Raw genomic sequence first — 72,089 nt, 5'->3', positions numbered from 1 at the left:
GACATTTTGTTATAGATTTGACAGTGAAATTGGCACATATGGTGTTATCGCCACAAAGAGGGTTCTTGGTCAACTTGGTGACCATGAGGCATGTGAATCTGTGGTTCTCTGCTAGAACAGGGGCTCATACTGCCACGCGTATTATTGCAGAGAGGCATTGATGGGTCACCATGAATGTGAATAACCAACGAAACAGGAGAGGTGCCTGGTGAGTTTCTACCCACGCGGAGGGCAAACTGATGCCTTCGGAACCTTGGCGGTGAGTTGAATACAAGTGTCCAATGATTGGAGCATTGAATGGGGGTTAGCAGTGCCTAATTTGAGCTGGTGGTTTCTGGTGCTGGGCACTTGCACTTATTTCCCACCACTAACTCTGACAGTCTGCCACATGGTGCTGCTGTCTGTCTAATTTTGAGTTGAGCACAACATCTGTATTTAATATTTCAATCTGCAATAAAAATGAATAATACCTTCATCTGCCCAGCATATTTTTTTTAATGCTTTGGGTGGCCTTGAATGTTCGGAATTTTCACATTTGTAGGAGTGTGTTGGTTAGTAGGCGTACTGGTACTGTCATTGACAGTGGTGGCAGGGGAAATGGGTGGTGCAGGCTGCAGTGACCTCCTGAGAACACATTAAGCACTAATTTGTAACTTAAGAAATGCTATGTGCTATAAGGTGCATAAGAGAACCATCGTATTCACTTCTTACTGATGCTTCTGAAGCCAACAAGGGGATGAAGAAGGAACTCGAACAAATGTTAGGAGAAATTGAAGGAGAGGGGGTCCCTGGCAAGAGGCCCATTTCCCGGAATCAAGATGGTTCAGGGAGATTGTTAGGATTTATGAAGGAAGTGTAAACCATCAATGCTTGCATTCACACAAGACAAAAGTTTTGCCTGGGTGGCCTGCTAAGATGGAAAAAGGAAAAACAAAATGATAATAACGCAATGTTATCCTTTTATTTTTCTGTACTGTGCAAATTTGGTTTTTAGTACTGGGCGGTACTGGGCTGTGACACGAGGAGGAGTGGTTGTGTAACATAAGTGCACATCACGGTTTCACCGGCCATCTTGATCTGGCTAAAGCGTTATGCAACCTTTAGCATTTTTCCACTTAGCTGTGTTGTACAGCTGAGTGGAGAACTGCCTCAGGCTCTAATGAGAAGTGAAGCAAGCCACTCAGACCAATCACACCACTGCTGTCATGCTGGTGACAGGAGAGTCGTGACTGGCTAGGGGAGTCTGAGAACCTGTGTGTGTTCTACTTCTGTGCATCGTGGACAAAAGAAGGATAGAAGGGGGGCGCCGGCCGGCCAGCAGGTAAATGCATTTTTTTTCTACCCTTCGCCCCACCCGTACCATTAAGTAGCAGCTACAACTGGGTGGCAGACAGCCGGAACCCGCAACCAATGGAACTATTCGTGACAAGTGAGGCCTTGGATTCATGGCAGAGAAATCTTGTTTTGTATACACTAGAAATGAGGGCACGAGGCTACATCCACCATACACTCTCACATCAGACATACAACCACCTTTTATGAAATCACTCGTAGTTGGCATTCTCCATTCTAGTCTCTTCCTCTATTTCTCCCACCTCCGCCTCCACTCTCCTACTCTTTTGGTTGTATAACTCTTTGTTGCTCCACGATCTTTCTATTGTGCCTACCAGGCCCGGCTCCAGGAATTTTTATTTGGGTGGGCCAAGGGTGCATTTCGGTGGGCCACTGCGGGCTTGATTTGTCGCATATATGTCTAGGCAGGCCTGATTCAGGGCCCTCCTTTATCTCTTCCTAGTCTTACAAGGTCCAGTAAAACTCACTCTATTCCAAATCTCTTTTAATGTATCACTTTCAAAAAAGTGTTTTATCCACGTAATGTTCCTTTGATGGGAAGAGGAGGTTTCTGTGGTGAGAGTAGCAGGCAAGTGACACTCATCGGGCTCCCTCTGTGCGAGCCTTTAGGGAGAATTCCCCTTCATTACTATCTCCACCTGACCACGGACTCTGCAACGCACTCCATTACAGGCTTGATTAGCCACTATTCCTCTCCAGTGCACCTTATCTCACAGATGATCTTGGGCCCCAGTCCCATATCAGGTACCATCAGACTCCACTTTCATTTTTCCTGGTAAAAACATTAGTAAAATCTACTTCACACTTAAAATATTGAATATAGCAGTAAAAATAATTAGCACACACTTTAAAGTATGTTCCACAGTTTCCCTTATGCCCGACTGCTAATTAAATAAAAAAAACAGAAAGGCCATGACAGGGCCGGCTTCAGCCCTGATGCAAAAGTCTTTTTTGGCCCCACACCAATAACCTATTTCTCCATAAATACCTTTACTACCACCTTCCAACAGTGCCCCTCATTCCTCCATGGCCCCCCTATTGACCTCTTCGTCAGATTCCCTCACTGCCACACGCCACAAGTGCCCCTCATCTCCCCATAGCCACTCCCCTATTGAACTCCTCATCAGACTCCCTCACTACCACCCTCCACCAGTGCCCCTCATCTCTCCATAGCCCCCCCACTATTGACCTTCTCATCGGATTTCCTCACTGCCACCCTCAACCAGTGCCCCTCACCTTTCTGTAGCCACTCCCCCTCATGACCTCCCCCTCAGACTCCCTCACTACCACCCTCCATCAGTGCCCCTCATCTCTCCCTAACTCCTCCCTCCACCCCATGACCTCTTCCTCGGATTCCCTCACTGCCACCCTCCAACAGTGCCACTCATTGCTCCATAGCCCCTCCCACTACCTCCTCCTCGGACTCCCTCACTGCCACCCTCCACCAGCACCCCTCTAATCTTTACATAGCCCCTCTCTCATATGCATTTCATTTGTTGTATAGCGCCACTCATATCAGTGTAGTGTGTGTCAGTACTTTACACCACCCACACATTATACAGAGGCAATGAATCATACAAGTATGCAAAAGGGTCTAGAGGGAATGTCACATAAGCCAATGAGGATTACAAGGTGTTATGAATCACATGTCATCCATACTGGTGGGCAGTATATTTTAAGAGGGTTTGGTCTGGGGAAAAACAACCTTAGGATTTAAAGAGTATTCCATGGGGGTCAGCTTTACTGATAAGAATGTATATCTGCCCAAACATACTCATTTTAGCGACATTAGAATAATGAAAGACTGGGGAAGTTCTAACTATATCACAAAACAAAAAAAGCGCAGTTCTAACTATACCGTTCAGGTTTGCATGCAGATCTTTGGTGACAGCTCATTGGTCACTGTCCTATGTTAGGAATGTAACTTCTGAACTGCAAGTAACACAAGGATATCTGTGACAAAGGCAGTAACTCACTGAGCTATCCACATAAAATACAGTTCATCTGCATTTAAAAACTACTAACAGACAAATGATTGCTCTCCAGCAGGATCATTAATCACCACACGTTATCTGGGCATTTTGTATTGTCCTATTGTTGTCCTGCATCGGCCATGATAATGATGAAAACTGTTTAAATGAAGCGCACACGATGCATGTGTCCTGCTGGGCCTGTGCAGATTTTAAAAAGAAAAACAAATAAGTAACACATTCTCTTACCTACTCCATTAGACATACTTTGTGTCACAGCCTGATGTGATAAGCCACTCCCGGGGTCAGGAAAGGTGAATAGGAATAAAAAAACGTATTTTCTCCTGCGCTGCATAGAAAAAGAAATATCAACGCAGCAGGACAGTAGGCAAAGGTTACCAAAGGTGACCCTTGTCAAAGAAAGGATTTGTCGCCTTTCGCCATGTGGAGATGAAGGGGTGAAAAAATAAACAAGGCCTCCTTAACATGTAAGTGCTCTTTTAAAGACCTGTGAAGTACTCGGGTGCGGCTGCGATAATCTCTAAAACTGTCTGTGTGTATGCGCCCGGGAAGCTGTCTCAGCCCGGGCGCACACACACACACACCGACAGCCATGGGCATCCACACAAATGTTTCCAGGTGGGGGCTAACCTAGCAAATGAAGGGGCGTGGCTAATGTTACTCAATAGGGGTGGGGTTAAAATGACAGACAATCAGGATCGGGTAATGCTCAGGCCAAGCTGAGAAAAAAGGTGGTGAATTCTGCATTTGAAACTGGTCAACAATTAGAGCACACATAAGAACCCTAATATTACCCCCTGCCCCCTTAACACTCATACATTCCCTGAGCCCTAAAATTAGCCCCCTTGGCACCCCAAAACCCATAACCCATACCCGCCCTGACCCCTAAAATTGTCCCCCTGGCACCCCAAAACCCATATCCGCCCTGAACCCTAAAATGTCCCCCCCTTGCAACCCAAAACCCATACCCACCCTGAACTCTATAATTACCCCCCAGGTACCCCAAAACCCATACCCACCCTGAACCCTAACATTACCCCTGGCAACCCAAAACCCATACCCGACCTGAACCCTAAAATTACCCCTGGCACCCCAAAACTCATACCCACCTTGAACCCTAAAATTATCCCTGCCACCCCAAAACCCATACTCATCCTGAACCCTAAAATTTCCCCACTGGGATCCCAAAAGCTGAACGCTACGGGGCAGATTTACAAGCCACTTGCGCCACTTTTGCATTACTTTTAACATGGGAAAGTGACGCACAAGTGGCCCAAGTGGCTTATAAATCTGCCCCATACAAGCTTACAGTACATTGTCATATTCGGAGGGCGGTGACGTCGGGAGGGGGAGGCGCAGGGAGGTTGGTAGTAATCTATGGATTACGGAGCTTTACAGGTAAGTAAACATATAAATAAAGAAAACACATTTTGTTGCGTGCACTGCATCCCCAAATGCGATGCAGTACACGCAACAAAATTAGTTTTATTTATTTATATGTTTACTTACCTGTAAAGCTCCGTAATCCATTGATTACTAGCCCCCACCTTGCCCCTCCCCCTACCGATGTCACCGCCTGGCAGCTACCCCCACTACTGACCGCGGCTGCATTCTTGTCCATATTCATCTATTTACAAACCTATCCATCACGTTTCCTTTCATCCATCATTTCACTCATCCATCCCTCAATCCACCCGTTTACTCATCCATCATCCATCCATCCTTTTACCCTATCCATCCATACACTCATTCATCCACTCTTCCACCCATCCATCCATTAACTCATCCATCCAGCCATTTACCCGTTCAGTAATCCATTTACCAATCCCCCTTCCTTTCAATTCCCCTTTCACTTAGCCATCCATCCTTCCATCCACCCACCCATCCATCTACTCATGCACTCATGAATCCATCCATTGAACCCATCATTCATCCATCCTTTCACTCATCTATCCACCCTTTCACTCCTTCTCTCATCTATTCATCCTTTTGTCCATCTACCCGCCCTTTCACTCACTCATCCAGCCTTTCATCCACCCTTTCACTCATCCGTCCATCCATTCACCCTTTCACTTATCAATTCATCAATCCACCCTTTCACTTATCAATTCATCAATCCACCCTTTCACTTATCAATTCATAAATCCATCCACCCATTCACTCGTCCGTCATCCACGCTTTCACTCATCCATCCATCCATCATTTCACTCATCTAGCCAGCCATCCATCCACCCATCCCTTCACTTACTTACTCACTCACCTTTTCACATTAATTATAAGACCCATCAAGAAGTCCACCCTCACTGTAGTTCCTAAAGCTAGAGGTGGGCTGGAGCAGGGTTCACTATGCCCCTGCACATGGCAATCTGAAAAAATGGAAGGCATGAGTCATGCATGATGCACAGTGCCTTGACGTGGGGTGACTGTGACATGGTGTTTTTCCAGAGCTTTAAGTGGATGAAGAAACTAGGGGGGTCTCTCCAAAAGGGTGTTTGATGTAATAAAATGCGTGGCTTAAAACACATAAGCTAAAAATCTGTGGTTAATATATTGTGCCGCCCGACTGGTATTTTTGTTGCTTCTGTCATTGCATCCAGATATATAATACAAGTAATGTTACACTTAGAACAAGTAAGTTACACCTACAACAAGCCGGAACTAATGGCTTTGTCTATGGTTGTTAGTTGCATAAAATAAAAAAGCAGCAACCATGGCTGCTAAACTATAATCTTCCTTTCAACTTCTTTCACCACCTTCCTTTGGTTAACTGGATTCTCACCTAGCAGCAGCATGGGCGTATTTGCACTTCTGTGTGACCGAATGCCCTGCCTTGGTTCTAGGCTGGAGGAGGCCACCACATGCTGTGCCAGCTCAGACTGACCCATTGTCATTCTGTATGTGGCGATCAGCCCCACACCGAATGATAATGGGTGGGGTGGGGCTGCTCTTGTGCACAGGGGAGTGCGAGGCGGCCCCATCAGGGAGCTGAGGCCTTTTTCAGGGAACAGCTCTGTTCCCTGCAATGCCTAAAATTACGGACAAAAGGTGATGTCCTGCCTGAGGACGAGCCCCGACGACAGGCCTCCCTCCTTGCCATTGCCCCCCCCCTGCGGACGTCCATGCCGACAGCCCTTTAAATCCCAATGCTTGCGCGCCTGCCTTCAAGCCCTCACTGCGAGGGCCATAGCTCCTGTTTGGGTGGGCCTGGCCTACCCGGCCCACCCGCTAGAACTTGTTTAAACTTGCAGATCCCTTGACAAAGGCGCTGGTTTGCGCCGAAATGCATTGGGAGGCCATGGGAGGCCAGTTTTTGGCGATTAACATGAAAGAAGTGTAATTATCAATCTTTCTGACGGAGACATTTAATGTGGAGTAACATTTGGATGTCGTTTTGATCTATGGATTACAAATAAAGAAAATATTTTGCAACTACATAAGAGATTAAGTGTTCTATGGAAAATTCTGGCTGGTTGCAGCATATACTTGTGCCCGGTAATATGTGATCTGCCACTGACAGGTTAGGCCCACCTGCTTTACCCCCCTTCATGGGGTGTCTGTTTTCACTGTATTTTAACTATAAAATATATTAAATGAACAAAAATCCACAGAGACACTTTTCGTAATGAAAATTATTAATTTTATCCTGAAATATGACAGATGTTTTTAAATTGAAGACTAAGGAGGTAAATTAGATTTTGGTAGGGTGTCATGGGGCCTTCCAGGTGGCATTGTATTTGAAAATCACCACCCACCTAGCTGAGATGTATATAATTAAAGTTCATTTGCTGTTGCAGCTGTGACACCACTTTCATTACTGTTTAGTTTCATGGGAGCCTTCATGTTGAAGACGCCCATTCTGCATTTCATTTTGCTGTGCATTTGGCATGTTTTACATACTCATTTTCGTAGAAATAGAAGTAAGTGGGAAATCACAGAGAATATTGCTACTTCCACTCCATTTTTCGATCAAAACAGCTGGAAGGAGCTTTGCAGTGTCAGGTGAATACACTCTCAGCAGTGACAGCATCAAGGCAACATAAGAATATTAAGTATTTCATGCTGAAAGGAAGACATATAAGTGCTTAATGGAAGGACAAGCAGGGCAGGACAGCAATAATAGGGGAGCACTAGGACTACTGGCTCAAAGGCCACCTAGTCTGGATTTGCATGATGTAGTACATCAAAGAGAGCTAGTAGGGGGCCATAGAAAGACCATGAACACATTGCTGGTAGAAGCCTTAAGATGCCTCCATGTGTGCTTGTGTGTGAGGAGTGACATAGAAATGGAGACCAGGGGTCGTATTACAGAGAGTAGCCCAGGTGCGCAATAGGTGTTCAGGCCCACTTTGCACGCCCCTGGGGCACTTTGGTATTACAGAAAGGGCTGCAGACGCTTGTGCGGCCCCTTCTGTAATACCGATAGTGTACATAAAGCACCTATCTGCAGGAGGCGTTCCCTCATTTGCATGGAGGCATGCTCTATGCAAATAAGGGAACTCATTTGCCTGTGCGCCTGTGCCGTATTACAGGCTGGGGTGCAGAGGCAAAGAAACTTTCAGGAGATGCACTGACAGTGCACCACCTAAAAGGTGGCAACCGTCAGTGCTTCCCCCGAGAATAGCCCTCAGGAGGCGTAAAGGGGGTCCCATGGACCCTCCCGACATCCCCTTCCAGGCGGGTGGAGTCACTGACTGCACCTGCCTGCAAGGGGATCTCTAATCCCCTTTCAAAGTGCAGGTGCATTGCCGCCTGCTCAGTGAAACAGGGAGCGGCTGTTTCAAAGCCACTCCCTATTTCACTTGAATGCGCTGCCCTAGGGCAGCATGAGTTTGTGACTGCCCTTGGAGCAGAGCATTCTATGTAATGGGGTGCACTTGCTCTGTTTGCGCCTGGTGCACCAGTTTTAAGGTGTGGCAGGCGCAAACAGGGATAGTGCACCCTAATACATAATATGGCCCCTGGGACAAACTACTATTTTTTCCTAGGAGTTCCAATGAAAAAGGTAAGTAAAAGGTTCAAAGTATTAATGAGGTCAACATTTTGATCCCACTAACAGTTATTGTTATTGGGGCATCATCAGGGCAGTGCCAATGACGATTGTCAAGTATGTGAGGCAAAAAAATCGAATTATTGGAACATCTACCCTTTTTAAGCTCATCCCTTATGTCCGCCAAACTCTAAATAATCCTGTCTATCATTTACTTATGAAAATGGCTTTTCCATAGGCAATGTTATTCTTAGATGGTGCAAAACAAAACTCTTGCAGTTAACACCACAAGGATGTCTTGTAATGACCTTATGTACTGAATCTGTTATAATGACTTCAGATGGACCTCTTCTGATGACCTAAAATGTAGCACCATGTCTACTGACTTTATTGTTGGGGAGGAATCTAATGCCATAAGCATATACATTGTGGTCCATATTTATCAAACATTTACGCAGTGCCACGCAGCAATACACCTTGCTGTGTGAAAGAGTGAGGACAGGAATGTGTATCAAGATATGGTGCATTTCTCTCCTCTGCCTGCACTAGCGCACACTTAGAAACCTAAGGCCAATGTGGGCAACCTTACATCATGGTGCAAGGGTGCCTGCATTGTAGGTAGGATTCTTTTTGTGGCAGGAAGGTGCACTTTCCTACACAAAAATTATCCTCTGAAGCACTTTCCTCTTTCTATGTGTGCTTCAGAATGCCTGGGGAGGCATAGTCTTTTGACGCTTTCCCTGGTCCACCAGTAATGTTAAACCTAGAAACACCTCCCAGAAACAGAGTAACACCATGCAGCGATTTGGGCTGCATTGCATTACTCTATATTTATCAAGTCCCACAGGGTCACACAAGGTGGCTTTGAATGGCTCGATAAACCTAACTTAGTAGTTGTGTCACCCTTGTGCATCCCTGAGTGGCGCAACTCTTTGATGAATATGCTCCTACGGTTCTCTTTTTGAGGTCGGATATTTAACCCAGAGTTAGAACTCCAGGTTACATTCCTCATATCACAATTACAAGGCTCTCTGGACCCAGAGTTATCAAGTCTGCAAACTCCAAGCATAATTTCCCCATGCACGGAGACACTAGGCCTGTTTTTGCTGCTGCAGGGCAGCATGCATCAATACAGCTCAGCCACCACCTGGCCCCTGTAGCACCAAAGGTGAGCAGAATATGCTTGTCCAAGACAGGCGCAAGAGTGCCTTCTGCTCCTGAACCCCCACTCCCGACTGGCCCTCCAACACTTTCCCTGCTCAGAGCTGGTGAAAAATGATCGCAGCGTTTTGATTGTAATTTAGAAACACTTCCTGGTAAGGACCATGTACCTCTAACTCCGAGCAGGTACTCCACATTCCTGGGGGAAATCTGGCAGTAGACATTTGATGTGGGAAGCCCCTTGGTAAGAAATGTAGCAATATTATCAAGTAATATTACAAACATTGATGTGTAGGCATCCTTTCGGAAAAACTCGGAGGAATATCTGGTAATGACCTAATTTATTGCACCCTTTCAACTGACCTCAGAGGGACCTCTAGTAATGACCTGTGGGTCTGCGATTTTTCTTCTAACTTCAAATGGGCCTTTAGTAAAAATCAGGGGGCAGATTTACAAGCTCCTTGCGCCGCCGGTCCGTCACGTTGCGTGACACAACGGCGGCGCAACCTGCTGAGTGATATTTACACGCACACGGAAAGCCACCCTGCATAACTTTACATGTGCTTGTAAATATCACCCCTTTTCATGAAACACTTTGCGTGTTAGTGGCGTGACATGGGTGTTGCTGTGGGTGTTCCCACACAACACCCATGTCCACTGATGCATTTCCAGATTTACGGGGAATCGTAAATCTGGAAATGCGTCAGAATGCTATGCCACCGAGGCGCAACGAGGAGAAATGTTTTAATTTCTCCTCGTTTTTTAAAATATTTCAATGCGTACTGTCTTCTACAGAACACACTGGGAGAGGAAATCACCTCAATTGATTGTTGTTGGGCAGTAAGGTGCCCCTTTCTCCACAAAAACAATCTCCCCACGACACAGGCATCCTTGCACCGTGGTGCAAGGGTGCCTGCGCTGGCGCATGACAGCAGTGTGTCATCCTGCCCAGGGGGAAGCAAAGAGATGCAACATATTGTTGTCAATATGTTGCATCCCTGTGCTTCAAAACTAACACAGCATGGTTCAGCAAAATGACTTGTGGCACCGCGCTGCATTAGTTTCTTGTAAATCTGCCCCCAAATGTATTGCACCTTCTTTCTGATTTCGGGGACCGTCTGGGAATTTCCTGAGCTATTGCAGCCAATTCTGCTGACTTCAGAGGAACTTGTAGTACTTGACTTGTAGTACTGCTCACCTGTACATTTGGCAGCATAAGGATGAAGGGGCAGAAACGGAAATACCTGATTGTGATTGATGGAGGGGGAGTTTCATGTCATTAGCATAAACTCTCTGAACCTTTTTCAAACCAGGCGACACCACAAGTAACCTGTAGTCCAGGGCCAATATCTTGAGACACAGACAGATAGATTCTCAAATACACCTTTCCACTTCTACCAGACCTCATATTTGAATAAACTAAGATGTACCCGTTGAAGTGATATGTGGAAGCGGAGACATAACTGAAACACCCATCTTTTTGCTGAAGAGCGATGCGATTTGCCAGCTTTGGATGCTACTACTTCAGGGGGCTGGTGCTAGGTTTTCTATTGACTTTGGTCCTACTCACAAAAGGGAGAAACACAACATGAGTCTTTAACACTACACCGCAACTATCTCCCACTTGGATTTCTGTGTGACTTTAGATACTTACCTAACAACCAGTGGTGTTTGTTCTTGTAGTAAATAGACAGAATGGTACTTTGTTATGCTGCTTACCAAATCATATCTTTGCTATGCTTCTGCATGCACTACAGTTGGCACTAACCTGTATTTTTTTGTTTTCTACCAGATTTAATTTGAATTAGCACTATAAACATGAACTGCAAAGAAGCAAGTATGAGAATGTGAAGGCTGCTGTGGATGAATTAAAGAAGTTGAGATGAACCACTTTGGGAGCCAGACAATCACATGGTATGTCTTTTTGCCAGGAAAATGTCTAGACCATTTGAAGCTAAGAATCTAAGGCATGGTTTAAATTGCAGGCAGCACACAAATATGGTTGCCAAGTCTCTTAGGACGTGAGTTCCTGCAAGATTTGGTTCCATTTGCGGGTTTTAACATTATTTTTTCAACAATTCAGTAGAAAATGTGTAATGATGCTTGACCAAATCCTGGCTTGACACTAACCAGTGGCGGCTCGCAGAGGTAGTGCTGTGGGGCGGTGAGGCATGGCAGGGGCAGGGTTGGGTGAGGGGTAGTGGAGTCCTACATATAGCGGCCGATACTTACTTATTTATTTGCATTCACCTTTGCCTTCATATGTCAGACTCCACTACCCCCCAACCCAGCCCCGATCACGCTCCGCCTCACCGCCCTACAGCGTTATCTCTGCGAGCCGCCACTGACACTAACCTTATATTATTTTGTTTTATTGCAGGTTGAAAATGACTTTGAATTGGAAACAGGAATTACTAAGGCAGAGAAGCAAGCCTCAGAACTCTGATACTCTAACACACAATATCACATATCATCTATATGCGGAAGACACACAGCTCTACCCACAAAACTCATCTGTAGATGAAGTACTTTACTTAAATAACACTCTAAAAACATTCAATCATGGCTTTTGTAAGAAATCAGGTTATTGGTGAGGGATGAAAGCCCCACTCAGGCAACAACCAGAATTCTTGTCAGTGTGAACTACAAAAGTCACTGAATTAACCTATGCTTAACCTTCTGGTAACTTGTCACAAAAACGGTCAGGCTTAACTTAGTGGCAATGCGTAAAGTATTTATGCAGCATAAAAACAGTTATAAAGTGAAACACAACACAAGAAATATCCTAAACCAGAAGAACGGAGATATGCAATTTTAAAGTTTTAAGTAGCTATAGTGCCTAAAAGGACAAAGCGCCAGACACGGTCACATGGTCTTGCTAGACCGGCAGAAAGTCACATGTTGAGGCTGTTAGAATGCAAGCTGGATACAGGGCGCAGGTTAGTCCCGCTGAAAGTTTTACCTCTTCAAAGTTTGGTGATTAGAGTTTCGTTTGCAGTGGAGGAGGTCGCAAGGAGGTGGTACAGCGTCACAAATAGTTGCTGCTGTAATGCAAGAGCATGCCTGGTGTCGTAGACGGTTGTCGCTTTAGCGCAAATATCCTGTCAGGCGTCAGAGGCGGTCATTGCTGGAGCTTCGCAATGGCAGTTCAACATGGGCTATCTTTGCTGTAGCGCGAAGTGCAGCTCTCGTATTGCTGGTTGTTGCTGGCAGTTGTTGTAGCGAAAAGATTCGGCTTCACCGAAGCTTCAGGTTGTAGGTTGTTGCTGCAACAGAGACCAAGTGAGAATTGGCTGGTTTGCAGTTGTGAAGAACCCAAAACTTCAGGATTTCCCCTTTTCTACAAGAGGAGTGCTCTCTGATGCCAGTCAGTTGTTGAGGACCCGGAGAGGCATCTTTTGGGGCTCTGGGACTCACTCTAGCAGAGGCCAGCAGGGCTCAGGTACGTTTAGTTGCAGGTCCAATTGTAGCAGTTGGACAGTTTTTAAAAACACACCTTCATCAATCAGTCCTGAACAACATTTGCTCTACCCAACCAATGTAGTTATGTCATTTGACCACATTGGAAATTATATTTCTTACTGGTCAGTTGATGTGAATGATGCCGAGTCAGTGGTGCAAAGTTGCCCAGTCACTGATGCTATTTATTTAATTCACTCTTTTCTGGTGCTATTTCATTAGTGTGAGGTAATAATACATGCATTGTTCTTGAGGACCGCTAAACAGGAGTCACAATGTGTAAGGTTATCTAAAACATTGCAGGGTGCCCTCTGGAGCTTGTTGTGTCCCTGTAGCTCCGAACAGGAGGTCAGCCAACTGACCCTTGGAGTCACTCAGGTAGCCTGGGATGAAGGGAGCAGGTCTAGTATTGCTTCTCAGAGATAAGTTCAGGCCTCAAGCAGCAGGACAGTCTTCTGGGGACAAGGAAGGCCTCAAGCAGCACTGCAGTCTTTTGGGGAACGAGGCCTCAAGCAACGGAGCAGTCTTCTGGGGAATAAGGTAGACCCAAGGCAGTGGGCATTCCTATTGGGAGCAAGGCAGGCTTCATGGCAGCAGGGCAGTACTCTGAAGGACAATGCAGTTTTTCATCTTTTAATATCCACAGGTCGGGTATGATTGTACTGAAGTGGTGTTATGATGAACCAATGTTATCCCCACATCTGTCCAATTTCTGCAACTGGACTTGCCTGGACCTGCAATTGGACCTATGTCAGCCCTACTGGCCCCGTCTAGAGCTAGTCTCAGATCCCCAAAAGATGCTTCTCCATGTCCTGGACCACTGCCTTGCATCAAAGTGCAGGACTGGTTGATCAAGGCCGTGACTGAGCAGTTTTACAATGCTGGATGGACAATGTTTAGTGGTGCAACCGGGTAGACACACAAGACATGGCTCATGTCAGTGCAAGCAGAATGGCTACTAAAAATCACAGACATCAGATCACTGTTGTTTGATGGGTACAGAAACTGCTGTACTGTAAGGTTAACATATTCAAAGTATAAAATGTATGCCCTCTGCGGTTGCATTTTATTCTAATGATCGACACTCATGAAGCACATCAACCAGCATGTGCATTTTATTCTAATGATCGACACTCATGAAGCACATCAACCAGCATGTGTATTTGTAATTTGTTGAAATATTTCTTGCCCATTTTTGATGTATGCATTTCATACAGACATCTGCAAACATGCAATTTTTTCAGTTCCTAAGCAATAAAATGTTTAATTAGTTGGGACAGATTTGTGATCTGCAAATACATCACTGTTTATTTGATTTGTGGACAACACACATTCAGACATCTTGAAAGTGGTGGTCAACAGACACCAGCTTACCTAGATATTCTTCTGTTCATTCCATTATTCTTTGTAGGCAGTATAAAACAGGCAATTATTTGTTTCCACACCATTATGCATTTAGACCACAACTTTCCCAATGCTTCGCGCTAGAGTTTTGAGCTCAAATTGTAACACATAGGGCATCATTAAGATGTCAGGTGGACTTCAGTCCACCTGACACCGTAGCGGACTGGAACCACCCGACCTTAGGTCGGCGGTTCCTACTCATAATTAGGATGCAACCACCCAATGGGCGGTTGGAAACATCCTTTTTACAATGGAAGCTTGTGCAGCGGGCAGAAAAGGCCCACAGCACAAGCTGCCATTTTAAAATGGATGTTTTTAAACATCCCTGCACTGTGTGGCAGGCACCTCACTGTGCCTGCCACATGGTGCACAGCAGAGGTCCAAGGAGTAAGGGAGCCTTGCTAGGGGCCTCCAAAGTCACTGTCCAACAGCCTTTCCATGTCGGAAATGCTGACATGGAAAGGCTGTCAGAAAGTATCATCATAATCCCGACGGTGGAGCCAAGGCTGGCTCAGCCATTATTAGGGGATTATGGTAGCTTCCGACGCTCCGAAAAGCTCCTTGAGCATGTGGGGAGTGCAGCGGAATCCTCCGCAGGTTCTCTCTGACCACAATCATCATAATACGTAGTTTACAGGGAAAGCAACAGTGTCGGTGGAAAGCCTAAAACAGCTGGTGGGAGACTTTCCGCCCAACATCATAATCGGGCCCATAATAATTGGTGTTAGATTAAGATTTCCACGCCAGTGTTCAGGTTTATAACTTTTTTACATTGAATTACTAATTCTCTAATCAGAAGCACTTTTTTTGTCTGACAAGTTAGATGAAAAGTTGATATAATCTAGTTGGACTAAAGCTAGAGGCCTGCAGGTCCAACGTTCATTTTGTCACCAAGAACATTAACCACTGAGTAATTTTCCTCGAGCATGTGTCGGCTTTAAAAAAGGTTACAGCAAATCATTTTCTAAAATTAAATTCCCAATCATATTTATTTTTTGAATAGAGAGTCACTATTAATATGTTTTAAAGCATTATGGCTATAGGCCTAAAACTCTAAATTTGGAAAATAAAATTAGGAGAAATTGGTAGGAGTCGGTAAATAATCATAACTATAGGCAAGACAGCCCTGCACACTTCAATGTGTTGAATACATATACATGTCATAGTCAGACCATATTCATAATAATATAGATTTACAATAAACAGTTGTTTCCCAAAAGAAAAAGTGCTGGTAAGATCACCAATCTACCATATAAGAAGATCTATGTTAGATTGGTGACTTTTTAAAATATTTGTTGTGAATTTATACATATGCATATTTATATTATTCCTGTAGATTTATTGGGTTTCACATACTGGCAACAATCATATGAATGAGAACCTTTTACATTTCAAGGTATGTGTATATTGGTTTATGATGGTCTTTTGTGAGATGAAAAAGAATTCTTTCTTGTAAATTTTGTTTGTTATATGCAAGATGTTTCCTTCTCTGTCCTTGGCTGTGCAGGATACTAAGAACTTTTTGCAATTTCTGTACGTATCTATTTAATATTCTTGATGGATCACCTATTAGTCCCTGATCAATTATTGTTAACATTTAGATTTAATTCTTGTTACAAATAAAGGCATATCCATACTCTTAATTTATCAAAAGACCTGAAAAACATTACTAGTTATCCAGCACATTTATTTAGCCCAGTGTTCACCATATTGTATTTAACCAATAAACATAAATCGAAAAACTTACTTGAATACTATGTAAGTTCAAGTATATAGGTGATGTCCGTTCTCAGAAAGTCATGATTTGATAAAGTAATCCCTAAAAAACAATTATATATACAATATATGTAAAAAACACACCATCTCTAATCCAAAGTTACTTCACCACAAAAATAAAGGTAATAATTTGCTTGTCGTCACGACCTCAACCTAAATATTGGTTGGGTCCAAAAATACATTCATTGTAAACTCAATAACAATGTTTTTAAAGGCAGTATTAGACCACTAAATGTGTTCTACTAAGAGCACTGATATCCTGCAGCGCAACCATTATCCGAAATGTGATCAACACCGATTTTTACAAGCGAGAATTACCACATATCCTCGCCTACCAGTAATATATCACTTATATTGAAGACTGCCTTTGACCTAGTACCTAGGGAGGAGTTATGGAGGGTTCTGCATGGGCTGGGGCTGCCCCCCTATTTCCTGTCGCTTTTGATCAAATTTCATACAGACAACTATGCGCAGGTACGGTGGGGCACGAATGGGGAGAAAACCAACAGGACCCCGGTGTGTAGGGGCGTCCGCCAGGGATGCGTGCTAGCTCCCACACTATTCTCACTGTATGTGAATGGTGTGGTAGAGCACCTGCTTAAAGAACCAGCAGATGCCCCGTCCCTGGCGGGCATTCGGATCCCCACCCTGCTCTTTGCGGATGACACCCTTCTTATCGCGAGGATACCCTGGGGTCTCCAAAAGCTCCTCAACTGCTTCCAGGAGTTCTGCTCACTTAGGGGTCTAAAGATAAATGTAGACAAGACCAAATTTCTGACCATGAACCCTCCTAAAAGGTTAGGACCCCCCCGATTTTAAACTCTGTCCCCTTGGAGAGGGTCTGTGAGTTTGATTACTTAGGGATCCGCCTAAGTAACTCCATGAGCTGGTCCCCACATATTCATAAGATGCTGCTGAGCCATAAAATGGTTACTGGTGCCCTACTCAGGGAATATCGCTCATCTGCTAAACATTGCATTTCCCCAGTTATAGACATCTATAAAGCCAGAGGGGTAACTGCCGCCCTGTACGGGGCGGAGTTGTGGGGCACCTCAAATCTTGAGGTTTTAACTAAAGCAGAAAGCAAATTCCTGAAAGACCTTATGGCGCTCCCCCTGAGCACTCCAACAGTTCCGGTGCTTCTTGACTTGGAATGCAGATCTATTGCGGACCAGGCGCGCCTCTGGCCTCTGCTCCTGTGGGCTCGCCTGTGGAGAGTCCCAGAGCTAGCTTCTTATGCAGCAGGCTTGTCGGAGGTGATGGCCATGGAGGGGTGGCATCGAATCAAATGGCTTAGGGACGTCAAGAGCCTATTGGGGGAGCTGGGGTTGGCTGACTCGTGGGCTACCCGTTATGCTCCTCCCAAAGCCACCCTGAAGAAACTTTACTAGGAGTGGGTATCATCTAAACTCATTTGCAACCCTCGTCACTGCAACTCAACCACAGCATTTTTAAGAATTAAAGATGTGGTTGCATTTGAGCCCTATTTGGACCTCATTTCTATTCCATTGGACAGGGCTCTTTATTTTAAGCTCAGAGTGGGTACTTTACCTTTAGGCAACCTGGTGTCTAGGTGGAAATCAGCTTCCGAGTCTTCACCCTTTTGTGCTTTGTGTTTAACGCGGGTCGAGACGGTGGCACACATTCTCTTTGAATGCCCGGACTATTGTGCTCCAAGGAGGCGCTGGCTTACTCCAGTGTGCAGACTTTTAGGTACAAGACATCATTTGGTGGCCCTCCGTATTTTATTGACTGATACATCATCCCTCATTGTGTGTGGTGTTACTAAATTTTTAAAATGGGCATGGGTGATTCGTTCTAAAAGGCTTTCCATTGCAATTTAATTCTTTTTTAAAATATTTATTACAGCAGTGTTGCTTGTTTTAGCTTTTATAAACTTCTAAACTGTTTTTATCTTGCCTTAAGAAATGTAATTCTCAAAATGTATGTACTGCTTTTAAGATATTTACGTATCAAAATAAAGCATATATCACCCATATCACCCACTTATATTGTGCATAAATACGGTATACAAATCTTAGGTATTTATAAACTCGTTTTACAAGTGAGAATAGCCGCATACCATTGTCTGACGATTGTATATCGCCTGTATTGCACACAGAAGCGGTAGGCAAATCTTAGCTATTTGTGAATTTGTTAAAACAAAGAGAAAACATCCAGAATACAAACATAGTAAAGTAACCCAAAAACCAGAGTACTGTGGTCCCCACACATGCAAAGCCAGAAAGCTACTATGGCAGCCATCTTGAAGCATGCATACTTCAAACAGGAAATTAGTCACAGGTTGTATGTTGTATTTCAGGAATTGAAAGTTCTAGTCCCGTTATACTCACCATTGATTAACAATTGGCGTGTACCACATAATACCATTGCCTGGACCTTGCCTAAATCGTGCCCATAAACTCTCAAAGTTCTCACGGCAAATGTAACGCCCTTCTTCATGCGGTCATCTGGTTCAACAAGGATCTTAATGGACACAAGAACCTCACTCTTTTATATGCTATTGGATTGTATATTATATGTCAGGAATTGAAAGTTCTAGTCCCGTTATACTCACCATTGATTAACAATTGGCGTGTACCACATAATACCATTGCTTTGACCTTGCCTAAATCGTGCCCATTAACTCTCAAAGTACTTACGGCGAATGTAAGGCCCTTCTCCATGCGGTCATCTGGTTCAACAAGGATCTTAATGGACACAAGAACCTCACTCTTTTATATGCTATTGGATTGGTTAATTACCCAATTAGTGAATTTCATCAAGCATCAATTACTAAAGTCACATTCAAAATGACACGTATATGATTTCACAGCGGGTGCCATCTTTGTATGGGCTATTTGATCTTCGATTATATGTAATAATCGCATGATACGTACACTAAGGGGTCGATTCCGATCCGGTAAAAAAAACGTCCGTACGAATCGTACCCGGAGCCCTCTCCATACGACTCGTACACAGGCCGTACGACCCGCCGAGTGCGATCCGGACCGGGGCATCAGGACGCGATCCGTATGGTCCACGTCACGTAAGGGCGATTCGTACGGAAAAGCGCACAATCACATACACACCGTACAGTGCGTACCCCCATGATCGCAGGGGTACGCCCCGTACACCCAGCATACATGGGATGCGGTGCGTACCCCCCATGATCGCAGGGGTATGACCCGTACACCCAGCGTACATGGGGTACGGTGCATACCCCTGCGATCATGGGGGGTACGCACCATAACCGGGGGGGCTGTTCCGTACCTGTTTCGGCACAAACTCTGCTTTTATGGCTGTTTTCAGCTCCCGTAAAAAAAGGGTCGTACGGTGCGTACCCCACATGTATCGTACTTGCTGTGTCGTATAAACCAGCCACGAGCCGTACAGATCTCGCGTACAGCGGGTTCCGACGGAGACTCGTACGGGGATTCGAGTCGTACGGATCGTACTTCGAGGTACGTTCGCGGGACGTTGCAGGGTACGATTCGTACGGGAAAAACACTCCGAACGGCTATTCGGAGCGGTTTTTCCCGAATTGGGAATCGACCCCTATATGTAATAATAGCATGATACGTACACCAAATGTCTCAATATGCCTACAAACATCTCATCAGAAAGACAGGAAACTACATATTTGCTGCCACGATTGTAGTGTACATATATCAATACATTAATTGCAAAGGCATCATGCGGTCATGTGACCACAAACAAAATAACACCATACCTATCTGTGGAAATTATGTGCTTCCTCCATCTTTAAATGCGAGTTAGTTGTAGAAAATATTGCTAATTCATTTGAAAGGATTCTTAAATCCTAAACAATGTTATTCCAATTTATTTGTCGCCGATCGTTTCCAACTATATATATTAACAACAATTATTATCTATCTATGATTTGTTAAGTGTTCATCTGATGCTAATGTGCTAAATACATCGCAAACAAACCAACAATCATCAAAAAATCAATAAATACTGGAGCGATCCCAGAAACATAGATTCAAATATGGTATGTATGTCAACCATAATCCATCCCAAAACAAATAGGCATGGGGCCAAAGAGTATTTTGAATCCGTGTAACACATATTACACCATAAAATGTTGATCTATTTTGGACCGAAAAGTAAAGGCTACATTGTGTTTCTAAACCTGAGTCAGTATAACACTTGCTGATTTGTTTAAATCGATCTATTCTGTATAAATCAAAATATATTTTTTCAAAACATGTCAAGATAAAGTGTCTAGTAAACAAGATAATATAAACAGTTAATCAGACGCAATACTGGTTTATACACATAATTCCACAGTATTGTGCAGTATGACAAAATATCCAAGAGTCATTAACAGCATTGACATCCTTTGGAAAGGAAGCAAACCTTCAGCACAATGAAAAATCAAAAATTATTTTCTGACTAAAACATAAAAAAAAAAATCACTACTTAACAAAAACAAAAGAACAGCGAGACAGAGGAAAGAGATTGTCTTATAAAAAATAAATAAATTCATTATTGATGTTCAAACCTAGTGTTCCAGATCTTAGTCTACAGATCCAACATGCTTCCAACTGTCTGAGTTGTGTAGTCCTGTCACCTCCTCTAACATTGATACCAACACTGTCTATTGCATGAAAGGTAATGTCATTGTTATTTGGATGGACAGTACTAATGTGTTGTGCAACCGGATTCCTCACATCTACTTTCATTATACACCTCACATGTTCTTGGATCTGGATTTTTAAGCTCCTTACGCTGCTCCCTACATAGATTTTACCGCATGAGCAAATTATCAGGTATGTTATTGCAATTAATGAGTGACATTATTTGATAATATCTGGGACTATTGTATTTAAAAAAATGTCTTCTTGCTCAGACCATACTTACAGATTGAGCAACTACTACATGTATAGAATCCTTGGGGTTTTCTCAGGCAGCCAAGTTGATAGGGATGCTTTAAGTGCCTTTACGTGACTGGGGCAAAGGGTTTTTTCGGGACAAAATCAAGCGGGAGTGTATCAGATTTAAGGAGATCACAATTTTTTCTTAGTATATTAAAAATATGATTGCTGTACATCCCATACTCAGTAACAAACGCACACTGACCCTGAATAGTATTGTCAGTATTACGCGATCATTGGACCAGGGTATCACTTCTTTAGCATTTTCTGATCTTACTCTCAGCTTTCTGAAGACAGTCACCATCACAACCTCTTGCCTTAAAGTCACGTTTGACCTTACTTATATTACTCTCAAAATTGCAATCTTCACTGCAATTTCGATAGACTCGCACCATCTCGCCATATGGTATGGCTGAGCTTGTGGTCTTAGGGTCGAAACTAGCGTCATGTAGTACACTATTACAGGATGTTGGTTTTCTGTACAATTCACTATGGATGATACCATCCTTTGCATAGAGCCTGAGGTCCAAAAAAGGGACCCCATGTTTTGAACTACTGAGAGTTAGCTTGATGTTAGAGTTGTTGTCATTGAGATCAAGAAAGTATCCGTTAAGTTCTTCAAAGCTGCCTTTCCATATCAGAAAAATGTTGACTATATATCGCACATAAAAAAGAATATTGTCCATCCACTTTTTTGTGCCAGGGCCCCAGGCATTCTCCATCTCATACAACCCCATAAAGAGGTTAGCATAAGATGGAGCAAACCTGGAGCCCATGGCCGATCCTTGTTTTTGAAGGAACCAGTCATTCCCATGCATAAATGCATTCTGTCTAAGAATCATTTCAGACATTACTAATAGAATTTGAGTATGTTCTAGATGGCATGCATTGCGCTGGAATAAAAAATATTTCAGCGCTCTAAGTCCACTGTGTAACCCTCTGCACTTATACAGGCTCTCCACATCCATTGTCCACATCCATTGTTACAAACGTAAAGGCATCTTCTTCCCACCCGAAATCCTCCAGTTTACAGAGGAGTTCTCTACTGTCTTTAAGATAAGACAGGAGATTTTTTATGAGGGGCTGGAGAAAGGTGTCTACATACTCAGCCAGGTGTTCTGTGGGGCCGCCATTACCTGATAGTATGGGCCTGCCCAGGGGAAAACAACCCCCTTGTGGATTTTTGGGACTGCGTAAATGCATGGATGCCTGGAGTCATTGGCTGATAGATATTTTGATTCTAAGTCTGTTATTAGACAGGACTTGTGCCATTCAATAAGCCTAGCATTGATATTCCTCTCAATCATTTTTGTGGGATTTGACTGCAATTTTGTGTAGCAATTTGTCTGACCCAATTGTCTATTGATCTCAGCTGTGTAATCATTGTAGTTCATTATAACAATGTTGAGGGGAGGGGCTCACCCTGCTCACCCTGCAAGAGGAGCAAAAAGGCCAGAAAACACAAACAGGGGCAGAATATAACGCCGCTTTTAACAAGGAAAAAAGGGATGAGGTAGCCGAGATTCTACAGGGAGAGCTATCGACCCAACAAGGGCGTGAAAACGCAGAAATTGAACTGACACCTGCCCAACACACAACTAACAGACATAAAGGTCCTGAAACCAGAGGAATTAGAGCAAAGGAGAAAGACCTGGTAAAGGACCCGGTACAAGGCCTGGCAAGAAATGAGGTTCAAGATAAAGGGAAAATTAAAGATAAAAATATGGAAAAAAAGCTGGAAAAAGAAAGAGAAAAAACCAAAGGAAAGGAGAAAGAGAAAGAAAAGGAGAAAGAGGCTGGCAATAAGAAGGTGAAAGGGGTTGAAACGAAGGAAGATGCCAAATTGGAATTAATGGCCAAAAAAGTGCAGAGTTTACAGACTATAAAAATTTTAAAGGCAACTGCAAAAAATACCGGTATAATTGAGTCATCCCAACCAAGAATATCTAATATATTCAGCCTTCTACATAAGGATTGCCAGAGTGACGTACCAAATAATGGGGAAAAAATACAGATCCAAATGCAGAATAAGAACACTGAGGAGTGGAATGGAAGCTGTAAGGATGTTCAATGTATACCTCCAACCAACTTGGAGGAAAGTGGAGCTATAGGCACTGGCGAAGGAACTTGGAATGCAGACCCAAAAGTGACTCAGCAAGAGGTAAGGGCATCTATAGAGTTAGACATAGTAACATCAAATCAGAGAGAACAAATGGAGCAACTTGAAAAAAAAAAAGCGAACAAGGAAACGAAGGATCTGATCCCTTCTCCCAATTCGCAAGATCTTCCAGAGGGAAAAGAAGTACATTCAGCTAATCATTCTCTCTCGGATGAAGATTCAGAATCCGAGATATACGAAACAGGAATGTCTATCTCTAGCGACTCAAGCCAACTGAGCAATTCAAGAGAATCAAGTCCAAGCGCTCGAACGGGCGCCGTATCTCTGGAGATTTCTGGCTCCAATGATTCAAGATTATCTAGTGAAATCAACATCAGGGAAAAAAAAAAAAGGAGTGGGGGGGAAAAAAAAGGTCAAAACACAAAAGAGAACGAAACGTGTTGAATGAGGAAACCACAGACCCTGGTAATAACACAGACTATGTCAAAAGGAGACCTAATCCCCCCCGAAGAAGCCCAAGGACTAAATCATCAGGAGAAACACCACGTCAAATCCTGAGCGTACAAGAAAACAAAGATAGACACCAAAAAACTATGGAGCCCTCGTTGAGCCAGGTGCTCAGCTCAATAAAAAACTTCCATGAGGATGTGAAAAAAGACAGCCAAAAGAACCGCATGGCCATTGAAAAATTACAAGGAGCAGTGAAGAAAGTGGGCAGTATATGCTCCGAGATCTCTGAAAGAATGGTCATGATGGAAACCCGTACTGAGAATCTTGAAACCGATGTTGCGACGCTTCAAAAAAAGGAAACAGAACAAGATGGAACAATAAGGGATCTTATGGCCAAAGTGGAGGATCATGAAAACAGATCCAGAAGGAATAATCTAAGGTTTCTTGGAATTCCGGAGAATTTTGAGGGAAGCGATGCTAGAGGGGCAATGGTTAACATACTCAAAACATCATTTCCGGAATTGGAAGCCTGGGATATGGAAAGGGAAGTCCAGCGGGCCCATCGTTTTCCTCTAATGCTATCAAAAAACTCTAACAAGCAAAACCAATATCCCAGGGCAATGCTGGTCTGCTTTGGGAATTTTCTCCTCCGTGAAAAAATCTACGACCTTGCAAGACCTACCACCCAAAGAGAGCATAAGGGGTTCAAATTTTTTGTCAGACCAGACTTCGCTCACGCCACCGTGGAGCGAAGATGGAAAATGCGTCAGCTATTTGGACCCTTTGAAAAAGTTGGAGCAAAAGTATTCTTGCAAAATCCGGCACGCTTGAAAATTATATTTAAAGATGCAACAAGAAGCTTCAACAGCGAAATACAGGCGGAGGACTATCTTCGAGAAATCTCAGAGACAGCCTCTCGAAATCCAGGGAAATAATCTAAATCAGATTTATAGACTTGTACACTTAAATACTTGTAGTAAAAGGAATATATAAGATGAAGTAACTATTGCAATGTATATCAAGTAGAAGGTATATATTGGGAAAGCGTGGACTTTTAGCGGAATGGCTGAACGATCTGGGGAAACTAAGTCTGAAAAATTATTAGGAAATTTAGGCTTAGGGTCAACTATAAAAAATAAGCATAAAACTTATACTAACAAACTAGCCTAGTTCTCAGAGCCTGCTTGCGCGGATGTCGCACCCCTGGTCCAGACAGGCCCAGGTAACCTTCAAAGGTGGTGGTGGGTGGGGGGGGGAAAGGGGAGGGGGGAAGGCCGGACAGGTTAGACATACAGGGAAGTAAATCTATGTCAATACAAATTATGGAAATACCTACAGGGATCACAGGAAACCAGATTGTCTGGGATATAAAATATGGCACTTTTTTATTAGGAGCATGGCTGGGATAAAAATATTATCTCTGAATATTTGTGGTCTGAATGATCTTAAGAAAAGGCAAATGGTTGCAATTGGGTTACAAAATTGGGGAGCCAATGTTGTATGTATGCAGGAGACGCATATTGAAGGGTCCCAGAGCCAGCTGCTAAATACACTAGGGTATAAACTAGTGTGTGCTACCTCACAAGGTGTTAAAATTCGGGGGGTTGCCATTCTGGCTAAAGGGAGTGGATTGGTGTTTAACAAATCTAAAGCTGACAAGTTTGGCCGCTGGGCTATTACCGAATGCAGCTATCAAACAGGGCAAAAAATCACAATTTGTGCTATTTATGGGAGCAATACAGATGACCCCAGGGTTTTCGATGAGGTCTCTAACGAACTTTCACACTGGCCTCTTCCGGTGTTGGTCTGTGGGGATTTTAATATAAACCTCCCGGTTAACTGGTCCTTAAACGATGAATGGGTCTATAAAGGACGTAAACCTAAAGTATTTCGCTCTCTTAAAGATTTGTGTCTTGTACATGGACTTGTGGATAGCTGGCAGACGTCAAATACTAACACCGGGGACCTTGGATATACCTTTTATTCAAATCCACATCACACGCATACCAGAATCGACTATATTTTACTCTCTAACTCACTATTCAGGAATTCCCACATTGTTAAATTGCCCCGGGTACTATCTGACCATAACCCCCTTCTCTGTACACTGACTATTAGGCTAGCTAAATCAGAGCCTACTCTGTGGTCATTTGAAAAAGCATTACTGAACGACCTTCAGTATTGTATCCACATGAAAGACTGGATACCCAAGTTCCTAGCAGAAAACATCAATAGTACGTCAATAGAGGTTGTTTGGGACACGTTGAAAGCAGGGGTCCGGGGTGAGACTATGTCATATTCCCTCAGAGCAAACAGGCGAGAGAAAGAGGAGATGCAGAGGCTGCAGGATGAGCTTATGTCAGCTGAAGTAGGGCTCATCAGTGTCACTAGCAATAGAGATTCAACTGGGGACATCTCTAGCACCTTAGCCCAAGTAGCAGTTGCCAAGGCAGCAATTACTAATATTTTTTCAGATAAGGCAATCCGGAAAGCCATGACACGAAAAGAATTAATATATGAAGTCAATGAGCAAGTGGGTCATCAATTGGCGGTGCGATTGCGACAACAGGTCAATGCTAATCTAATAAGGGAAATTATAGACCCAGTGGAAGGCCAGGTAAAAGACCCAGAGTTGATTAAGCAAGCATTTTGGAGGTTTTATAAAGAACTATATACGGATAATGGCAATGAAGATATTACAGAAATAGAAAGATACTTAAAGAATTGTGACATCGTAAAGCTTGAGGTAAATACGCAACTGGCTCTAGAGGAAACTCCGAATATGGAAGAGGTATTGATCGCAGTCAATAGCCTCCCTAAAGGAAAGGCAACAGGTCTGGACAGTATCCCCTCGGAGTTCTATAGCACATTTATAGACGAAATTAAACACATATTTAGGGACTTGATTATTCATATTTTCTCCGGGGGGAACCTCCCAGCTCCTGGTCCAGCGCCAAAATTGTGATTTTCGCTAAAAAGGGGAAACCCCCAGAACATTTAGGATCATATCGCCCCATAACCCTTATAAATGCTGATTCTAAAATATATTCCAAAATCTTGGCAAACCGAATTGCCCCTATAATACACAATGTAATCGTCAAAAGCCAGCACGGTTTTGTTCCTGGAAGGTCAACGATAAATCACATCCAGAGGGTAATAACACTTTTTGACGGAACAGAAACTACAGAAGACCCTATGGCCCTGATCCTTTTAGATGCAGAGAAGGCCTTTGATAGGGTCTCCTGGCAGTTTCTCTGGAAAGCAATGGCGATGATGGGATTTCGAATCAAGTTTATTCAGGCGATACAAAAAATGTATAATAATCCTAGGGCTGTTGTATCTATCAATGGAAGTCTAACTAAGGAAATCGCCATATCCAGGGGAACACGGCAGGGGTGCCCTTGCTCGCCATTGCTCTTTGCAATATATATAGATTCTTTTATTCGTTATCTGGAGAAAAATAATCATATAACCCCGCATTATATCACAGGGGTATGCAACAAAAACATTGGCATACGCTGATGATATTGCTATAGTTACCGCAGACCCCACAGTAGCAATGCTGATCATTGAGGCCGAGGCCAGGAAATTTGGGCTGGTCTCTGGCTACGCGTTAAATCAAGGAAAGACACAAATTGTTTTAAATCAAAAAATTGTGATGGATGACTCTAGGGTGGTGAAGGGAGCGACATACTTGAGGGTCACAATCTCTTCAAAGCTAGAGGAAGTAGTGGACATAAATCTTAAGCCAATGTTGAACACGATACAAAAGGATCTACGACGGTTAGACAATCTTCACCTGTCCATTATCGGAAGAGCAAATGCAATTAAAATGGTGTACTTTCCTAAAATATTATATTTATTCAGGGCAATTTGCCTAGAGTTCTCTAATCAGTGGTTTACAACAATGGAACGTACCTTTTCTAGATTTATATGGTCATACGCTCAACCACGTCGAGCATATAAATATCTTACCCTTCCTAAGGACAGAGGTGGGTTAGCACTTCCCAATTTAAGGAGATATTACTGGTCATGTGTATTACTTTACAGTAAGGAATTATTGCAAGGGGGAACAATATAGAGCTACATACCACTTCAATCTTTCAGCTATTGGTGGGGAATTCCTGCTATGGCTACTTTTGGAGACACATACACGACAGTTACCACAAAAAGGTCAAATTCAAGACTCTCTATAGCTGTTTTAAGGTATTGAAGGCGGTAAAAACAGTACTAGGCATAGGACGATTCTCATATTACACTCCGGTACTAAACAACCCAACTCTTCCACCAACAATCTTTAAAGATAATTGCGTTAATAAATGGTATAATTTAGGAATTACACAACTTGGGGATTTTTATACTAATCAGGGGATTAAATCATTTGAGGTTATGAAGGGAGAATTTGGTTTAGACTGGCGGGATTTTTTTAAATATCTCCAAATTAGGGACTTCCTAACTCACAAATCTGGAACAAGGACACTCGGGGAACAATCTATTGTAGTGGAGACAATTATACATTCAAGGAAACAGTCAATAGGTGGAGTGTATGTGTCATTGTTGGACAGGTTCCCTGATGATCTAGATAAAACGGCAACGAGGTGGCAAGGTAAACTCGAGATCTCTAAAGAAGGATTTTTGTACTCCTATCAGCTAGCTCAAACCATTTTGATTTCGACCAGACTTCAGGCACAATTTTATAAAACCTGTTTTTTTCTTTATTATACACCCGATAAAACTGCAAAATGGGGAACTAGTAAAGGGACTTGTTGCCCGAGATGCAACCTATTTAAAGCAGACTCCATTCATATTTTTGCCTCTTGCTCGGTGTTAATACCTTTGATACAAAATATAGAGAGGTTCCTAACTTCAGTTCTTCACGGAAAGGTTGCCTTGTCACCAGAGGTAATGGTACTTGGAGTGGAGGATCCAGATAATCTTGAGAGCGGCCACGATTTTATATTTGTCGCTATGGCCGTTTTGCGGCTATGCCTAGCCTCGGCTTGGCTAGACCCGCTACCACCTACTTTCCAACAGTGGCTAGCCAGGCTCTTAGCTGTGCATAATATCGAGACAGCTATATATAAGCGTAAAGGCAGACGGCGACGCGAAAGGGGTATGAAAATCTGGACTCCTCTTACTCACTGGCGAGCTCTACATAACTGATTTATTATTGATACTGTAATGTATTCATGTTACTGCTTTAATTGGTTTTTTCGTGATGCTGGGAATATATTTTATTTTGTAAATTCTCTATAATGTATATTTAAATATGACAAACACAACGTAAAGTTCATGATGTTAATGAATAGAAAGTTTGCCTGTCCGGGGGGGGGGATAAATATGTAAAAATCAATAAAAACATTTTTTTTTAAAAAAGGGAAAAAAAAAATAACAATGTTGCCGCCTTTGTCAGCCTCACTGATTACCAGATCTGGATCATCACTTATAGACTGAAGAAAGGGTTTATCCTCTTTGCTGATATTATGACGGTGTACAGACTTTGTATTGGGGGTATTAATATCCTCCAGATTGTATAAGTCCTTAGTAACTCTCAGGGCAAACTCATCAATCACTGTTTTAGTACAGCTGGGAGGTATAAACTTAAAGATATTTCTGACCCCACTGTCTACTGTTGTATCTTCAATTACATCAAGATTACATGCGTGTTCTACTAGGCTCCCTATATCTATTTGCATACAAATCAAAATAAATCCAGATGTACATTTTCCAATACAGGTTTCCCAGTTAAACAGTAGTTCAAACCTTTACACAAAATTGCAGTTTCCTGATCGTTAAATTGTCTAGATGAAAGATTCACAACATTCACAGCATTGCCTTCTGTACTGCCCACATTTGTTAAAATCTGGTTTGCGATGTCAACATTATCGGCGCCATCTTGTCCCCTTTCAGACTCACGCACACTTGCAGCAGCAGCCATTTTTTTGAAAACCATGGTCTCTCTGCCCACTGCCAATAGCCAGCGCGTCTCTCCCCCTCACCCCCCGGCCTCGCAAGCATCCCCCCTGCCCCGACAGCCCCCGGTCTCTCCTGCCTGGGCCATAAACGCACCTCCAGCGCGACCCTGCCTCTGAGACACATCCCGTGCTGAACCCCCTCACTCTTTCATCTCATTCATAGAACAGGCCCTTTTGATAACCTCTTCCTCCCTGCCCGATTTTCCGGCCTGATCCCAGGCCATCACCTAGCCCAACAGATGCAGTTTATTGCCCCCTACAGTAGGACCTCGCCTCACATCAAAGGAGCGGGGATTAATCAATGCCTTCACACCCCTAGATCCGACCGATCGCCCGCATTCCTGTTCCCAGCGGAATGTCCAGCTGCGCGATAGCCATCATGCTGAGATTTGGGTGGGGACCCCTACTGTAGATATGTGTGAGAACGGGCCTGAACCGGGGATTCCAAAGATGCCTTTTTCGTACTTCAAAGCAATACCACGGATGTCATAAATGTAATAAAGCCATAAACTTGTGTATAAGAGGCCAGGCCTCAGAGATGCGGTTAGAGCACCTCGAGAAGATACCCTGTTGTCTGATTTGACGTGTTCTGCTCCGTCGGAATAAACTCCTGTTTCCTGCCTTCCAGTCTCCAGCGCCTGCCTCTTCATTTGGTAACCTTGAGTTGGGTGAGAGGCGGCTATCGCCGGGCAAACCTTGAAAAGGGGTAATCGATCTGACCTGCTTGCCCTTTTTCCACAATTGGCGTCCCAAACGTGGGGCCCATCAGCGACCCGTGGATCCAGTGGGAGAGGTCCCAACGACAGTGTGAACGACTGCAACGATCGGGAAAGAGCTCCTGCCCGATAGACCCTCGCCTGGCAGCCGATCATCCGAACTTCACCGGTTCCGAGCAGACCTCTCTCGAGTGATCTACGGTCCTGACTGGGAACCATCAGGAGTGCCACAGCAATGACGGAGAATAGAGGACGATCAGGCGCTGGAAGCGAAAGACGAGAAACTGTCCATGCGGTCCGGGTAAGGTCATGTCTACAAACGGGGAAGGATAGGAGTATTCTCCCTTTGCAGATAGTGAAGGGTAGGTAGCGCAAGCTTTTGCCCCCGTTGTAACCCGTCGCGCCTACTTCCCTCTCCATTGATTGATTGTTTGTTCGAGCATTAACTGTTCGAAATTGGTTCTCTGAAAGGATCTTCTCTGCCTACAAATGGGGAGGAACAGGAATTTCCCTACCTCTTTGCAGATAGTGAAGGGTAGGTAGCGCAGGCTTTTGCCCCCGTAGTAACCCGTCGCGCCTACTTTATTCCTCATTTGATTGAGAGATTGTTTGTCCGAACATTGACTGTTTGGAATTAGTTCTCTCTTTGGGTATTCCCTATTTGCGAATACTGTAGAATAGAAATATTCTGCCTAGTCATCGCAAAGTAGTGAAGGATAGGTAGTGCAGACTTTTGTCCCCATTGTAACCCGTCATGCCTATCTTCTCCCCATTGTTCAGTAGTTGGTTCAGCCCGGACCGCTTATTAGAGGTGGATCATCCGGCTCCTCTGGAAGGCACCCTTAATAAGGATATGTTTTTAAAGTATGGACTAGTCGCCGTAGCTTATAGTAAGTTATGGCATAAATATACTAAAAAGGATCAGGAAAGTCAGTGGCCACTGATAGGATCCTTCGATGATACTAAAATAAGCGTGCTGGAAACAGCCCTTCGTAACCATAAAACAACGCCCACTATGCTTGATAGTTTTGGCATGTGGCGCAAAGAAACAGAACAGTGAAAGAAAAGAAATGAAGTCAGACTAGAAAAAGAATTACGAAAAGCAGCTCATTTAGCCGCGAACAAGTTGAAAGAAGAAATAAAAGAAAGAGAGGAAGCTAAACTAAAACAAGAATCTGAAACATCAAGCCAATGTCCCGTTAGAACGCCCGCCACGCTTTACCCTGAGCTACCTTCGAAGCAGCGAGCGAACGATGATCTACTGCTAGGTCCCCCGATCATCTACATGCCCCCTCCATACGCCCCTTCCCTACCCCTAGTGCAACGCACGCAACCCCCAAGCACAGATGAGAGCGGTACCAGAGCCTCGGTCCTCACGGCCTCCGCGCCGGCCGAGCCCCTTGTACTCAGCGCAGCGCAAGCAGCAACAGTAGATGACCCCGACACTGAGAAGAAAGACTCCGCTAGAATAAATCGATTGAGTAAGAATGAACGAGCAGGGATTGATAAAATCGTAAAGACGTTAGTGGAACGGAAAGAAAGCGAAGATTACGTAACAGATATATGCAATTCGTATGCCAATAACCACAAACGACACTTTGTTACACGTTTCTGTTACCACACCCTTAATGCTTATGAAGATCGGTACCAAGCCAAAGGTCCTGAAAGCCTAACGACTCTGTATAGAAAAGTCGACATTGGAGACGAAGGTGAGTGTGATGTGACGGACCTCTTCATGCGCACGCTTGAAGTCTCCGGCACCTCACTGAACAAAGATTAGAAGCTAGCACCACAACCCCTGTAGCGACTGTACCTCAAACCGAGGGAACTAACACCATGATGTCGATAAGAGAAGCAGCTCCTTATTGGGTCCCCTCACGAGGACAGGGAACACACGACGATATTAACCACCAAGATGCGAGGGGGAGGGTAATGTACAACTGGGTCTACCAACCCTGGGATCGGCAAGACATCCTGACTTTTCGAAAGTCCTTGCCTGATCTACGAAAGAACCCCACTGCCTTCTACACAGAATTAGGTACCGCCTTGGGGTCGACGATTATGACCCTAGCGGACATCGACTTGTTTTTCGGGCTATGTCTACCAGCTGATGTGTGGAAGCTAATCCGGAACGTCGACCACCTTGAGCTGTTCGGACATACCTGGTTACAACTCGATGGCATAGACAAGCAACGAGAGCCCGGACAGAAACCTTTGAAATCAATTCTAGACCTGCCAGACAAAATCGTACAAAAACTCAAAACCATAGTCCCAGAAAAGAAGGTGGATTGGTCGATAGTAACGGCCTGCTGCCAGAAACCCCAGGAAGACGTATCAGAATACTTTTCCAGGTTCGAAACGGTGTTCTCCGATTACAGCGGCCAGGACATGACCTCTGCAACCGGACATCACTTATTCGTCCAGAATTACGTAAAGGGCCTGACTCCAGAAGTCTCGCAGAAACTGCAGACTAGTGAAAGTAGTTGGGCTGCCTCCAAACCCGCGGCTATCCTTCAGATGGCTCAATACTACGAACGACAAAAGAATGAGAACGACAAAGCGACTGAGAGAAAGAAAAAGAACTTGAAAGAACGAGTAATGATCGCTCAATTGCAAGGAGCGACGATAGGTAGGGAACCGTACAAAGGACACTACCAGTCGACTGCCCCTAGAAATCCACCCCCTAAAGACCTTACCCCCGCGCCCTATGCTGGACGGACAGACATTGACGACAACCAGTGTGCGTTCTGCAAGGGATTTGGGCATTGGAAGTCCCAGTGTCCGGTCCTGTTAGAAATGTACAAAAATAGAGACACAAAAGACGTAGCGGATGGGCCGAAAAATAGAGGACAGGGACGAGGGCACACAAACGACGCTAGCAATGACAGACCAGGCAGACCGAACACTTTTGACCGCCCCCGACAGAACCAATGCCAGCAGGCTGACTGTGACGATGCCCGCGACTTCGCATAGGACTGCCAAGGGCAAGGGAGGGATCCAGTCGAGCTCTATGTTGACCAGCAAGGTCCTTATGTCACCGCTAAGGTCCTAGGTACGAAGTCTCCATTTCTGGTAGACACTGGCGCGACACGTAGTGCGTTATCTAAACGACTGATTCCAAGGGCACCCTTGTCTGGCTCACACATAACATCAATAGGTTTTGATGGAACGCCCTCCACTAATCCTTTGTCCGCGCCGATCTCCTTTGACTTGGACAGTAACCCCACTGACACGACGTTTCTGCTTTCCTCCAACACCCCCGATGCCATTATGGGACTTGACTTACTGAAGCATTTCCGAGCTACTATTAGGTGTTCACAGGACGGAGTTCGAGTCATTCTGTACGATAACCCGACTCTGCTCAGACCTTATCCCTTACGACACATGTTCTCCATCTCTGACGCTGACTCATCCTTACTCGACTCTCTACCTCTGTATCTGTGGGCCAAAACTGACACTGACGTAGGACGCATGATGATTGACCCTGTGCACATAACTGTTCGCCAAGATGCGATACTCCCAAAACTCCCACAGTATCGGATATCGCCCGAAGGTGAGAAGGCATTGGTAAAGATGATTCAGTCCTTGGTAGAGGCAGGAGTGGTAGAGGAAGTAGTCAGCAATATTTGCAACAGCCCTATCCTACCCATTGTAAAGAAGCAGGGTGAGGGAGATGAGAAAGCGTACCGCTTCATCATCGACCTTCGAGAGGTCAACAAAGTGGTTGTACCTCAGAACCCCGTAGTCTCGGATATCACCACCATTCTGACCCTGATTCCTTCCACAGCCACCACCTTCATTGTAATCGATCTCAAGAATGCATTCTTCTCCATCCCCATCCACCCAGACAGCCGCTACCTTTTCGGCTTCACGTTAAAATCCCGCTCATATAGATTTTGTAGAGCTCCCCAAGGTTACACAGAAAGTCCCAGCATCTATAGCCAGGCCCTCAAGAGACAGCTGGACGCCGTTCAGCTGCCGGATGGAGTGGTGTTGATACAATACGTCGATGATATCCTTTTGGCGGCCGACACCACTCCACTTGCAGTCACTACCACTGTCCAACTCCTGCACTTCCTTGCGGAAAATGGCCACAAGGTCTCCAAGAAGAAGTTGCAATTCTGCCAACCCCAGGTCACCTACCTAGGCTACCTCTTGTCCAAAGACGGGAGAAAGCTTACACCCGATCGAATTCAGGCCATTCTAGAAACCCCTGTCCCAAAGACCCAGAAACAAGTCCGCTCCCTGGTAGGCCTCACCTCCTTCTGCCGGCTTTGGTTGCCAAACTTCAGCTTCATTGTAAAGCCACTGCTTTCTCTACTAGCTAAAGATGTCCCCTTCCCGCTCCCTTGGACCCCGAATGCCAATCCTCCTTCAAAGAACTTCGAGACGCCCTTTGTTCTGCACCAGTCCTAGGAACCCCCGATTATACCAAACCCTTCTCTCTCTACACTCACGAAAGGGAGGGATGCGCTTTGTCTGTCCTGACTCAAACCATCGGCCCCAAGCAACGACCATGTGCCTATTTCTCTGCCACTCTTGACCCCGTAGCGAGAGCCTTGCCTGCCTGCCTTCGAGCCGTAGCTGCCGCTGCTGTCTCTATCCGACAAAGTGAGGGGATCGTACTCTTGAATTCCCTCACGGTATTAGTGCCCCATGCTGTTGACACCCTCCTGAACCAGACTAAGACGCAACACCTGACTAGCGCACGACTGACTGGATATGAACTGACTCTGCTTGCACCCCACATCACGCTGAAAAGATGCACCACGCTGAACCCAGCCACCTTGTTGCCTCTGCCCGAAAATGACCCAAATGTCCCCCCTATACATGACTGTGTGACCCTCACACACGAACAGACTAGGAGTAGAGTTGACCTCCGAGACACTGCCTTCCCAAACCCTGACGGAGAGCTATGGGTAGACGGCTCTTGCATTAAACTCCCCGACGGCACCACCTCAGCTGCCTATGCAGTTACCACAGCCCGAACTGTAGTTGAAACCGCTCGCACCACGCAACGATCCGCACAGGCGGCAGAACTGATTGCCCTCACACGAGCATGTATCCTAGCAAAGGGGACGACAGCAAACATTTACACGGACAGCCAGTATGCCTTCGGGGTGGTTCATAATTTTGGGCTCTTATGGAAGGAGAGGGGATTTCTGACATCTCATGGCACACCCATCCTGCACAGAGATCTAGTCTCCGCTCTGACTGAAGCGGTTCTCCTCCCCAAACGGCTTGCCGTAATCAAATGCCAAGCACACAAAAAGGTGACAGACATCATTGGACAGGGAAATGCACTGGCCGACATTACTGCCCGAACCACAGCTGAGAATAGGACGACGACTCACATGTACGTGACAAGGTCACAAGCAGAAAAATGGACGGACGCTAGGGAAACTATTAGGGACATCCAAATGGCCAGCTCACCACACGAATTGACTGAATGGGCACGGGTGGGATTAAAAGACGATGAAGGCTGCTGGCGGACAAAAGACACAAACAAATGGTTGCTACCCAACTCGTATCTGATCACCATACTGACTATGGCTCATTCCCCTGCACACATAGGATCTGCCCCTATGACCGAACTTGTCTCCCGAGTTTGGCATAACGATAGAATTGCAGACTCAGCCAAACGATTAGTCCAGCAATGTCTAGTCTGCCTGCAACACAACCCTGGGAAAGGAACTGTCGTACCCCGGGGAGGGTTTGGGGTCCCCAACCATCCATTTGAAGTCCTACAGATGGACGATATCCAGTTAGAGAGATGTCAAGGACTGAAGTATGTACTTGTTGTTGTATGCGCTTTTAGCAAATGGGTGGAAGCCTACCCGACGCGTGACAACACTGCCATTGCCACTGCAAAAGTACTACTGAAAGAGTTCTTCCTTCGCTACGGCCTTTGTCGTATTTTATGGAGTGACAATGGCCCCCATTTCGTAGCCGAGGTTATCCAGCTTATCCTGAAGGGGCTGGGGGTACGACAGAAATTCCACGCAGTTTTTCACCCCCAATCTGCTGGACTGGTCGAGCGACACAACGCCACATTGAAACTAAAACTGGCAAAAATAGTGGCTACCACAGGACGAAAATGGCCAGACGCTCTTCCCCTGGCATTGCTGTCAATGCGTTCCACCCCCACCAAACACCACTTGACCCCTTACGAGGTCGTTTTTGGCCGACCCATGAGTATCTGGTCTGCACCCAAACCGACATCTATTCACGACGTCCCGGATGTCCTAATGTCTGACTATCTGTATAACCTAACTAAAACGCTGTCTGTTATTCATCATCAGGTGCTGCAGGCCATCCCCGATGCTTCCAGGGGCCCCGGACATACCATCCAGCCTGGAGATTTCGTCCTAATTCGGAATTTCCAGTGGGAGAAGAGTCTGGAACCCCGCTGGACGGGCCCCTGGCAAGTTTTGATCACCACCCGAACAGCTCTTCGAGTGGAGGGAAAGCGCAATTGGCTGCACGCACACCACTGCAAGAAGATCTCGTCGAATCTGACAACAACTGAAGGCGTGACCACGCAAGAAGAGCTCCTGAACAAAGATCGACCATCCCTGAGCTTCTACCCGGAAACAGACGCGCTTGAACTGGCAACATATCCCGACCCCACTGTGCCATCAGAGAAGGGTACAACCTGCAACGAAAGGAGGGAGCTTCGGCTAAATAGACCACTGACTAAGTTTATATTCTCAGAGCGGTGGCCTAACGCTACTAAGGTCGCCAGGAGAGAAGCCAAACGAAGTTTGTGGTTCTGCCCACTACCGAGCCCCCTTGAAGATGATGGAAGCGCCCGATACGAAGATGATGGAAGCACCCGACTTGAAGATGGTGGAAGCGACCGGATATCCAAAGACCCACTACAGAAACCCAAAGACTGACAAAATGCACAGTTCAAAGATTATTGCCTTCTTTGTTACCCTTCTCTTCTGCCTCCTCCTCATGACCACCCTCTGGATCTTGGAAGAAAGCTCACCAGCACATGAGACACTTCTAGCCACTGTACTACCTGTCACCGTGAAGGAACACCACCTGATCTCTCTCTCACCTCAACTCCGAGAAAGACGTAAGGAGTACTGAAATAACTCCTTCGTACAACTTTTGCACCAGCACAACCTTGCCGCCAATGCCACCAACTGCTGGATCTACGGGTTGCTTCCGCATGCCACTGGACATTCCATCCCTTTCATCCCCTCACCATTCTCTGTTCATGGCTCATGCCTCGCCTGGTTGATTCTCCTGCAAGAGAGCTACAGAGATAAGACAATCTCCAGCGAAACCATGTCACACTTTTATCAAGGGGTCTGGCTGAACGAAACAAAAAAAGCGGCTGCACCCTTTTGCCCACTGACGTCCAACACCTCTGTTCACTTGGACATCCCAGCCAAAGAGCGTGTCGAAATGCAGGTGTTCAACAACCCGGCCAGACCTACCTTCTCCTACCTCCGGAAACGAACAGCAGCCACCCTGACTGTGGCCCTATCTGTCGTCAATGTCTCGGGTCTTGTATGCATCGAAGGCCTCGGGACACAATTTGTAGGTCACAGCGCCTGCAACATCACCAGAACCTTGGACACAACTGACCCACCCTCTTTTGTCACTTCTCCAAACATGTACTTTGTCTGCAGTACAAAAGCCTACACCTGGATCCCAAAAGGCTGGGGAGGTACCTGCTACATTGCCTTCATCCTTCCTCCGACCTATGTGGCATCTGCAAACCACCACCGACAAAAACGAGAGAGAGACATTGAACAAGCCTACTCTGCCGGAGCACAGTTCCTGGACGCAATGAAGGGACTTGTTCCACTCTGGGGTCCAATGGCAAACAGCCGTGCCATCCGACACTTGACCCAGGCAGTTGAAACAACCATGAACATTACAGCTGGCATCCTCACAAATAACACGGCCGAGCTTCAAGCGATCCGCTTGGTGGCCCTTCAGAGCCGCCTTGTTCTAGATGTGGTTCTATCAGATCGTGGAGGGGCATGCCGCATCATTGGGTCTAGCTGCTGCACCTATATATCGGACAATTCACCCTCAGTGTACAAAGCCATTCAACATCTCCACAGACTTTCCTCAGAAGTTCACCAGGAACAAGAAGAATGGTCGCTTGGCGGATGGTTCTGAAGTACTGTAAAGAATTGGGGGTGGAGGTTGTTTACAATTATACTGATACCCATTGTTGTGTTATGTGGGTTCTGCCTAGGAATTCAATGCCTGCCGCCTTTGTGCTCACTATGTGCAAACTGTATCTGCCCAAAGACTCTGGACTTTGACAAGGAACGCATGAGAGCATTGTACGATGTCGAGGTTAAGGATTTAATGAAGATCGATATCGACTAGACAAAATGGCTAGATATGTTGAAAAGGGAGGACTGTTAAAATCTGGTTTGCGATGTCAACATTAGCGGCGCCATCTTGTCCCCTTTCAGACTCACGCACACTTGCAGCAGCAGCCATTTTTTTGAAAACCATGGTCTCTCTGCCGACTGCCAATAGCCAGCGTGTCTCTCCCCCTCACCCCTCGGCCTCGCAAGCATCCCCCGCGCCCGACAGCCCCCGGTCTCTCCTGCCTGGGCCATAAACGCACCTCCAGCGCGACCCTGCCTCCGAGCCACATCCCGTGCTGAACCCCCTCACTCTTTCATCTCATTCATAGAACAGGCCCTTTTGATAACCTCTTCCTCCCTGCCCGATTGTCCGGCCTGATCCCAGGCCATCACCTAGCCCAACAGATGCAGTTTATTGCCCCCTACAGTAGGACCTCGCCTCACATCAAAGGAGCGGGGATTAATCAATGCCTTCACACCCCTAGATCCGACCGATCACCCGCATTCCTGTTCCCAGCGGAATGTCCAGCTGCGCGATAGCCATCATGCTGAGATTTGGGTGGGGACCCCTACTGTAGATATGTGTGAGAACGGGCCTGAATCGGGGATTCCAAAGATGCCTTTTTCGTACTTCAAAGCAATACCACGGATGTCATAAATGTAATAAAGCCATAAACTTGTGTATAAGAGGCCAGGCCTCAGAGATGCGGTTAGAGCACCTCGAGAAGATACCCTGTTGTCTGATTTGACGTGTTCTGCTCCGTCGGAATAAACTCCTGTTTCCTGCCTTCCAGTCTCCAGCGCCTGCCTCTTCATTTGGTAACCTTGAGTTGGGTGAGAGGCGGCTATCGCCGGGCAAACCTTGAAAAGGGGTAATCGATCTGACCTGTTTGCCCTTTTTCCACACATTGTGGTGCACAATCTCATTTGTTGTCATTATGTGGTGTTTCTAATTCTTGCCTTTGTGACAGATCTGGTATTTCTTGCCACCCCTCCTTGTTCGTCGCCATAGGCTTTCTTTTTGTTGCTGAGGCGGTATCTCTGAACTTCGCGTAAAAAATCAGAGGCCAAGTTGGAATTAGGGGTAGCGGTACTCGGGCCTTCACCCGGATCACTATCAACCGAGGAGATAGAGGAAAAAGATGTGCTGCTAGACAAAATACTTGGGGCCCTAGTCTCATTTGGAGGGGCAGGTGCATTTTTGACCACTACATCATCATACTTTTGTGCAAAGGTGAAGATGCGCCCTCGCTCATAATCATTTTGGTACCTTTCTATTTTTTGCTGCTTCTTCCCCTTAAAATAAAGTTGGTAAGTAGCTAGTTCCTTCTTCAAGATCACATCATTTTTTGTGTCGCCTCAGGTAAATTAATCTAATTTATTTCCTTCTCTAGAGTCATTATTTCTCCTCTAATTTTCTTGACTCTACGTTCTGAAGTACATATCAAAATGTCCATCATTTTATATGAGGCCATGTGTAGCACCTCTTCTCACTCTCCCGAACGGTCAGGATCTCAATCCTCATAATTTGGGAAAATGAGGATGCGCACACCTCTACGGATGCGCATATTCTCTAGATATTTCTTAAGTGTTGCGCCGTCCCACCATTTCGCGAGCTCTTGATTTTTAACTTTTCTAGGCGCACAAATTTGTTTTTAAGTCCATCATTCTTTATTGGTACCGATGGAACACGTATAGTACTGTTCTCATTTTTGCTGAACAAGCCCCCTAAAAGCTCCTCCCTATTGTCTTCAAAATTCATGATGGGTTCTGTAAAACCAGAGTCGAAAAAGAAGGGGTTTAGACTGTGCTAAGAAGCTCAATAACATTTGGCACACAAAAATGGGGATCAAAGCATTAACACATGCACCAGTCCTAACGTCCCTGAAAATTATATTGAGCAAGATAAGGTGCAATGGGCATGGGACTCAATCCCCTAGGTCCCAAGTAGAGACACAAGAAAAAACTTTCTAGTCACTCTAATTCAGTATAGGCAAGACAGCCCTGCACACTTCCATGTGTTGAATACATATACATGTCATAGTCAGACCATATTCATAATAACATAGATTTACAATAAACAGTTGTTTAACCAAAAGAAAAAATGCCGCTAAGATCTTGCATTGTTAAAAGTCACTCTTTATTCGTATTCTTTAAAATTCGAAACCGCCAACGCATTTTGCCCTCATGTGGACTTCTTCAGGGCTACAAACGTACATAAACAGACACTATTTACAACACTGAATACAAACATTTAAAACATAGGAACCAGATCATTATTAGGACACACACAAAGAGACTATGACAATGAACTGGATTGTGGAATCCAAGAAGATAAATGGCACTTGCACTTTAGGTCCGTTTACGAACAAGAGTCCTTGGGGGTAGAAGGCATGATTGCATACCCCCAATTGCCATATATGTTGACCGTGAACGAGGAAGAGGTGGCTGTGGCCATTGGTATGATGACCAGTAATAAAGCTCCTGGACCAGATGGCGTTCCTTCTGATCTTTTTAAAGTTGACATTTTATTTTGGTCCAAAGTCTTAGCGAATGTTTTAATAGAGTTTCTAGGACAGGCACCCCAGAGTCATGGACTCAGTCGGTAATTGTCCCTATCTATAAAAAAGGGGATAGGGGTGACCCTGGCAATTACCGACCTATATCCCTCATTGACTCTGCGGTCAAGGTTTTAGGGAGAGTGGTCCTAGGCAAACTGACCGATTAGTTAGAGGAGACTAATACTCTTTCTCCTCTACAGTACGGTTTCAGAAACAGGCGCAGTACCATTGACCAAAGCTTAAATTTACAACTGCTTATCGGGAAGTACACTTTAGTTAAGCAAGGATCTTTGTATATTGCCTTTATGGATCTGTCCTCCGCATTTGACCGAGTAAACAGATCCAAGTTGTGGGGCCAGCTCCTTAACATTGGAATAGATCCAAATATTGTGTACTTCCTAGCTGACCTCCATAGGAACCTTCCTGCTACGGTCCGTTACGACAGAAAGGGGAACTGCACGGAAAAAATTAGTATTATTAATGGTGTAAGGCAGGGATGCATTCTTGCTCCCCTGCTTTTTACACTATATATAAATGACTTGGGTAGAGTCTTGGGCGCAGCGTGTAAGGACATCCCGAGGGCAGGGAAATACCTACTGCCAGCCTTACTGTACGCGGACGACGACGCTCCCCCAGCTAGAACTGCAGTGGGACTTCAATGCCTGTTGAACTCTTTTTATGTTTTTATGAATAATCTTGATTTAAGTATTAACTTTGGTAAATCTCATGTCATGGTGGTGGGCCATAAAGCGAAGGCCAAAAAAAATGTGATGTCACTGTACTGCAATGGGCATAAGTTGTCAAGAGTCCCCAGATTTCCCTATTTGGGGGTTGTATTCGATGAATGCTCTACGTGGCACCCACAAATATGGCACGCTCCATTTCTGCGGTGCTGGGCTTCTCACGTAAATTAGGGGTGAAGCCCATTGAGGCAGTTTAAAAAGTATATGCTGCCAAATGTACTGCCATCGCTATGTATGGCGCTGACCTGTGGGGCTTCAGGACATCTAACCTGGGCTTCTATTGGAATTCTATAATGCATATTAGCAAGTACGTTATCGCCGTTTTAGCGGCAGTTTCCTGATGCTAAAACGGCGATAATTTTAACAAGATTCTTGCTAATATGCCCCACTGTTTTAACACAATCAAGCTGCTGTTGGCTATTCGCAAATTAGGTAGGATTTAGACTAATCAGTTGGTTATGTGTGATGAAATATGATTTAGTTGTATCAAGCGTCCACCCTGTTAACTATTCTGTTTTTGCTAAGTTGGTAATAATTATGGTGAAACTTCTTGTTCACATTAGTTGTAGGAGAACAGTGCACAATAAATATTAGTGTATTGTAAAATACAAATGATTGTGTGTGAGATTTGTAAGTAGGGTGCTGGGGGAGTGGTGCGTAGTTTCTAGCCGGAAGTAGTCAGTACAAACTAAGAGTTTGGCTAATTTGGCACAAGTGAAGTGGCCCACAAAAATATTATGAGGAAAAACTAGTAAATAGCACCTGTTGTTATGTTAGATGTTACCCTAATTTTAGAACAGAAACAACATTCATACAGTGTCATTCAGAATAGCTTTGCACATCAGAGGAAATGTTCATATTTTGGGGTGAACGGGAGGGTCTGTACACCTACATTACCAGCAAATGGAGGCTTCAGTCATTCCAGAGTTCCAAGTGAAAAAGACTAAACAATACCATAATCAAGAGCACATATTCCACACCTCAGTAGAACCCATGATTCGTTTTTGTTAATGCATGGACATTTGCTAACACCAGATAGGCACAAAATAGTTACAGTGTGAGTTGTTTTAAGGATTCTCAAAAGTACCATTCTCATCGTGATCTGAATTTACAAACATTTCATGCAACACTGTGCTACAAGTGAAGTTGCTGTGCTGTGTTAGTGGAAAGGAGAAAACAGAACTAGGCTATACCTTCAAACAAATGGGCCAGTTCTGCTCTCTACATGCACTGGCTCACTTGTGACTGCCTAGCACCAGCACAGGAACCCTTTGTACCATAGTGCATGGGTGTCTACATTGAGGTCAGGATAGTTTTTTTGTGGTACATTCCTTTACAAAAGCTATCCTTTGAGCCTACCTTCTCTTTGTATGTGTGCATCAGAATGCAACACACATGTAAAGAGGAAATTATGAGGAAAAACAAAGATATTTCTCCAGGTTATGAAAGCCTCAGGCAGGTGCACCATTTTGTCATAAGTCTGATGCTGTGTGGATATGGGTTTGAGTAAAAATCCTTGGGTGGATGCACCAGAGCACCCATGCCCCACCCAAGGAACGCCACACTGATGCAACATAACACAGAGCAGCACAATGCACTACATTTTGTTACCTTTTGTTTTTTTTATAAAGCAACACCAATTTTTGCGTTGCTTTGAAAATACCAAAATCGAATTTGTTTTTTATTTTTTTTATATTTTTTTATTAATCCATGATAGATCCAATACATAACAGTTCATTAACCCAAATTATTCAACGGAATCGATACCAAACATAGTACACAGAAAAGAAAAGAGAAAAGCATAGCACTTTACAATAAATAGATTACTTAATTCATAAAAAATAAAAATCCCTGAGGAGCAGGGTGCAGAGGGTCATAAAGATAATTCCCCAACTAGTCCGCTCATTCGTCCATATAGGAGACCACCGGTCCCCAAATCTCCCAGCCTAATTTCTTTTCCCGGTTACCTTTCAAAGCATATAAACTATATTCTATATTAAACATAGATAGAAATCTAGCCCTCCATAATTCAAAAGATGGTGCATCTTTCTGAAGCCACATTGAGGCAATACATAACCTAGCAAAAGCTGTAACTAAAAAGATCAGGTACCGAAATTTATAAAGCAATTGGTCAGATTCCTCTGCCTCAGCTACCCTCAATAATACATGAGCAGTGGATAGTCTAACTTGCCCCCCAACATTTCCGCTAGAAACTTCTCTATATGGCCAAAAAAGATGGTTAAAATAAGGTGTAAAAGATATGTACAATATCGGCATCATCTGTCCCACAGCGAAAACATTTTCCATCGTTAAACCCCCCTCATTTATACAATTTAGCTGGGGTGTAATAAAGGTTAAAAACCTTCTCATAATGTTGTGCACAAAGATTAGCAGACATTAACTATCTCCCTGCCAATTCAATAGAGGTTTCTACCCAAGTGCTGAGGTACCCCAGCCTGTTGTCCCATTTGATATTCTGCATCTCTAAGTCACTACCCTTAGTATCTAACAGTAAGTTGTACAGTGTACCAATATGTGCATTTTTCCTCACGGATTCAATGACAGGATTTACTTCAATGTTCCATTGATGTTTACATAGATAATCGCAGACATGCAGATACTTGAAGAATTCAGACCGGAGGAGATGATATTTATCAGTTAACATTTCAAAAGACATCAACTCCCCGTTGATATAGAAATCACCAATATATTGAACCCCTTTAGCCCGCCACCTATCTATAATCCTGTCCCAAAATATCGGTGGAAGGAGAGTTGTAGCAGTTAACGGGGCATATAGAGATACCTTCTCTAATCTTTAGTACTTTTTCACTGCCTTCTATACTTTATAAGCAGTATTTAGGGCCTTAAACCTGGTTTTCTTATAGTAGCTCATCTCGAGATTAACGAACAGACGATTTTTGGCATTGCTGCCCAGCAGCATTTGATATATCGAAGGGGCTTCGGCCGCGCTAATTGGTTCTATCCCGGTTAATAAAATATTCATATGCTACAAAATACATATGAAATATTACAGGGTGAAATCAGCGGGCACACTAATTGGTTCTACTCCGGTTAATAAAATATTCACATGTTACAAAATACATACGAAATAATATAGGGTGAAATCAGGCACAGCCCAACCACCTTTCTCCTGAGGAAGGGTCTTATAACGCGTGGCTCTCTGAGATTTACCCTGAGCCCACAAAAATCTGGCACAATCAGATTGTAACATTGCCAGCTTGGCACGAGGGATCCTCAGTGGCACAGTTCTAAAAAATATATAAAATTTTAGGAAGAATCAACATCTTTAGAACATTGCATCATCCTACGATAGAGAGATGCAAGCATTCGCACCGGTCTAATTGTTTGTGCACATCATTTAGATTATTATGCCAGTTAACTTCCACCAATGATTTTAAACAAGTCCTCAGCGTGATCCCCATATATATTACCTCGCTCAGGACCCTCTGATCATCAAATGTAGCTATATTAGAACATAAGATTTGCATCTTTGTAATATTGAGTTTGTAGACTGAAGCGGCACCAAACTGTAGTGCTAATTGCTCTATTTCTGGCATAGCTATTAAAGGGTTCGGCGTTACCACTGCTACATCGTCTGCGTATGCAAGCACACGGTAATGCTCTTGCCTCCAAATTACCGACTCAATCCTTGAGCTATGTTCTAACATTTTTAAAAACGGATCTATATACAAGGAGAACAGCAGGGAACAGCATCCCTGTCTTGTTCCCCGTGTGATATGTACAGGGGTAGATTCTAAGCCCATAATGCAAATTCTAGCTGTTGGTTGGCAATATAGGGCTTGCACGGCAGAAATAAAGTTTTTTCAACACCAAGAAAATGTAATACATCCCATAAAAAAAACCATGCGACCTGATCGAATGCCTTTTCGGCATCTAATAAAAAGCAGACTGAGTTCGCTCCCCTTGGTGCTGGCAATGTCCAACAGAGTTACCACTCTATTGATGTGTTTGGTTGTCCCCCTCTCGGGGATAAAGCCATGTTGTCGAATGGACACCAACAGGGTTATTACTTCAGCCAACCGGGTCGCAAGGATTTTGGCATAGATTTTGCCATCTGAGTTTAAAAGTGATATAGGACGACATGAGCCAGGTAGCTCAGCGGGCTTATCCTTTTTTGTTAAAGACTATAATGCTGACATCATCCCATGTTAAAGGGGGAGCTCATGCCTGGGCCTGTAGAAAAGTAGCAAGCATATCGGTCTTTAATATTCCCCCAAAAAAGTTTTATATATTTCCAATGGAAGTTTATCAGGTCCTGCGGCTTTACCCAGTGCTAAACTATTAATGGCTCTTTCCAACTCCTCCATAGTAATAGGGCCCTCTAATAACTCTGCGTCTTGCCTATCCAAGTTGTTATCACAAAAGTGCTGTAGCAAGGATTCCCCTACTTGTGGAACATAGCTTTCCCCATATATGATGCTTCATAAAAGTTATGAAACACATTTAAAATCCCAGCGTCAGTTTCTATGAGGTTGCCCCTAGAATCAACCACTGAGCTGATCCTCTGGGCCGCCTCTTTAGATCTAAGCTTCTGTGCCAGGCAGCATCCGCTTGCCTCCCCATATTCATAGTTTAGCTGTCTGTTGTTCGAGTATTTCTTGGCTATCTCTTTACTCCAATGTAGATTTATTTTGGCCATGCCCCGGGCCACTTAGGTTTGAGGAGCAGTAATCTCCTGGCCCCCATGTATACCTTGCATAAGTTTTTCTTCTGCTACAGCTACTCTAGAATATAGTTCCTGCGATGCTGCTCACATTTGTTTTTGCTTATATAAGCCAAAGCTAAGGGCTTTCCCCCTGAAAGCCGCTTTAAAAGTATCCCATGCACACCCAATCCCTGCACCATTCCTATTTATAAGAAAAAATTGCTTAATCCATGTCTTCATGTGAGCTACGAAACTTTCATCTAACAGCAACTTCCTATCAAATGAAAAGGCTCGCGGCTTGATTCCAGTCCTAGGCAGCTTTAGATTTAACACCAGAGGGCCATGGTCTGAGGTAACACTTGAATACACCTGTATTTTAGCTCCAGCTAGCAAAAGACCTGATACGAAAAAGCAGTCCAGCCATACCAATTTCTGGTGTGGACAGGAATAAAAGGATTAGCCATGCTCCTCCCCTCTTAAGGTAGCCCAAGCATCCACCAATCCATGATCAACCAGAAGAGACTGTAGTGCCTTAAATACCCTTGGTTTCCTCCCTTTATACATATAATTATTATCTTGTAGAGCATTAGGCCCAAGATGTATATTTAAATCACCGCACATGATCAGTGGAGTGGGCCATAGGGCCCATTCGACATTCAGCCCGTCAATTATTGGAGCCTCATCAAAATTTGAACCATATATGGAACATACCGGGAACTTCTGCCTTCCAATCTTGCATTCAACAATAACCCACCTCCCTTGTTTGTCTGCCAGTGCTCTGCCTGTCCCATGTATATGATTTTTTAGCCAAGATCGCAACTCCCCATGTGGTGGTGGACTGCTCTGTACAAATCAATGCTGTAAAGCCTAAGTCCGCTAATAATTTTCTTTTGGCCCATGCGATATGAGTATCCTGTAGGCATATCAGTTCACTCTGACGCATCCGCAGCTCATTCGCACCCCGTTGCCGTTTATTGTGATTATTTAAGCCACTAACATTCAGTGAGCAACACCGGATACCTCCACATATACCATTATCCCCCATCTGTTTTCCCTGTACCTTTAAGCTTACAAACTGTGTACCTAAGGCCATCAAATTTCCTGTCTCTCTTCACCGTACCATCATGGATTGTTTCTTTTTTCCTACCCGACTCCCCCACCAACCCCCAACCAGCCCCCTTCCCCCATCTCTCCTCTTCCCCCATACACGGCTCCAGCCAGAGCCATGACCCACCCCCTCCCAACCCCAGCCCCAAACAAGAGGCTTGGAGACACAGAGTTTTCACGATGGATCAAGCTTTTCCAACCCCGGACACCCCTGCCCCACCCAGTGTTAAGATTCACCGCCCACCATATTACAGCCCCACCCAAAAAAAAAAAAAAGGGAAAACTATATTACAATGTGCTTCATACATGATGAGGAGAGGGATTCCACATACTACTCACGTGACTGGTCCCCTATATATATTTTTTTCTTTTTCTTTTCCTTTTCCTTTCTTTTTTTTTCTCTTTCCCTTTTTTTTGTCCCCCTCCCTTCATTTTCTCCACTTCCTTCCTTCCTTTTCCTTTTCCCTTCCCTTCCCTTCCCTTCCCCATTCCTTTCCTTGCCCCATGTCCACTATAAGGTTAGCAGATACTCTTTAGCGGCTGACTCAGCTGTAAAAAACTGCACATGTTCGTTGTGGATGACTTTAAGCTTGGCGGGATTTAGGAGAAATGCTTGTGCCCCCTTATCATGAAATGGTGTAATGAGCTGGCATAATTGCCATCTTTTTTCAACAGTTAGAGGACAGTAATAGGGGCACACAAAAAATGTTATCCCCTTCACGTTCTTCTTTCTATCCGGGCGTGCCAGGTCGTATACTGCCTCTCTTGCCAGAAAATTATTGAGCGATATTAAAATCGCCCTTTGTCTTACAGAGTTCTGGCCCGGCCTGTTGCGTTGAACAAAAGGAAACGTATGTGCCCTCTGAATCTCCCGGCTCCAGTCCCATTGAGTTAGCCTGGGAAAGGCTTTGGTGAAGAGTTCAATGACGAATTCTCACGCATCTTGCCCCTCGGCCCCCTCGGGAATGTCCAGCACCCGGAGATTATTGCGGGGGAGGCGATTTTCAAGATTCGTGATTTTCCAGAGGGTGTCATCCTTAGCATTGCGCAAGGTCTCTGACGTAACCTTCTGCATTGCCAGCTCATCCTCTAGATTTGATATACGAGTCTCAGCCTCGTTGAACCTGTCGGCAAACTCAGACCAGGATTTTGCAACCCTCCGTACCGAATTCTGGAGTTTGCGACAGGCCCCTTGCATACGCAGACTCTGTGTGCGGGTCTCCTCCCTATGGGCCATGATGGTCTGATAGAAAACTGCTAGGGAAATGTCCTCGGGTTTCTCAATAGTTTCAGAGTTGGATTGGATAACACTAGGCATTTCGGTCTCAGCCATAAATGAATAGCCACACTGAAAGGAATCTGCGCTCTCAGCAGATTGGTATCCTGTGCCCAAGCCTATGCCCCCTTGCTTGCGGACAGTTTTTGCACTATCTATTTCCTTGCGCTGGTCAGGCTCAGATTCATCCTCGGAGGTATCTGAAGGATCAGACATTGAGTAAAAGGGAGGGTCACCAGAGTCATTCTCTTTCCTTGCAACCGATTCAGACTTTTTGCCTGCCATCCCTCCTTTTTAAAAAAACTGGCCCTGCACAGCTTTTTCCCTTCTGTGCCTTATTGTCCGGCCCTCGCAAAATGCCATCTACTACCGTTTTACCACCGCTTTGCCCATTTTTTAATGAACCCTGAGGGGTGCCAGCCATACCCCCATCCTTATGGGCAAAAGGGGTCAAAGAATCATTTTCCCCATCTAAACTTTCTCCCATATTTAGGGCATGTTCAATATTGCCAGGTATGATAGGCGTTGTAGATGTGGCAGACATATTTTTCTTTGCTTTAGTGGTCAAAACTAAAGCGGGGACTGACTTCTTACCGCCGACCGCGTTAATAGCGTCCTTTTTCCCCACAGATGCAGTCAGCTTTTTAACCTCCGTAGCGTCTGCCATCTCTGCATTATTTCGCGCTCTACCTCGACCGGTCTTTGGGGGCATTGCAGCGTGGCTTCGTTCAGCATCTGCTCCACGTCCTCTGTTAGCCGGTACCATCCACTTCCCACCCTGGGAGGCACGCGCATACCCGGAAGCCCGTGTCGCCAACACCAGGAGCCGACGAACAACCAGCTGAGAAGCGTAGATGGCGCTCCACAGCATCCTCGGTAAGCCGGCACCACACCTTGGGCCAAAAAGCTCGCGGGTCACGAATCAGGGAAGACTGGACACGGCCTGGGCAACCTGGACAGAGCTACACCAACAGCATGGTAAGAGAAGCGGGGGGGAGCTCCGGGAGCTCAAGCTCGTATGACCACACTCACGGCCGCCATCTTGCCTCCTCACCAAAATCCAATTTGTGTTGGGTCTGCGTCAAATAAGTGAGGCAAACCAGACAAAAAATCTTTGTCAATCTGGGCCCAAGTCTTTAACTAGAATGAGCAAAAATGTGCACAATTGTAAACTTAGGGGCACATGCATCACGCCTGCATTTTGCGATTCCCAAGTAGCGAATTTTACCGATTTTGAAATCACAAAATGTTATGCATGTAGGAATTGCAAAACAATTTGCGATTCCTTAACATTACGTAATAGCGATTCGGAAATTGTGAATTGCTATTGGGTAAAGTGACTCCAATAATTCCTAAGGACCTTCAGGCCTTAGGAATGAATGGTATTACATTCGCTAATTGCGATTACCAGATTGGTAATCGCAAATAGCGAATGCAAATCCAAGGGTGCCCGGGGGCCTAAGGCCTCCCTGAAGCACCCCACAAAAAAAGGTAAGCGTGCACATGTAAAGCGCTACATGGCACTTTAGAAAAAAATGCATTTTTGTGCATTTTTTAAAGCATGTACATATTACCATCAACTTGAAGTTGATAGTAATTAATGTTTCCTAAATGCACAGTTTGCATTTAGGAAAGGCTACATGCATAGGCATTACGGAATCGCAAATTGCGATTCCCTAAATGCATTCGCAATTTAGGTAAATGAATAGGAAAAGGCCCTTTTTCATTCGCAATCGGCCCATTTGCGAACAGGAAAAGGCTTGATGCGTGTGCCCCAAAGTGAATGGGGAAAAGATGAAATGCCTCCATAATTTTACAACATCCTACATTTTTGACACTAAGTTAAATAGAAATACTTTTAACGCAGTCTTTTGCATGAATACCTTGTTTTCTCGCAAATTTTATTCCATATAGTCTTGAAAATGAAACTTTTAAAAACAGACTGACTGACAACATCTATAAACGAAAGCATTTAATAACATAGAATATCAAGTTAGTAGGATCAAATATACATATATACATATGGGGGCATGTTTATGAGCCCCTATGTGTCGCTCTTGCACCACACAATGTGATGCAAGAGGAATGAAAATGGAAAATGAGATTTATGAAGCCACGCAAGGCCATCTGGAATCACATTGCCCTGCGTGGCTTCATAAATCTAGAGTAATGCAACGTAGCGCAAATCGCTGCATTGCATTTCTCTTCGCCAGGGTGGAATTGCCATGGGTGTTGCATGGGTGTTCCCAACATCCATGGATTTTGATGCATTCCCAGATTTACAACAACTTGTAAACCTCCGAAGGTGCCTACATGATACGCCTTCCCACGAGAAGCATAACGAAGAGAAATATCTTTATTTCTCCTTGTTTTGCCCTCTTTGTATGTCTACACACAGAGATAAAAGTGTGTCAGGATTGTTTCTGTGCAAGAAGATGCCCCTTCCTGCAAAAAAATAAGCCTGCATGCATTGCAGGCTCCCTTGCACAATGATGAAATAGTGCCTGTGTTGGCGCTAGGCTGCCAAAAAAGCACCTGCGCTAGGCAAAGGACAGAAATACACAATATTGAATTAATGCAGTGCATTTCTGCCCTTTTTCTGTGACGTAGGACAGCTGAGCAAGGTGTCTTGCTGCGCCACAAAAGTCATAAATGTGCCCCATGCTACCTTACCTAAATGAAAACATGGTGTTTTTGTAAATACCAATAATCGTTGATTCCACTAGATGGCAGCAAATACTTGGAATAGATAACTAAAAATGACTGTTTTAGTAAAACTATTTAGAACTTGGGAATAGTAGGAGTGAAGGTTATTTGAAACAAAATGTAAAAGACTCAAAAATCATTTTCCTATAAAATACTGTAAGCTGTTACTTGTTAGTCCATTTTAATTCAGGCAATGCAAAAGAATAAAAAAAGTTTCAGCAGAACAAGCATAGCGGAGCGGCGGCAGCTGGTGGGGTTAAAAGTGGTGGGATGTAAGACCAATACATTTGGGGGCCTATTTACAAGAATGTCACTCAGTGCATCAGAACAAATCACCTTGCTGTGCTTCACTTTGTGACTGGGAAAGCGCAAGAATGCACTGTCTTTAAGGCAATACATTCATTCCTGCCAATTCCCCTGCACTGGCACAAGTTTGCAGCCTAACGCCAATTCAGGCACCCTTGCACCATGGTACAAGGCAGCCTGCTTTGCATGCATGATTGTCTTTGTGCAGGAAAGGACACCTTCCTGCATGTAAACAAACATATTCCACTTTCTATGTATGCGTTAAAGAATAAGTAACAAGGAGAAGTAAAGATATTTCTCCTCGTTACGCCTAACCTGAGAAGGCGTATCTTTTTGGCGCTTTCCCTGGTCTACCAGTTCTTGTAAATCTCAGAAGGCGTAAAAAAAACCATGGGAGCTGCATTGGAACACCCACACATTGCCCATGGAATGCCTTCCCAGGGCAGAGTATTTATTTATTTGAAATGTTTTATAAAGCGCGAACATGACCCTTGACGGTATCAGAGCACTGTACAAAGAGGTGAAAGCATGAATAGACTCAGTACAATGGAGGTCAACACTGTCAAACAACAAGGATTAAACAATCAAGATCAGGGACCAGGTAGTGGACCCCAGGAGTCCAGTTTCAGACAAGCCCTAGAGTGCAAAAGAATTCCTGTAAAATTCAACAGAACAATCATAAAGTGATTCGACAAAAGTCATAGTAAAATAAATGACAGATCTGTAGTCGGCCTAGCTATTATAGTTTCAGAAGGGCCCTAGCATACAATAACAATTTAACAAACAAGCATAAAATAAATCGAGAACAAAATATTAGAATAATTGTCCAATCAGTCGACAGGGGGAACTTGAGAAAGATTACAAGTTGATGCAGTTAATGTTCACTCAGGAATAGCCATTTGGCATGTTTCTGAAAAGAAGCAGTGGAAGGATCTGATCTTATCCCAGTAGGAAGAGCATTCCAAATTCTAGGAGCAAGACCGTAGAAGGCAAGTTCTTATGTACTTTTCTTTTTGCATTTGGGAGGCTTCAAAAGAGTAGGGTGGATGTACTTCTTAAGTTCTGACCAGAGACAGAAAGTACACGCCTGTTCGCCAAATAAGCTGGAGTGTTGTAATGCAATGCTTTATGTGTTAGGCAAGCTATTTTAAAATGTATCCTAGCTTCAAAAGAAAGCCAATTAAGTTCCAAAAGGTCAGGTGTAATGTGATCATGTTTTTTGGAGCCTGTGATGAGCCTGGTCGATACCTTGAGAGCGGCTGTGAGTGGGGCCAAGCTTGCTTTAGGAGGCCCAGCAAGGGTCACCAACCCATACTACAGTCACGAGATCACTAGGGATTATACAGCAGGCCGTATGTCTTCAGGCAGAAGGAAAGGCTTGATTTTTTTAAGTGTGTTAAGTTGAAAGTTGGCACCCCTAATAGTAGCACTGATGTGAGCTTGCATATTTAGGTATTTATCCAAAGTAATGCCTAACGGTTTAGTGGAGTCAACCACCTGAGAGGTGCAGTTAAGGGCTGTGAGTTGTTTAATCCAGTCCAGGATAGGTGCAGAGTGGTCGTGGGGGGTAATTAGCAGGAATTCAGTTTTGAGAGTATTTAGTAAAAAATGGTTCTGGGCTAACCATTGTTGAGTTTGTGAGAGAGCCTCATTTGAAGTTTTAATGTCACTAGGAGAGGAGATCTTTAATTAAAGTTGCGTGTCATCCACGTACATGTGGTACTGAATGTTAGAATGGTTCAGAATGACAGTAAGTAGTTCCATTAAAAGGTTGAAGAGTGTGGGTGAGAGTGTGGATCCTTGCGGCACTCCAATCCTGACAGGGGTACTGGATGCAACAGAATGGTTGAGTTTGATCCTTTGTGTGCGGTTATGTAAGAAGGAGGCAAACCACTTTAGGACAGGGTCCGAGAGACCCATCCTATGTTGAAGAAAATTAATCAAGTTTTCATGTTTGATGGTGTCAAATGCAGAGGACAGGTCAAGAAGGATCAGAAGACAAGGGACATTTTGATCAAGGGATTTCAGGGCGTCATCCACAATTTGAGCTAGTGCTGTTTCAGCACTGTGCCCTGCTCTGAAGCCTGATTGATATAGGTCAAGTAGTTGAAATGTCTGAATATGGTTGCAGAGCTGCTTGTGGATGCATTTCTAGAGCAATTTGGATAGAGTCATGATGCTGGTGATAGGCCGGAAGTTGTTAGGATCAGATAAATCAGTGTTGGGCTTCTTAGGGATGGGAGTGAATTGCCCAATTTTGAGGAAATCATGGATCCCCCCCTGCAGGAGAGATTCATGAATGATCCTCGCCCAAAGAGGTATAATGGCTGAATTGAGATCTTTAAAATATTTAGCAGGAAGTGGATCGCTGAAGTGATTGGAAGGTTTTAGTGTTGCCATATCGGAGCAGCTCTGTGAAATCTGGAAGGATAAAGGAATTCCAAGAGGCATCATTTTTGGGAGAAACAACCAGAGAGTAAAGAGACTGCCAAGGGAACCACAAGCTCCGTTGATTATGTGGTGTAGTTCAGAGGTCGCAACATGGGAGTGACAGGTTGCAGCTCCAGTTCAATTTTTCTAGTTTTTTCGTAGAAGTGAACTGAGAAGTCATCTCCACTAGGAAGCGGAGAAAAGGGAGGCAAGGTGGGGTTGGAAGAGTGATTTTTCTTGCTGTTTGATGATTTCAAAGAGCATCTTGGGTCTGTTTTTAGCACCGTCCAGGTGCACCCTGAAATAGTCAGTTTTAGCAATGCAGATATTTTTGTTGTAGGTACTTCTCATTTCCTTAGCTGAGACAGGCTTGTGGTGGGTGGCTCACTTCTTCAGATCCTCTCTGAAAGCCTAAGTTTACGACGTTCATCATTTAGGAAACCATTTAACCAAACTTTGGATTGCTTGAGTGGAATTCTTTTGAGTTGTTTTAGCGCAATGGTGTCAAAAATATTAGCCACAGTGTTAATGTAATGATCAGACAGATTGTCAAGGTTGGTCATGTTAGGGAAAGGCTGAAGTCTATTTTTGGTGATGGAAGTTAGAGCATTGATGTTGATGTCTCTCATGTTGCGAGACAGTTGTTTAACTTTAAGCTGTTGTCCCTGTCTGAAAGTGATCTTTTCCAGTATGTGGAAGGAAATGTGATGATGATCCAACCAGTCACATGGTAGGAAGTCACCTAGTTGAATGATATTGTCTTTAGCAATAATGAGGTCGAGGGTGGAGCCTTTGTTGTGGGTAGATCTTTTACAGACCTGAGAGAAGTTGAGATCGCAGAGGAAAGTCTTAAAGGAGCTGAGTAAAAGATCATTGCTGTCATTCCAATGGAGGTAAAAGTCTCCGAAGAAGATATGGTATAGTTGATCCGAACATGAGCTAATGACCTTCATGATTTGCTCTATGAAGAGCAAATTATCACCCAGTGGATGATAAATCGTGTGAAGCACACAGACAATCTTGCCCTTATTCCAGATTTCTGTAACTAGTTGCTCACAGGAAGATAGCAAAGCATTATGAGATTGCTTTATAGTTAGGCTGGAGCGATGAATGCCGGCAATGCCCCCCCCCCCCCACCATTTTAACCGTACGATTGCATCTGATAATGGCATAATCGGGCAGGATTAAGATGTCGAGAACAGGGGAGGAGGAATTCTTGGGTCCGGTTTCAGTGAGAATCAGTAAGTTCAAAAACAAAGGTTAAAGTAACATTATATTTGGGTGAATTTGTTATTAACAACACTGTTTTCAACTAAATAAAGCAACAGAAATTCACCGGTTATGGTGGGCAGCCCTGACTACAACTTTCGCCCCCGCCGTGGACTGCTTATGACCTCACATCTGAGATCATTCTTGAAATGTTCTATGACCTCATTTATGACATCTCTCAAATGACCTCACTGATGACATCGCCCAGTGTTCTTTTGTACACATTTCTCTTTAAACAATATTACCATTAGAGCAAGGAAAGTAAGTGCATGTAACTTCGAATAATGGTAAACTTATTTACTGTTATCCTAAATACAGCCTCTATAGATAAAGCAAGCTTGTGTTATTTACAAAATTGACCCTATACCATTCACTTAATGAGTAAGCGAATTCATGTTGTCTATGAACCACAGATGAAAGGGTAGCATCCTGCACACGTTGTTAAGTCTGTATACAACAGTTCCGGGAAAACCAAGTTCCTCCAGATACTTAGGGCCTGTTACATATCTAATGCCCTTTTACGTACAGTCTTTACCTGTATCAAACCCCTGACAGTCATTGAACCTACATTGAGAAATAAAGTGGATATGAATAGAAAAATTGGTACTATTAGCAGTATTTACTTCAAGGAGAGATTTTACTCTGTACCACACTGTTTTCAGGCAGTGAAACTCTCATGAAAAATACACCTGAGTATTCAAATGTATGTACTAAACACAGTGCACATTCTATGCAAAATGTTTCCAAAGTACGACTGTTCACTTAAAATAACCAAGGTTTGAAGGTACTAAAGATCATACTACCTGCAGGCTTTATACTGTGGTGAAAACTGTACAGATGGCTAATCTTGTTAAGCAAAGCAAGCACATGTACATAGGTTAGTACCTGCTGCACACAGTCTTCTGTGTTAAGTATAAACTCATTTTGAGATGATTCTCTCTAATAACTCAAGGCTGCTTACAATTCTTAGTATGTAGTACATAGAATCTTTACCTTGTTGGCAACTGTCTGCAGAACCAAAAAACCTATATGGAACATCATGAACACAAGTCAACTATCACCTGCACACAGTTACTCTTCAATAAAGAGATTTATAACGTGTTCAATGTCTCTACACACCTATGGTGCATAAGGAGCACATGTTTTTGTAAACATTTTTGCCAGTTAGCTAGGCACAAGCTGTACAAAATTAGGTTGAAAAATAACATGGTAGTTACCTGCCATTATGTAACTATAAAACAAACTTACACGCTCATTAGATGTCAGTAATTTCATGAATGATGATATTTGAGATGTCATCAATAATATCATAAGTGTTGTCATAGACCTTGTCATGAGTGGTGTTTTATCAGAGGTCTTAAGCAGTGAATGGTGGGGCGAGGGTTCTGGTTGGCGCTGCTGACTATAACTGGTGAATTGTTGTAATTTTCTTTTAGTTCAAAACGTTAATGTTGTCACAGACAAATTCACCTAATTATAATGTTACTTTACGTTTTTTTACTGTGTTTGATATATATTCCCCCCTGGCACTGAAGGGGGCTACTTATTGTATGGTTGTTCAGATTGCCCAAGAACAAAATGCTGCCACTCACACAGTCAGATAAATCAGTGCCTGAATTGGGCTGACCCAGTGCCCCATACTGTATTTCATGGTGTACTGAAACAAAATATGAATGACACTGTAGCAGACCAATGGATAAATAAGGCTGACTGTAAGCCGTTGTAAGTATGTAGATTGTGTGTGTTCTCTACCACTCCCTCCCTCTTCTCCTCTCTCTCGCGCTTAGTGGACCATTGTCTGGTCTTGTGGTTCATTCATTTCACTTCTTTTAGCCACCTATAACTCAGGAGCTTCAATACCTTAAGGCTAAGGTGTTCTATACATGCCTCAAACAAACAAAGTTAACAAATCTTCTCCACTGGACAGTCACACTTGGAGTTATGTTCCAAGGAACAGCTGCTCTTTACAGTCACTGATTTGTCTTTGGCTACAAAGGACAGCTACACAGGACCATCACTGCTTGAGGTTAGATCTCCAATCGCTAGCCAAGCTTTATAGCCACTGCATAGTGTTTTAGTTCCAAGAACAGTCACGCTTTACCATCATTACATGGAGTTGGAGGTTCCGAGGAACCACCACATTTACCATCATTGTAAGGTGTTCTGCCCCAAGTGACAGACTCTCTTTACCCTCACTTCTTTGGGTTGGCACTATGGCCATGGTTCGTCTGCTTTCTAAATGACCCCCGATTAAACTAACCCTGGGCGAAGGACTTCGCTACGCCCACGGAGTGGTCGTAGTGTTGCCTACTTCGCCCTTTGCAAAGTAGGCGAAGCAGGCAACACTACGCCCACTCTGTGGGCGTAGCGAAGTTGCCGGCCACCCGCCACCGTCCCGCCCTCCCCTACATACCTAATTTGTATAAATACTAACAGAAAAGTAAGTAAAAAGCACTTACCTTGTCCGCTGCGTCCCGGGGCTCCCTCTTCTCATGCGCGCGCCGTCTTGGATACTAATGCGCATGCGCGGCCGCCCGCGCATGCGCATTGGTTGTCTGTCATACCCTACTAAGTAATGTTTGTTCTCATCCTGGTATATTGCTATTAGTTCATTATGTTATTCTCTGCAACCCCCTCTGCAATTTCCCCTTTACTTTGTTCTTTCCTTCCATTATGTGAAGTGCTCTGATACCCTTTGGGGTCTTATTCGCACTATACAAAACTTCATAAATAAATAAATGATGAGTGCAGAAATGTCAGAAGCATGTTTCACAGCCGATCTGCAGTTGAGCAGCATAACATTGATATGAGGGGAGGTGTTAATCACTTTATGATGAGCGGTAGTTATGTGGCAGAGATCTGAGGTTGACCCTGGATTCCCTGTCAGGGTCTGAGGAAATAGCAGGGATTTTTTTTGTTGTTGTTTTTTTTAAACTTTATTTATCATTTTGGCAAGAGATAAATCAGTGCAGGAGTACATAGTCACTGTTAACGTCATAGCATTAAAACAATAAGTATCAGAGGGAAAAGCAATTGGGATAAATGTCCCATCATTATCACAAAACAGACATCTCATGGGCAGTTAATTCTCGGCTGCACAGTATTATATTGCAAAGAAGGACAGTCCTCTAGGCCAACCCCCTTCCGCACGTCCCATTGGCTAGCATTGAATAGCTAAAATCCAAACTCATGTAAATATCCGCATACATCTTAAGTCGTAGAAACTTCCAGAGGAACAGACTGTGAGGTTAAAATAGAACATATAACATTGATGATGTGTGAGGAGAATCACTTCACCCCACACCTTCTGGGACTATGCCGTGGTGTAGCTGAGAGTTAAAAGCTTTCTGTAGATTATTTGCAGGGATGTTAATAGAGGAGTTAGCGGAGGTGACAAACTTTGTGCCACTGTACCAGAATACAAGAGTGAGGGTGTCTTCAGCCAACACTGAGGTTGAAACCTACCAGGCCTGGAGTGATGGTTAGGAAGAGGCCTAGAACTTCACCTGGAACTAGGTGGGTGTTGGGAAAAGGGTTGTTCTTCCCCATCACTGAAGACTCTTGGCGGATTGAGTTGATCATTCCCAGGTGCAGGGTGTATATTCCATATTCTCTCCATCTTCATGGAGAACTGTAACAGGGACTGCATGATCTCTTTGACATCCAGGAGATCCTGCTTGAGGTCACAAAACTTCTCTTCAAGGTAAGGACCGTTAACGCACTCCTCAGCCAGAATGAGACAATGGGTATGATCCCAAAGTGTGGAGTGTATTGGATGGTATAGTAAGTCCCTTACCACTGTTACAGGGAGAGATAGAGTTCCGCTTGAGAGTGGTGTCGCCGTCAACCAAGGAGGGATTATCGTCATGAAGTGGAGTAAGATATGATGCAAGGAGGGGCTGCTCCGCACCAAGGGAGGGCTTAGTAGCGGGCATGGTGGTTTTAATACTGGCGATAGGAGACGCTCAGGAGGCAGAGGTAGGTGAGAATGGGTTACGCGGAGAAATACTGTAGGCCGCAGCTAGGTCCAGAGCACTAGAGGTGGGAGTACCTGAATCTAGGGGTAGATTAACGGGGTTTTCATGATTAGTAGTGCTGGGGGTGTGATACACAACCCTCAAATTTTTGGAGCGAACAGATCGGCCAGTGGGTAAAGCGGGTGACACGAAATTAGATGTCAGGAGGGGGAAAGGAGAATTCCTGGGTGCAGCCACTAGGTGGAAGGCTATCGGGTCAGTACTACCAAAGCCCAAGGGAGGAATACCCTGTATGTCCCTAATAGTAGTGTGTGTGCTATACATATCCTCCAAATTGTTGGATAGAGCAGATCGGCATATAGGTAAATAAGTGGGCGCGGAATTAGGGGAAGAAGAGGCGTAAGGTACGGAGGGTGCCAATATAGCGGGGACACCCATAGGTAAGGCTTGGAATGCAGAATTGTAGGAAGTAGAGGTGTACGGCACAGAGGGTGACAATATTGAAGGGAGACTGTTTTTGTGTTTTTTATAGAGCGCGAACGTGACCCGTGAGGGTATCAGAGCGCTTTACAAGGTATACATTGTTGAACAAACAAAATGAATAAGGTGCAGGGACAAACAAGAACAACAAGTATGGTCACAGTCATGGTCAGAGTCAGAAGCAAAAACAATGTTCCAAATGTTCTCGTCGAGGGCAGTTGGTGATTAGGGAGGCGGTAGTCAAGGAGTAGCACGCTCAATGGGGTGATTGAAGGCAGGCCTTAGGCGAGGAACTTGCCCATGAGGAAGGTTTTGGTCTCATTTTTGAAGCGTGCTAGAAGAGGGATTTTCCTGATGGAGGGTGGAAGAGAGTTCCAAATTCTTGGTGCTACTCCGCTGAACGCACTGTTGTAGGTTCTTTTTTTTTTAAAGGTGGCAGGTTGGAGCAGGAGGTTTCTGGTGGACCTGGAGTTCCTGCTCCCCCCGGATATCACTAGTTTCTGTGCCAAGTAAGCAGGGGAGTTTGTGTATAGGGCCTTGTGTATAGTGCAGGCCAATTTCAGCTGGATTCTGGCTTCCAGGGGGAGCCAGTTCAGCGCCTTCATGTGTGGAGAGATGTGGTCAAACTTCCTGGTACCTGTGAGTAGTCTGGCAGCCACGTTGAGGCAGGCTTTTAGAGGCGCTAAGGAGGTCTTAGGTAATCCTGTGAGGGTGGAACAGCCGTATTCCAGTCTGGAGATGACAAGTGCCTGAACTGCCGTTTTTAAGTTCGGTGCATCGATGAAAGGTTTCAGCTTCCAGAGGTAGCTCAAGTGGAACCTGACTGCTTTGGCCATCGAGTTAATGTGGTCTCTCATATTGAGGTTACTGTCGAGGATAATGCCCAGGGATTTGGCAGAGTCCACAACGGTCGGTGAGCAGTTCAGGGCTGTGATGGTCTTAATCCAGGTCTGAGTCTCCGGGTTGGCTTTTGATGGGGAGATTAGGAGAAATTCAGTTTTCTTTGCATTCAGTTTGAGTTGGTTATTGGCTAGCCATTGGACAGGTAATTTCAGGGTCTCGTTCAGGGCGACGATCTCATTGAGCGAGGAGATGTTGATGTATAATTGGGTGTCGTCCGCATACATATGGTAGGAGATGTTGGCGGCACGAAGAACTTCAGTGAGTGGCTCTAGGTAAAGGTTAAAGAGGGTGGGGGAGAGGGTTGAACCTTGGGGTACTCCGACAGTGACCGGGGTGGGAGCTGATAGTTTGCCGTTGATGAGGAATCTCTGAGAGCGGTTGTGGAGGAAGGACCTGAACCATTCTAGTACCACGCCATCCAGACCCATCCTGAGTCTGAGGCGTTCAAGTAATATTTCATGGTTGACCGTATCGAAGGCGGAGGATAGATCAAGGAGGATTAGAAGGCATGTTTTGCCTTGATCTAGGGCTAGGAGGGCATCGTCCACGATGTGGAGCATAGCAGTTTCGGTGCTGTGCCCTGGTCTGAATCCAGATTGGAAGTCATCTAGTAGGTGGAAGTTGTTGATGTGCTGGCTAAGTTGCTGTTGAACACACTTCTCCAATACTTTGGCTAGAAGCGGGATATTGGAGATAGGTCTGAAATTGTCAGGGGAGGCTGGGTCCAGTGAAGGTTTTTTCAAGATAGGGAGGACTTGGCCTGTTTTCAAAGGGTCCGGGATCAATCCCTGCTGGAGAGAGGCGTTGATAATTGTAGTCCAGCAAGGAACGATGGATTGGGAGGCAGCGGCGAGGCAGTTGGAGGGTAGCGGGTCATTGAAGTGGTTGTTTGGTTTTAAGGTAGAGAGGATTTTTGAGATGGAGTTTTCATTATAGTATTCAAAGTCAGTCCAGCGGGCTTTGTTTTTAGGAGAGGCCGGGATGGAAAGAGCGGAAGAGTGAGGCAGAGCAGGCGGGGGTTGGGGGCAGGTGGTGGTACTGAGTTCAATTCCTAATGTCGTGATTTTATCAGCGAAGAAGGAGGAGAATTCATCTGACGATATTAGCGATTTGGGGGATTCTTTCGGTGTTTTAGCATGTTTGTTAGATTGGAATTTGACCAGTTCAAAGAGCTTTTGGGGTCTATTCTTGGCGATCCCCAGTTCCGATCTGAAGTATTCTTTTTTGCAATTGATAATGTGCTTGTTGTATGCATTTCTTGCCTGACGCAGAAGTTTTAGATGCGCTGCAGAGGGGTGTTGTCTCCAAATTCTTTCAGATTGACGTAGGGATCTCCTCTCCATGTTAAGGGAGCCAGTGAACCAAGGGTTTCTGTCTTTGCATTGTGTTCTTTTTAGTTTTAGAGGGGCAAGGTCATCCAGGATGTTTGAAATGGACGATGAGTAGTGTTCATTGAGATCGTTAACCTTGGTTATGTGCAAGGGGGGGATAGTTCAGATCTGCAGCGAACCTCGAGTTTCATAAAGTGTAGGTTCTTAGTGTCTCTGGTCCAGCGTTTGGGAATCACCGGTTGAGATGACTTTGTTTTGCGGGTCCCGGGTAAAATGAAGGATATGCAGTGATGGTCAGACCAGTCACAGGGGTCTATGGAGATAAGCTTTACAGCGGACTCCTTTGAAATGATCCAGTCGAGGATGGCTCCTTTTGAGTGTGTTGGCATAGAACAGGCTTGGGTCAGGGCTTGGTCAGTTAGAAGGTCTTTGATGGCATTGACGTAGGGATCTTTCGCGTCATTCCAATGCAGGTTGCATGATGATAGTAGCTGGTGTTGAGTTATTAAGAGTGCTTTTAATCATCAAAAAGATATTGTCAAAGCATTTGAGGTACTGGTCAGAAGCTTGAATAGGATGTTCCCATCATTGTATAAGGAAATGGTCAAATCTGCCTTTAGAGATGGGGAGGGTAATGTAGTTAAACGGAAACCTTAAGGTGTTTTAGTCAGTTGTTTTGTTCACAGCATAGAAGTTCTCCACTGGGCTCTTCTATTAGTGTAGAAAATTAGGTCTGTCACCACCGAGCCCTTAGTTGAAATAAATGTGTCCGAGATAAGTGTTTCCGCCATCATTTTAGGAGATTGTGTTTGAAGATTTTTTTCGTTTTTAACATTACGTTGGTGGGTTAGATGATCTTATAAGCATTTAGACCTACCTGAGCAAGGAGGTCAGAGGCACGAGAGGTGCATTAAGGCATGATGTGTGTAGGAAACAGATAGCGGAGGTGAAAAAGTCCAAGTAGAAGTGAGTACTGTGAATTCAGTGGGTAAAGTAGTCCAGTGAACAGATAGCGGAGGTGAAAAAGTCCGAGGAGAGCACTATAAATAGAGGGGGTAAAGTAGCCCAAAGGAGAGAGATTAGCAATTCTCCTCTATAGGAATAGAGGAGATTGCTAAGTGCAGATGGGAGGTGTATACAGTGGCAGACTCGAAGTTCTCACTCACCTCCTTCACTAAATGTTAGCAATAGAGGGGGAAAAGCCGTCAAGAGGAGAGCACTTGAAAATAGATGAGGTAAAAAAGTCAGATTAGAAGAGAGCACTTGGGGGAGTACAGAGGGGCAGAATGGCAGTTCACGCTCCCCTCACTAGCTGTGAGTTGAAATTGAGGAGGAAAGTAGTCCAAGAGGCGGAGAGTACAGTGTGGCGGTAAAGTCAATAAAAATAGTCAGATTAAAGGCGAGACTTTAGCGGTGTACATAGCGGGAGAGTCACAGTTCACTCAAACCCCCCTAGCTGTGTACAGAAGGGCAGAATCGTAGTTCACACTCCCCTCCCTAGCTGTTAGTTATAAATGGAGGAGGAAAAGTAGTCAAATGGAGGAGGAAAAGCAGTCCATTAAGAGGAGATTATAGTGTGGCGGAGATCTCCCTCCCCTCACTAACTATGTGTTAAGCAGATGATCCAAACATCAGAAGAGCAGACTGCTTTAGAACAGACCGCTGTAGTGAGGGTAGAATTAGAAATAAACCAGAAGAGGAATATGATAAACCAGGGAGGCATCAGTGAAAAAGACAAGGGAGCATGTGTGTAATCCAGGAAGCACAACAATTATGAAGTGGGAAGCTGGCACCTTTCCAAGATGGCTGCCCCTAATGACATCAGAGTTAGAAGGCCACCAGAGGCAGTCTTAGTCCTATTACTGTGTTCAGCAAAAAGTTCAAGCAAACCTAGTCCTATATTTATTTCCGAAGCCCCTAGAGGTCATCTTGACTAGTGGGGGCGAGGGAAGCGCGGGGCATGCAGATGGACCCCTAAAATGTAGGTTACTAGGTGAGGTGGGGGACCCCAAAAATGGAGGATGAGAGTTCACCCCCTACAAATTATCCAGGCAAAGTGCACACAAAGAGTATGGCAATGCAGCGATTTGTTCTGTGTTGACTTACTCCAGATTTATGGAACCACTCAAGGCCATGCAAAGTAGCCTTGCCTGGCTTCATGAATCACATGTAGGGTTAGCGCTGCTCTTGCACCAGTGTGCGTGGTGCAAGAGTGATGCAAACCCGCTCATAAATAGAAACCTGAAATTTTGTAAGTGAGCGTAGCAAGCAATCTGGGGTTTTCTACTGAAGTCTTAGGGGTTCTCTTCCTGAGAATATTTTTATACCTTGGTGTGAATTGTTTTATTTTCCAGCACAATTTCTTTCAAAAATGCCCGAAGGAACAGTTCTTACCGCAATTTCAAAGGGTAAATTCATAAAATGTTTCATACAGATTCTGGTTTGCCAATGGAGTCTGACCTCCCCAAGTGTATGAACACCAGGCTGGAGGGCTTAGGTTAACCACCTTTAGTATAAATTAAGGGGAAAACAGAGAAAGCCATCTACTAGTTACACTGGGCAATGTGAAACCAGAAAACTTGGAATAAATACAGTAGTGGCCCGGCCCCTGCCAAAGTGGGGATGCGGGCCGGAGAAGGGAGGTGGGAAGGGTTTGGGTAAAAAAAAAAAAATGAAAACATAAAAATAAACTTACCTTAACACTGCTGCTGCCACAGCCACCGCCGCCATCTCCCGGCCAAGGGACCTTCCTGATTCTGGCTCTAGGGCTGCGCACAGGCTTCCAGCCTGCCCTGCGGCCAATGTGAAGCTGCTCGCACATGAGAGCAGCTTCAGGATTGGCCTGAGCTTCGGCAACATGTGCTCCCAGGCATACTGGATCCTGTGCTCTCTCCAGCCCCAACAACGCAGCTGGTGCTGGAGAGAGCTTCACTGAGCATGAGGTATTTGGCTGGCATAAGACGGCCAGCCAAACCCTCAGGTGCAGTGAAGAGAGTGCATTCCACTCCCCCACCAGCAGTGTCATCCCCTGGACTCACCCCCAAGACTCATCCAAGCACTGGGGCCGGGTCCAGGGGATTCAAATAAAACAATAATAAAATGGATTTAAGACCCTTTTTAGGTCTCGTCTGCGAAAAGCACGCCAAAGCGCGCTCTCGCTGCGAGAACTATAGCTGTCGGCTCAGCCGACAATGAGTGGAGACAAGAGCTGGCCACGCACACCACGGGCAGCATTGAGACAGCATGGCATAGTCGGATTCCGACGTGCGCCTTGGGATTGGGTCGCGCATGTGAGCTTCTACCTTAGACAGCCTTGTAGGTTTCTGTTTCGTTTGTACTCCACGACGAGCAGCAACGGAGGCGGCAGAAGCGCTGGAGGAAGGGGTAATGCTTGTTTAAAATTGTACCCATTCGTTATAATGAGTTAACCCAGTGACCCTCAGAACCTGGGTAATACGTTATATGCAAATGATGGTTCTGTCGGATTCAAACAATTTCTTTGCTCAGTTTACACTGTACTTAGTATTTTTTATACATTTTTCACATTGTTAATCATGGAAATATTTACATAAAAAGGACACACACCACATGTTTTACTTTTCGCAAAGTTGTAATTATTCAGTCACTTTGCAAATCTTATTTCAAATATAAAAAGCTCGGTTGCCCATACAGGTTGAGAACGTGATAGCAATAAAAGGTGCTGAAGTGAATGAGCGTGATCAGTGATTACAAGTGACTGTTTTTGTGATACAGTTTCATGGAAATATACATAAAAGCATAGGTCCAAAAATAACTTCAATTTTCTCAAACAGTATAATTATTCATATTTTTCTGTTGAGATACAGTGTGGACCAATTGGTGAAATAACGTCGACGTTTCGACCCTGCGGTCTGGTGCCGATTTGTTAGCAACCGTTTCGGGTCTTCATCAGGACAAGGGAAGGGACAACCTGAAAATTTGATAGAAGATTCGAGCGTCTAATCATGGCCTCCGGGGGGGTGGTATCTACCCTCTCCTTTTTTTCTTCAAGCGTGGTATCTTTGTACTCAACAAATTATTTCTCACCAGCCAGTAGAGAATTCAGGTGTAAAGTGCCGCAGCCGCGATCACTTGAGGAGCATAACAGCAGCCGTCTGTTTCTGTCTCCGGTTTGTCAATGATGGTAGAGCAGGGCCAGTTTATCACGCTAACACGGTCCAGCAATGCCAACTTTTCACACTGCCCACTTGACACAGGTTGTAACACTGCAAGTAGTCGCCTCTTCCACTGCTCGCCAGGATGTCACATTGCCCACCATCCAGAAAGCAAATAACACTCGCTCCTCTACTCTATGGCCCTTTCCTGGAACTGCACTAGTAGTTTTGAGCTTGCTTTTATTAAAGATGGTGTAGTGCACCTAGGGCCATATGTATCATCAAACTATTTTGCATTTCCTAAATAGCGAATTTTAAGGAATCGCTATTTAGGAAATGCAAAATGGTATGTATGAAAATAATCGCTTTTTATTTGCGATTCCTTAAGCTTCCTTATTTGCGAATTCGCATTTTGCGAATTTGCAATTAAGGAATAATTTCCAATGCATTCCTATGGGTCCAGAGGCCCATAGGAATGAATGCAAAATAATTCTCAAATTGCGAATTCGCTATTTGCTAATCGCAATTTGAGAATTATTGCAAGGGTGCAGGGGTGTCTCAAAGACACCCTGCTGCACCCCTGAAAAGAACATGTGTGTGCATATGGCGCACATACATTCCCTATGGGCATGTGTGTGCATCACATGCCACCTTTAAAAATGCCAAAATATGCATTTTTTGAAGAATTCGCAAGTTACCATCAACTAAAAGTTGGTGGTAATTTGCGAATCCTTAACCATATTTCGCTAGCCAAAAATGCTACATACATAGCATTGAAGGAATCGCAAAATTGCGATTCCCTAAATGCTATGGCAAAATAAGGAATCGCACAACTTTGCAATTCCTTATTTTGGGAATTTTTCATACATTCCAAAACATGCAAAACGGCCGTTTGCGAGTCGCAAAGGTCGAAATTCTGCGAATTTCGTCCTTTGCAATTCAAAAACGGCTTGATACATATGGCCCCTAGAGAGATAACAGAGGCCCAGTGTAAATGATAATGCTTTTTATTTATCTGTGCCAATAGCTCAAACTCTCATAAATGCGAGACCTATTGCATTATTTTACTGTCGCCTGCCCAAGATCAAGAAGCAGGCATACCGAACCGGCACCTCCTCACCACTTCTTGTCAGCCAATAGCAACCCCCATGCCCAGCATACACAGAGAACTACACTGATATGGCACAGCATTACCAACTGCCTGTATTCCTGCCCCTACACTGTTTCCCACAGCCGGGTGTAGTTAATAAGTACAGGGACCCAAAGATATGTGGCATCGCAGAATAAGAATGAACGTGGTGCAGGTAGTTTTTTTAAATTTATTTATTAGTTTTCACTTTTATATAGCGCAAACTTTACCCGCAGGTATCAGAGCGCTTTAAATCAGCATGCTTATAACAAGCAAGACTAGCACTCTATATTACTGCCAACTTTGTTTAGCATAAGCAACAGCTAATCATTCACAAACAATGTTTATATACCAATTGCAAATAAAAAAAAAATAATTAATGCAAAGCATTGTCATTTACAATGCCAGTAACTCAAACTTTAATGCTGCGAGACTCATTGCATTGTAAATGCTTGTTATTATTGTTGAATGTACTGGTGGTGGCAGTGGGCGCCACTCCTCCGCTCTAATGAAGCGGCCGTCGCTGAATAAATACCAGCTTTCCCTCCTTGACCAAATTGTGTGATCATACTTCTTTGTCATCACGTTTGAGAGCATCATGAAATATTTTGGTTCAAGGTGTGAATGTACAAAAACCTCTTTTGTAGATACTTTAATAGACTATAATGTTGCCCCATGTAAGATAACCTAGGCCACATAAAAGATGCACTTTACCTGACTTGCTCTTATTATTTTACTGTCCTTGTTGTCAAAACATAAATATAAATATTTTATGGGGTTAAAATATCCATCTAGTGTCTGAAGTGCACAACGTGAAACAAGGAAACATGGGATCAATCCTGGCCTCCACTAAACCAACTTGTCTGTTCCTAGGCAATTGAGTTATTTAACTATACATCTTTGTTCTTTATCATCACGTTGTGTTATCCTAGGCAATTACCTTATTTCACCAAATGTGATGTTAATGGACAGAGAGGCACAGTAAAATAAGATAATTGCCGAGAATCACACAGTTTGATCACCCGGGAAGCCGGGATTGAAAGCCTATCTTGATATCATTCAGGGTGCTTGTTGTGCTAAAATCTCTCTTGCGGTTCACGATAAACTACATTATTGCTCCAACTAGGATCGCTACCTAGACCACGTGTAAGATGCACAAGGTAAATCAAGGTAAATCAGTTGTCAGTACTTGTTTATTGATGTACACCTGACCACAATCGCAATAACCACAAGAGAAACATCAAGAATTGTTGATCAAAAAAGCATATCTAAATCTAATTTTAGTTCCAACAACTTAACCATCCATCAGGAAGGCTCAGGTCAACCAACGCTGCCAGAGGATGAATGCCGAATACTAAAAATAATCAAGAAAAGCAAGCAAGATTGTGCACCCGGACCAAACGGCATCCCGCAGGCAATTTATAAAGAGGACCCCCAGTTTTGGGCCTGTAAATTCAATCTCCTGTTTCGATCAATAAGTAACACAGGTCGAATCCCGGAAAGCTGGAGGGGTGCCATCATTAATCCGATCTTCAAAGGGGGAGATCGTAAAAATCCAACTAATTACCGCCTGATAGCCCTCATTGATGCGGAAGCAAAATACTACGCATCCCTGGTGCTAGCAGATCTAGCTCAATGGTCGGATTCGAACAACAAAATCCCGTTAAATCAGACAGGATTCCGTCGCGGAACTGGCACTATGGCAAATTCTATGGCACTGTGCCTAATAGCCGAAAAAAGTCTACACAACCATCAGGAGCTTTACACCTGTTTCGTGGACTTTAAGGCGGCCTTTGATCGTGTAAACAGGAAACTATTATGGGCCAAACTGAAACAGCAGGGCCTGCCAGATTCAATCTTAACGCCAATCATTGACCTGTACACTAACACCTGGATGCAGGTTAAGATTGATAATGGACAGCGGTTAACCAGAAAGATTGGCACCTTTGATGGATTAAAGCAAGGCTGTGTATTGGCCCCCCATCTCTTTAATTTATTCATGGCCGATCTAACAGTAATCCTGGACCAGACTAATGCTCATCCACCGCGGCTAGGAAACCTGCGTGCAACACATCTATCCTATGCCGATGATGTGGTGTTGCTAAGCCAGACAAGAATAGGCTTGCAGCGCCTACTGCAAGAACTGTCCAGATACACAAAACAGAATTTACTAGAAATAAACAGCACAAAAACAAAAACCATGGTTATAACTCGACGCCACAAAGCACCTCCAATCTTTATGATAGATAACGTCAAGCTAGAAGTGGTGGAAAGTATATATATCTTGGGGTACATCTGGACAAGCGTTTTAATTTTTCTGCACACTACAAAGGCAACGAAAAAAAGGGCATGGCATTGTTGCATGCTTTCAACACCTTAGCAACTAAACTTAAAGGGCCTCTGGTTTCCCCCTTGCTAACAGTAATGAAAGCAAAGCTACTCCCAACAATAGCCTATGGGAGTGTATTACATCACGGCAATAGCGCGCAACTCTTAGACAAAGTACAAATGAAAATCTACAAGCGCGTATTTGCGTTACCAAGTAATGCATCAACCGCACAAGTAAGACTTGAATTTAGCTTACAATCACAAGTGTTGCTGAAAAAGTACGAGACTATCAAATTTTGGTACAATGTCTGGATGAACCAGGATATTGCGGTCTATCGTGCCATGTGGGAAACAATTCACAGGCGTCCCAACTCCGCCTATGCCAAATACCTCAAACTGTCATTAGAATCAACTGAGTCGGTTGCTCTTTGGGAAACCAAACTTCCAGTACAGGCATTTAAACAGGTGGTAATGAAGGCAGCCAACAGGCACTCGTTGCTTAATGATAAACTAACCTTCAGTCATCGAACTCATGCTTGGATGACAATCCAATCTTATAAAAAATCTGTACCTGCAGCCTACCTAGACCTTGCCTTCTCACCATTCATCAAACGCAAATATCTCAATTTAAGGTTAGGTAGCTTTCCAACGAATTCTGACCAACCAAAATAGAAGCTCCAAGAAAGTGCGGAATGCGATCTATGTGGCGCAAGAAGACAGGATTTCACCCATTGGATTTGCATTTGCCCGGCCTTGATTCAGGAATGTTGGAGCTTGTTAAAAGACAAGTTTAATAAACTTGGAATTCGCACTTGCCGGTCTGCGATTGTACAAATCCTATGCTCGATAGACCCACAGCTTATTTGCAGAGCAGACAAACTTATTACCAACTTTGAGAAAAGGCGACTATCACTGGCAAAGATTTGAACTAGCAATATGCTCAGATTTAAAAAAAAAAAAAGTGATTTGATTAACTGCTTTTTTTTATATAATATTTTAAATTTTATACAGCGGTGTTAACTTTCTGCTTTTTAAACATTGTGATATTTGGTATTTTGTAATGGTTTTTATTAACTACACAATAAAGTTATATATATTGATGTCATCTGTTTGGTGGGCTGAGAGGCAAAAAGGTTCGTGTTTAGAGGCTTTCGCTTCTAATAACTGCCACTCTTCGTATTATGCGGTATAATGTACTAAACTGAAACTCTTCTGCATGTTAAAGAAATACAGTATTTCTTTAACATGGGGAAGTGTTTTAGTTTAGTACATTAAAACTGTTTCACTGCCAGTGGCAGCAGTGTAATAAATTAATGCACTAAAGTTAAATGCTTTGCATATTAAAGAAATATATCATTTCTTTAACTTGTACAAGTGTTTCCGTTAAGTTCATTGAATTGTTACACTGCCAGTGGCAGCAGTGTAATATTTAATGAACTAAACTAAAACTCTTCTGCACGTTAAAGAATTGAAGGCTTAGCTGTGGGCAAGATGCATGTCTGGGGCAGGGGCGGCTGGTGACATTTGAAATTGGTGGGCATAAACTAATTTGCATATTGCACCGCAGCGATCGAGCGGAGCGAGCGAGCCCGAACCACCTTGCATCCATCCATACATCATTCATGCATCCACCCATCTATCCACCCACCCACCCTGCATCCATACATCATTCATTCATGCATCCATACATTATTCATTCATGCATCCATCCATCATGCATCCACCCATCATGCATGCATGCATCCATACATCATTCATACATCCACCCATACATCCACCCACCCATCCTGCATCCATACATCATTCATTCATGCATCCACCCATCCATCCATCATGCATCCACCCATCATGCATGCATCCATCCATACATCATTCATGCATCCATCCATCCATCCATCCATCATGCATCCACCCGTCATGCATGCATCCATGCATCCATCCATACATCATTCATGCATCCACCCATCCATCCACCCACCCACCCTGCATCCATACATCATTCATTCATGCACCCACCCATCCATCCATCTACCCATCCATCATGCATCCACCCATCATGCATGCATCCATCCATCCATCATTC

The sequence above is a fragment of the Lissotriton helveticus genome, chromosome 3_1 (genome assembly GCF_964261635.1).
Source record: "Lissotriton helveticus chromosome 3_1, aLisHel1.1, whole genome shotgun sequence".
In the NCBI taxonomy this organism is placed as follows: domain Eukaryota; kingdom Metazoa; phylum Chordata; class Amphibia; order Caudata; family Salamandridae; genus Lissotriton; species Lissotriton helveticus.
Note: the sequence above shows the minus strand (reverse complement) of the source record.